The sequence below is a fragment of the Alligator mississippiensis genome, chromosome 5, assembly GCF_030867095.1.
Source record: "Alligator mississippiensis isolate rAllMis1 chromosome 5, rAllMis1, whole genome shotgun sequence".
Lineage (NCBI taxonomy): Eukaryota > Metazoa > Chordata > Crocodylia > Alligatoridae > Alligator > Alligator mississippiensis.
The window spans coordinates 120,373,863-120,445,951 of record NC_081828.1 but is presented as its reverse complement, the minus strand read 5'-3'; the positions used below and the strand labels follow the sequence as shown (position 1 = coordinate 120,445,951).

The window sequence follows — 72,089 nt, the reverse complement described above, 5'->3', positions numbered from 1 at the left end:
GTCCTAATAGATTAAATCTTATATGGTGCTATATGAACACAGTAGTCCAAAGAATGTAGGGGAATAAAAATATACTAAAAGTGATTAATTTAACTCTCAGTTGGTCCCAACCCTGTGCTTGGGAATTATATGGAGTCATGCTGTGCTAGAGGAAAGTCCAGGACTAGTTCTGCTCATAGAATTTCTCTCTCAATCCCCTGATACACATGGAAATGCAGCCTGATGTTTCACCAGAGCATACTCTCTTCTCCATGCTGTGAACGATATCTCTCCAATATCTCTTTCAAGGTACCATCCCTCCCTGGAGACACTCATCCTTATGTATCCTTGCCAATGGGTGTAGCAGACCTTACACACAGAGGGGGAAATCCTCTCTATACCCATTTCTTTGCCTCAGACAAACTATGTATATACTAATGCAAGAAGTATGGGGAACAAACTGGAAAAACTGGAGGTCCTAGTACAAGCACAACATTATGATGCAATTAGGATTTTGGAGATGTGGTGGGATAGTTCATATGACTGGAATACTGCCATAGCTTGTTCAGGCAGGGTAAAAAAGGAGGAGGCAATATATACATGTTTGGAGGCGCAGTACAAAATACAAGGTAGGCATGCTGAAAGCCTCTGGGTAAAGGTCAGAGACAGTATGTTCTGCAGCTGAGAGTATGTCACGGGGTGGTGACAGATGTGCAGGCCCCTGTTCTAACTCATGGTGCTTTACATAAACTGCCATGAGTTAGAGCACCCCTCCTGACCCAACGGACGTTCACCTGTTGAGCTGAGGGTGGGATGGGATTGAGCATCACATTGGAGCTGATCGAGTCTGAGGAGCTTGCCTGCAGCCTCTCTTCCCTCAGCCTCTTTCCACCCCCCTCCCCTCTCCAACTATGATACTGTGCTATGGGCTGGGGTTTGCCTGGCTGAATCCCTGATTTTCATACTCAACAAGTAGTCCTCAATGGCTTGATGTCTAGTAGGAAGAAGATACTAAGTGTGATGCCCCAGTGTCTGTCTTGGGTCTGGTATTGTTTAATATCTTCATTAATAATTTGGATGACGAGATAACCTTAGCAAATTTGCAGATGACATCAAGTTGGGTGGAGTTGAAGATTCCATAGAGAAGGGCCAGGATCCAGAATGACTTGAATAGACTGGAGAAATGGTCTACAATCATAGTTTCATAGTTGGTTGGGTCAGAAGAGCCCTGAGGAGATCATCTAGTCCGACCCCCTGCCATGGCAGGAAAGAGTACTGGGGTCAAACGACCCTGGCCAGATGTTTGTCCAGGCTCCTTTTAAAGACTCCCAGGGTAGAAGCCAGCACCACTTCTTTTGGAAGTTGGTTCCAGGTCCTAGCCACCCTGGCAGTGAAATAGTGCTTCCTAATGTCTAGCATGAAAGTACCCTCCTTTAGCTTGTGCCCGTTGTTTCTTGTAACTCCCGGGATTGCTCGGAGGAACAGGGACTCTCCCAATGCCTGCTGGTCCCCCTTGACTAGTTTGTAGACTGCCACTAGATCCCCTCTCAGCCTTCTCTTTTGGAGGCTGAACAGGTTCAGGCCCCTCAGCCTCTCCTCGTAGGGCCTGCCCTGATGACCCCTGATCATGCGGGTGGCCCTTCTTTGGACCCTCTCCATATTGGCCATATCCCTCCTGAAGTGCAGCACCCAGAACTGGACGCAGTACTCCAGCTGCAGCCTGAACAGTGTCGCATAAAGGGGGAGGATCACCTCCTTGGACCTGCTTGAGATGCATCTGTGGATGCACGACAAGGTATGGTTGGCTTTCCTGACTGCATCCCCACACTGTCAGCCCATGTTCACTGTGGCATCAATGATGACTCCAAGATCCTTTTCTGTCTCAACACTGGCGAGAAGGGAATTCCCCAACCTGTAGGTGTGCCGCTGGTTCTTCCTCCCCAGGTGCAGTACCCTGCACTTGTCAGTGTTGAACCCCATCCTGTTCTCTTCAGCCCACCCTTGTAACCTGTCTAGATCTGCTTGTAGCCTGTTCCTTCCTACTAGCGTACCCACTTCACCCCACATCTTAGTGTCATCTGCGAATTTGAACAGGGTGCTTTCTACCCCCTTGCCCAAGTCACTGATGAAGATGTTGAATAGTGTGGGCACGAGGACCGAGCCCTGTAAACCCCACTGCCCACATCCCTCCAGGTTGAATAAGACCCGTCCACCACTACTCTCTGGGTGCAGCCCTCCAGCCAGTTAGTGATCCATCTGACCATGTAGGCATTAACACCACTGTCTCCTAGTTTCTTACTGAGAATGGGGTGAGAGACCGTGTAGAAGGCCTTCCTGAAGTCCAGAAAGACTATATCCACTGCAACACCTGCTTCCAAGGACTTGATGACTTGGTCATAGAAGGCCACCAGGTTGGTTTAACAAGACCTGCCCCTAATGAACCCATGCTGGTTGCCCCTGAGCATAACCTCCCCTGCTGGCCCTTCCTGGACATGTGCCAGGATAATTCTTTCAAAAATCTTCCCCAGGACTGAGGTAAGACTCACGCGCCTATAGTTTCCTGGGTCCTCCTTCCTCCCTTTTTTGAAGATGGGTACTACACTGACCCTTTTCCAGTCCTCCGGCACATCGCCTGAGCACCATGAGTGCTCGTAGAGCTGTGCCAGAGGTCCCACAAAGACCCCTGCTAGTTCCTTCAGCACTCTAGGTTGGAGATCATCAGGACCTGTGGATTTAAATACATCTAGTCCCTCCAGAAGTTCCCTGACAAGGTCCTCATTAACCCTCATTAATCAATCAGATGAGATTCAACAAGGACAAGTGCAAAGTCCTGCACTTGGAATGGAATATTGCATGCACAAATACAGGCTGAGGAATGACTGTATAGGCTGCAGTATGGCAAAGAAGGACCTGGGGCTTACAGTGGACTATGGGAAGTGATTCTTCCTCTCTATTCAGTACTGGTGAGGCCTCACTTAGAGTACTGTGTCCACTTTTGGGTCCCACATTTCAAGGAGGATGTGGATAGTTTGAACAGAGTCTAAAACAGAACAACAAAAATGAGGCCAGATTTATGAGAAAAGGCTGAAAGAGCTAGGTTTAGTCTGAAGAAGTAGAATGGAGGGGGGTGGGGATGTGAAACCAGTCTTCAAATACATGAAAGCTGATTACAGAAAGAATGGAGATGGGCTTTTTTGGTGGTTGTGTGGGGCAGGACTAGGAGCAAGTTACAACAGAGGAACTTTAGGTTGGAAATTAGGAGGAACTTTCTGACCATAAGGATGATCATGCATTAGAACAGGCTACCTAGAGAAGTTGTGGAATGTACATCACTACAAGTTTTTAAGATTAGGTTAGACAGACCTTTGTCTGCAATTATTTAGTTAGGGATGATCCTGCCTTGAGCAGGGGGCTTGCCTAGATGATGTTGTGAGGTCCCTTATAGGCCTACTTTTCCATGATGGTTATCCTTTGTAAAAAGTCTTGGAACTCCTGATACTTTGGACATATTACATGGGGTTTTTTCTATTCATCTGATTAGTATTGTGCACTTTACTGATATTTAAAGGCATGGGCGACTGATGCCTCCTGAGTCAGGGGGGGCACTTGCCCTGCCAGCAAACAGTCAGCGACCTGGGGGGGTGGTCCCCCCACAGCTGATCCCACTGACTCACAAGTGGCAGCAATGCACTGCTGGCACTTCCAGGTGAGCATGATCAGCTGTGGGGAGACCGCTTCTCCTGGTGCCCCACTCCCTGGCCAGTGCTCTCAAGGGGGGCACCAGCACTCTCACCTGCCCCCCTGCCCAGGAATGCTGTCTGCCAGGGGGTGCACCCCCTGAGAGCACTGGTGCACATGCACCCTCTGTGCACCCCTACGCATTACTAGTGTTTAAAGGACAATGAAGGTGCCATTTGAAGTTTTCTCCCAGTGTGTCTGGGTTATGGGCCATCCCTCAGTTAAAGGATGATCTCTACCATGGCTCATTGATGGCTCTTGATGGGTGATTTAAGAATTCAGTCCTTGAGCAATAGATGTCTGCAGTAGTTGTGGGTGTTTTTGTATGGGTGAGTAGGCTGTAGGCTGAGATTCTTCTTTTTCTTTTCTCTATTCTCTCTTCTCTGCTTGGAGGGCAAGATGCTTTATCATGAAATTGGCTACTGCTTGGTTGAGGTGCAGTGTCCTTGAAGTTGGTTAGCAGCCAGCTTGTCCCAGTATCCATTTTGATATCAGTACCCATTTTTTGACATATCTCTTCAATGTGCCCTTGTAACTTTTCCTATGGTCACTGCAGCTAAGCTGGGACTAGAGAACTTGTTTTGTGAGTTGAGAGTCAGGCATCCACATACAATGTTCAGTTCAGTGAAGTTGGTGAGTATAACAGGCAGAAGGCTACCCTTTCCTTGCCCTGCTGACAAGGGCCTAATACCCACCCCGACCTCCCCTCCAGTCCCATGCCTTGTAGATGTTAGTCTCTGTGAGTTACTTCTCCAGCCTATGGTTGGAGCAAACTGGGCACACAGTTGTAGCTGTTCTCTATAGCCCCAGAGGGCCACACACATGCCACCCCTCTTTCACTAGGGTCCCACTCACTCTGCTGGCTCTTACTCAGACTCTTTCATACTGCTCTTTCAGGGCCACACTCATCCTGCCTGGCCTCACTTGGCTTTGGGCTTAGCTCTCCTCACCTCAGTCAGCCCTGGTGCAAGCTGCTGGGTGTCTCCTGCTACCCTCACCTGAGCATTGACTGAGCTATTCTACTACTATAGGCCTATTTCACTGCTGGCCCCTCACTGGGCCCCTATGCCTCCTCTGGGCCTCCTCACTCACCCACATTCATGGGGCCACTCTAATCATTGCCCTTCTCACTCAGGGTCTCACTCACACCCCCAGGCTTTACCCTGGCACCTGGGCATGGCCCCAGGTCCCTCCACTGGTCTGAGCTTTGCTTCAGGGCTCCTTAATGAGTCTGGGCTCCTCTTACTAATTAGAACACCATCAGAGATGTGGGACTAGGGTTATAAGGTGCCCTGACCCACCTTTCACCAGGGAGGTAAGTGGCCTACCATTTCCTGGGGCCTCCCACACCACTAGGAGCCCCACCAGATCACCCTTCCCTGGCAGGGTGCAGTTTTATGTCTTATCCAGGACAAAGGATCACCCCATAGCCAGCCCCTACCCTTACCTCCCAGAGCAACCTCTCAGCCTGATATTACCTTCTTCCTTCCTGCAGCAAACTGCAGCCCATCTTATATCACCAGGCCAAAATGGCTGCCCTAATCAGGCACCTGGCTGCTATCTGCTTTCTGCCCTTAAAGTGGCAGGCACCAAAGGTGCATTGCCATAGTAAGTATAGAGATATAGGGAGGTAATAGCATCCTGTACTGATAAGCATTAAAATGGTGTTGGGTAGAAGTTGGGTGGTGAGGCTGCAGCTGGAGTACTGCATCCAATTCTGGGCTCCACACTTCAGAAAGGATGTAGAGAAGTTTGAGAGAGTCCAGAAGAGATCCATGCACATGATTACAGGTCAAAATAACAGGCTTTATGGGGAGAGGATGAGAGGCCTGGGACTCTTCAGCCTAAGAAGCAAAGGCTTGGGGTGACTTGGTGGTAGCCTATAAGTATATAAGGTGTGTGCATCAGGAACTGGGAGAATGTCTGTTCACTAGGGCACCCTAAGGGAAGACAAGGTCTAATGGGTACAAATTGCTGAAAGACCACTTTTAACTGGACATAAGGAGAAACTTCTTTACCATCCAAGTCTCCAGAGTTTGGAATAGACTCCCCACAGAAGTGGTGCAAGCACCTACTCTGGATACCTTTAAGACATGTTTGGATACTTACTTTGCTGGGGTCATCTGACCCCAGCTGACTTCCTGCCCCTTGGTCAGGGGGCTGGACCTGATGATCTCATGAGGTCCCTTCCAGCCCTAATGTCTATGAAATCTATGAAATGGAGGAGAAAAGAACAGGTAGCTTTGCCTGCAAAGAAAGACAGACCCTTAGTATCCTGGATGGTCTACAACAGGGGTGTCTAACCTTTATGAATGTGGGGTCGGATCATGAACTTTTTATCACCCAGTGGGCCAGCGAGCCATATTCAAAGACCTCACAGGAAGCGGTATCACATCAGCCCCCTGAAACGAAGGTACAGTGTTTACTTTTGTTTCCCGTCGCAGCACCTTGGGCCTCAGAAAACAGCTTGGAGGGCCGCATGGTGGCCCGCGGGCCATATGTTGGACAAGCCTGGTCTACAAGGTAGCAGACTGCTACCTCTGATCCATATGATCAGAGACTTGCAAGGCAAACCATGAGGAAAGGCTGAGGGACTTGGGCCTTTTCAGCCTAAAAGAGAAGACTGACAGGGGACTTGGTAGCAGCTTACCACTACATCATGGGAATACATCAAGGGCTCAGCAAACAACTGTTCAACAGGGCACCCTTGGGGAAAACCAGGAGTAATGGCCAGAAACTCCTAGAAGAGCATTTCAGGCTTAACACTAGAAAAACTTCTTCACAGTTAGGGTGTCCAGACTGTGGAATAAACTCCCTCCAGTCACCTACCCTGGAAATCTTCAAGAGGAGACTGGACGGTCACCTCGCTGGGGTCACTTGACCCCAGTAGTCTTTCCTGCCTAGTGCAGGGGGGCTGGACCCCATCATCTTGCAAGGTCCCTTCCAGCCCCTTGCAGTTTATAGATTCATAGATTGTAGTCTTCACAAGTAAGCTCACCTTATCCAAGGCCATAGGCAAGAAAAATATACATACAGGCCTTTTATTTTGTTATCCCTTTTTTCTTCTTATGTTTTGGTCATATTGTTGTAAGCAAACATTACTTCATTTTAAAAGGGTGTTCTAGGTCACTGGACAATCCCTAAGAGTCACAGCTCCTAAAAGGAAGACTGCTAGTAACCAAGCCTTTTTGCAACAGCTGAGAGATAAGGGTGATAGACAGCAACTGTGAATCAGGAATGAGAGGCTTCTGAGATTCCACCACTGGAGAAGAGGGCCAATTTTTGTGAAAGTGCACTTAGCGAGATTAGAAGAAGCTCCAAAGTACAGGCCTGAACCATGACACACCCTCTTTCAGATTTTTGGTTAATGAGAATTGAGTCATTTAATATCAACTCCCCTTGATTCTGCACCATGGGTCAGTTTCTATTTTAGCCATTATGCACGTATGTAGACATAGGCAGACAAGGTTCCTTGGGTGAATTTGATATCTTTTATTAGACCAACCTAAATGGTTGGAGAATAGTTATTAAGCAAGCTTTCGGGTTCAAAAACCCTTCGTCAGGCTAAGGAAGCTGCAGCAGTCGGTGTGTGCTCGTCCTGGATGGAATGAAAAGTAAAGAAGCCAGGGGCTGGGCTGGGCTGGGGAGTCAGTTGCCAGGCAGATTGTAATGTATCAAAAATCCAATGTCTGTGTTTAGTCCCTGATCTCTAGTATCCAGCAGGTTGATGAAATGGAGCTCATAGGCTCGTCTCTGGGATGTGTTGTGTAAATTTCCCTTGAGGATCAGGACTGAGAGATTGGAGAGAGAGTAGACATAGGCACATTCTATTCTAGGGCCTTGTTATAGCTTATGCTGTGATTTGTACAAATGTTGATCAGTGTTAGTGCTACATTGGAGGTTGGAGCAGTCACATCCTTAGTTTAGAAACCTTCTCTGTCTCTCCTCCACTTGTATAGCTATGACTTGCTACTGGAGGCCTGGTGAGCAGGGTCAGGACTAGGAGCTATAACTATGAGTTGCCATTAGAGGTTGCTCACTAGAGGTGAGCCTGGACAGGCTTCTATCCCTGCTCTATGCACATGAACGTGAGAGATCCTGGGATATTGGAGCACTCAACATGGGAAGAACATCCCACAACTTAATGGAACAGGAGCTGGGTAGTGCAGATCAGAGATAATTCTGTTCTGGAGTGTTATAACTTTGAGTTGCATAATGAGTGCTAAAAAACACTTTAAGGTGTTAATATGTGGACAATCCAGGAGTTAAGAGCTCCAGAAGCTGCCCAAAATTATCACATGACAAGACCCCTAGTCTTCTTGAGTCCTTGCAAAAATCTTAATAAAAAACAAAAGGTGAGTAGGTCCTCTCCTTCCTTATTGCTTTTTTGTGACTCAGTCTTAAGGATCAGATGATGGCACATTACAAAAGCAGATGAATGAATGGATCATTAGAGACTTGAATGGGGTGGAATATTATTGTACTTTGGTACCCACATCTACTCAGACAGCCAATAGGAGGAAAAGAATATGCTCCTATATGCTTTTGATCCTCATAGATTTCATAGATATTCAGGCTGGAAGGGACCCCGGAGGATCACTGAGTCCAGCCCCCTGCCCCAGGGGCAGGAAGTCAGCAGGGATCATAGGATCCCAGCAAGATAAGCATCCAAATGAGTCTTGAAGGCATTCAAAGTGGGTGCTGGAACTGCCTCCAGTGGCAGTCTATTCCAAACTTCGTGGGCTTGGACAGTAAAGAAGTTCTTCCTTATGTCCATCCTGAATCGGTCATGGCAGAGATTATGACTGTTCGATGTTGTCATCCCTTGGGGCACTCTGGTGAACAGATGTTCCTCCAGATCCTGATGTGCACCCTTGATAAACTTATAGGTGGCCACCAGATCACCCCTGTGCCTGTGCTTTTCCAGGCTGAAGAGTCCCATAGCTCTCAGCCTCTCATCATAAGGTCTGTTTTCCTGACCTTTGATCATGTGCATTGCATTTCCAGTTAGTACTCTTAAATTCAGGTTCTTTAGTGAGTTTTTAGTTTGTGTGACATTTTTCATAAGGAAAAAAATATCAATTAATTTCAGGGCAAGATTTCTTGTGACACATTATTAAGTACTTAACAAATTTATTATATCTATCACATTCATTTAATCAATTTATTTGGATTTTTTTTTTAAATCACAACAGCAGCAAAATGATCCTTCATAAGTCATTCTTATTCCTCATGGTGTCACAGGGATATAAGCAGTCAAGGTCTTCACCTTAGAGGGTCACAATTCAGACAAGGTCAGGAAGCAAGGGTCACAATTTGAATCAGGAAATTGGGAGTAGGTAGGTTAAAAGACCAAGGTTTGTATGGGATAGAGACATGGGCAGTTACCCCATGTATCAGTACAAGCTAGGGAAGCCCAGAACAGAAAAAAGGGCTGAAGACTAGAGTCACTAGCCAGGAGGTACAAATCAGGCAACCTGGGGCATGTCCAGATAAACATGTACACGAGTTTCCTGAGGGGCAAATAGCAGCAGCACATAGTTGTGCCACTGCTACTCATCCCCAGGGAATGCCCGTGAACGCTGGTGCATGGCAAGTTGCCCTGAGCGGGATAGGGGAGGCTAGGACTGGCAGCTGTGCTGACCCCAGCAGCCTTACCTGGGGCCCCAGCTTCTTGGGGCTCCATCAGTGGTGATCCAGCAGCAGGGAGCCTGGCTGGCAGCTTGTGTGTGGCTCTTGCCAGCCAGACTCTGGTTTTGGGTGGTGCACGCTGCTGCCATGTGTACTGTCATATTGAATGAAATAGTTTGAATGTTTATAATAGTTGCCCATTAGCCAGTTTCAGGAAGAAGACAAGATTTATCTCCTTATCTAGGTCATTGTTTTGGTCTACGTGCGGAAAATCCTGACTTTGCTCAAAGTCTTAACTCTTGAATTTTATCTTTAGAGGCCTTTAACAAAGAGAACCTAAAAATGACCCTTAAGCAAATATCCCAAGTTCCGAGAGATCAAACCCTAGAGCCTTTTAAAAAAAAAAAATTGGAAAGAAAAGGTCACTTGCAGTGGTATGGAAGTTCCCCAAAGTAATTAAAATGATCAACAATGATTACCAAGCAAAAGAATATGTTAAGAAAGATCCGAGCCCAAATTTGGGAGTAATGACAGGTTTGGGTAGGAGTGGCCCAAGATGGCAACTCGCTCAATAAAAACTGTAACCTACTCTCCCAAATTGGAGGTGACTATACTTGCAGAACAACAAAGGAAGAATCGCAAGTGTAGACCGGATCAGACTGATCACCTGAACCACCCTCTCCGTGAACACGAATCTCTTAGTTCACGCTGAAGACGCGGAGCACCCGAAAGGGACTGAAGGAAGGGGACTTAGTCCTATCACTGCTGAGGCCAGCCCATTGAATCGTATTGCTGAGGCGAGCCCATTGAACCGTACTACTGAGACCAACCCATTAAATTGTACTACTGAGGAATGAAACCATATTTAGGTGTTTGGCTTCTCGGAATTCTAGGATTGTAAGTATATTATGAAAAATAATAGTATTGATTCAAATTTAACTTTTAGTTGTAATTGTTGTTTTTGTAATACTAATTCTTATAGCATTATTTGGGAAGGAAGTGCATTCGGAGCATTGTTCCTGATATATGTAATTATTGTGTTCTTAATGTTTATGGTATTTCTTAAAGCTAAGCAGTGTTATATGCGTAGCAAAGAATTTAAAAATAAAATTGTGTTGTATGAATTAAGTATGTAATCATTGTGAAATCATGCAGTCAACTAACTACTCCCCCAGCCAGTGCATCAAAACGAATCAGTAAATTGTGTGGGATTTTCTCTATTCCATAACCCACTAGAGACATGTACCACTCCATTTTTTTCTAGTGTGGGTTTTTTTGACACTAGGGTCTCCCAGCATCAAGAACCCCACCCACGCTGCAGACTAGGAATGAGGGGAACACCTGCATGTGTGGGGTGGGTGGCGTGCAGTGCCACATATGGGTCTGCAGTGCCACCTACCGCATGTGCACACTTGTCTGGAACTTCAGGGACATGACCAGATAGCAACAGACAGCTCTGCTTCAAGGAAGGCATATACTGGGGCAAAGGGTACCCAATCAAAGGTTCTCTGCTTCCTCCAAAGGGTTAAAAACTTTGCTGACAAGTGTCTGCTGATGTTGGAGCTTCAGTCGTGTCCTGTCCCTCACATAGGCAACTGTATTTTCTTCAGTCTGTCTCTTTAGTTCATTCTTTCCCTTTGCACAGACTAATGAGATAAACAGGCATGCAACACTGTGACAACATGAACATATTTAAAGTAGAAATATTACAAATAAACTCGTAGTCCCTCATACTGGGATGTGGGCAATTACGAAACCAGAGCCAGGAATCAGCAAAGCAATCTGGAAGCACACGAGAGTGCTCTGAAGCCTGAAAAAGGAGCCACCAGGCAGAAGCCAGGAACAAGGATGAAGCCATATAGCCCATACGTAGCACCTGGGGATCAGGAAACAAAGAACAAACAAGCTAGGCCCAGAGAACTGAGCTCAAGGAATCAGAAGCCCAGGGTTAAATAGAGGCATCTATCCTGTTGAGTACCAACCAGACACTTACAAACAGGCAGCGACACCCATAGTCAGCTGGGGACAGCTGGGGTAGTTAGGACCCTGGGAGCCAAGCCCTATCAGGCCAGCTGGGGGCAATTTAGCTTGCTGGCTGCCCTGGCTCCTGACATACACCAGTTTATCTCCTAAATACTTAGCACCTCTTCTGTTCACGTTCATTCCATTATTTTATTAGAAACTGAAAGTAGAGTTACCTGACAGTAATTGCTAAGATCTTTCTATTTCTTCTTTAATTATCTATAAATACATCTCCAGTTTTCCTGATAAAAGTCTTGTAGCAAGGATAAAAGTAGAAACAATAAAGCTTAAGGCATGATAGTCTCCTGGAGGGTAGCCGATGGTATTATACTGGTCTTGGATAAGTCTGTTCATCAGCCCCATAGTGAAAATATCTATTATATATTAAAGTTGTCTAAAATAATGTAAAAGAAAGTGCGCTTATGCTGAGGTATTTCATCAGATATTTAATTGTTATTTGTGCTTTACTATATTACCAACTAATTTATATTTGTCAGTCAGTTTCTGACACATGCTAAACAGAAATAGTAACAGTGTACAGGGAATATCAGAAACTATTTTAGATACTATGCAGCAGTCATTATGTACTCCAAGACTGTATACAGTTTTGAACAAATCAATGGTGCTTAATGGGCACAGGCAGAAGTCACAACTTTTGCCCAATATGGCCCATGAAAGCACTCTACAGCCATGACCAAACAGAATTGCATGGCTGCAAAGCTCTTTTAAAGGGTCTGAACCTGCAAAAATCTGAACCCTCATTGCTTGAGGGTTCAGATTGAGACGTTTCAAAACAGAGCAGCTTCAGTAACTTATGTTTGTGCTGCCTGCCTGGCAGCCTTGGAGCTCTTTTCAGAATGGGAGGGGGGAAAGGGAGTGAAAGGTGTTCAGTCTGGGTTTTTTTCAGCCAGCTCTGGAGGGTGCAGCAGGTGTATTGGAGGCTCCCCTCCCCCCAAGGTGCAGAGGTTTCAATTCACCCACCCCACCCTCCAGTGCCTACTGGGGAACCCCTAGAATAAGCTTCCTCTCCTCCCTTTCGCCCCTCCAATTCTGAAAACTGTGGATGGCTAAGAGGGAGAAGGAGCTATTGCTAGGGGAAATCGGTTGCAGGCTGGCAGCCAGCAGCTAGATTCCCCCATCCCCTTACCCCCCAGAACCAATAGCAAACTTCTGTTTGGTTCAGGGGATCACTGTAACTGAAAACATTTCCTGAAAAGCGTTGAGTTACAGTGGGGAGCTGTGCTCCTGTTTGCACCCAATTGGATGCTACTCATTCTGCTAGTCAAACAGACAATGTGTTCCCACTTTTTTTTTTTTTTAAATCGTACAGACCACATCTTAGAAAGAGAGACTGGACATTTCCAAAGCAGTGATAATACCCTGGACTGCTTTCTTACCCTTCCATAATGGCATAATCTTTTTCTGTTAATTCCATGGAAAAATATTATGCAACTAATAATGTATTTGTGCAAGTTTTGTTGTGTTCTTAGAAAATAAAAAAAAGTAGCAAATCATAAAGCTGTTGCTTTTTTCAGTCCTAATTCCAACATCTTTCATGGTATACAGGAAATAGAGGAGAAAACCCAGGAAGGGACCCTCCTTGGTCTAATCAAGTTTTTTGTTGTCACAGGCCACGTCACATGATCCCTTTAATGACCTTAATAAAAAACAAAAAACTATAGGGTGCCTATACACATGCTCCAACACATTTTAATTAGAATGGGTCAGAGCAGACTTGATTAATCAAGTCTCCTGGAGCGTTCTAATTAGAACACTTCAGCATGATGTGTATTCAGTGCCCCACATTTCAAAAAATGCTGATGAGGCACTTTGACTAAAACTCGTCAAACAAGCTCTAGCTAAAGCACTGACACGGCCATTTTGAAACACAGGACACTGAATACATGTGAGGCTGTGATGTTTTAATTAGACTGGCTCTCGGATAGCTGTTCTATTTAAAACTCCCTCCACCCCCCACCTGAAGCATGTGTATAGACACCCACAATGCTTTATGGAAGTCTAGATGGATAAGGTCTATACACAGAGTCATATGGTAAGACATTTGTGCCTTATCATAAGGCTCACAAATGTACCTCCTTACTAGAGCAATATATTATAGCAATAGTTTAAGGTTTTTTTCAATAATACCTAAACTTGTTGTTGTTGTGGAAAAATGTGCAATTTAAGAATAATTTGCTATTTATTGAATACTATATACTGTGGTGTTAGACAATAGTAGACTTAAAAAAAACCAACTTGTTATAAACATGTACTTGCTTGAGATGATCCCCCAGTATGGCTTACAACTGCACTTGCCTTTACAGTTGCAAATCTGTCAGTCATATAACATCTCTGAAGTTAATTTTGCTAGCTAATGCCTGCTTAATTGATAGGAGGGTAAAGGCTGATAGTTTTAATGAGCTTCAGTTTACTAAGATCACGTTCATAAGATGTAGTAGTCACTGAAAATATCAGAAAGATAGAGAACAATTTCTATATTTGGATGCAAAGCAGTCAATGATCATTAATGTGTTAAATTTAACAGCAGAGGTGTGCTGCCTTCTGTAGATCTGGATTTGATGCAGCTGCTTGTAATGTGAAGCTCTCAATTTCAGTGGCTAATTCAAAACAGTCTATATCAGGACGGTGTTTAAAAGTAAGGTCTGCTGAATATTTCTTCAGGTCAGAAACAGACAATATTTAAAGTTTTTTCCTCAATGAGAAAAATCAAATTCTAAATGCAATATTGGAAAACACCTAGAATCTGCACCTTGGCTCAGAAATGAGAACATCAATCAACTCATTCCATTTGTACCTTGAACAATTCTCTTGGTTTTAGCAAGCAACCATCATCATTTGCTTTCACAAATGTTATTTTCTTAGTCTTTCTTCTTTTTGTCATAGAATCTTGGATGCAGGAACCTGGTTTTGCTATTTTTGTTGCTTGATGAAAAGCTCATTACAACCTTTGTTACTTAATTTGCAGAATGTTTCTAACAAGCCTTTGATATGTTTAGAAGCATTATCTCCAGCTATGACACTGCTCTTGAAGAACTGAGTTAGCTGTCAGTAATTAACCTGTGCACTGTGCCGCACTAATACAGTTGTATTGCTTCTGATTCTACAGCTTGTGTGTGCGGAGCAAGTCTGGGGCATTGAAGCATGGTGCAAACTTGCACCATATAGAAACCAGTTGGCTCCTCAGATTACAGCCTAGTAATTTTGTGTTGTGTATAGCTGCACAGGTGGGACTGCCCACATTATGGCTCTAACTATAATACTTCTTTTAGCTAGAACAGGGGTATCAAACATACAGACTACAGGCTGGTTACATCCCTCTGCCTCCTGGGTGAGTCAAGGAATTTTGCAGTGGAGTGAGCAGGAAGTGGGACCCACCATAAAATTGAGGACTATGGGCCCCTGACAGGGATGGCCTTCAGCTGAAGGGGGTTGAGCAACATCTGTGCTGACACAGCACCATTTTTGCTCTGCCACCTCCTTTTTCACCACTACTAGGTCTGAATTTAGCCCATAAAGGACCCCACAATCCAGACTGGGTCCAGAGGGTGAGGTGAGTTTGACACCACTGATCTAAAAAAAAAAAACCGGTATTTTATCAAAAATATTTTTTTTAGTCAGGCACTATTTGTCTTTGGCAAAGCCATGCCTCATTTTCTCCCCTTTTCTATTTGCCTCCTTGTCTTTAATTGTTCTTACCTTCAAAATTTTGTTCTGAAGCCTTGCATACTACTGAAGTCAAACTAAAGGGTCTACTGGTATTTGGTTCCATTGTTCCCCTTTCTTAAGTTCAGGTACTACATGCTTGCTGATCTCTGATATGAGGCTCATGCCTACCAAATTGAAGTGGGTAGTAAAAATTCTTACTGCAAGATATGTGATACTTTACTCACTAGTTGTCTCAGAAATCTCAGGCAGATTGCCCAGTTGTCCCAATTTAAGCAGGTTAAACAGACAAGTGTTTAAACAGATAAAGCAGACAGCATTGTGCACTGCTCCCATTGTGATGGTGCAATTTCCATATTCTCATTGCCATTAGTCACCTTGTCTTGGCCTCCATGCTAAGTATCACCACCTTAAAAACTGGGATAAAGTATTAACTTAGCTTTTGAACCACATTTAGCTTGTCTTAATCTTGACATCTTCACTGCACAGTGGCTCAATTTCTTTCATAATTGCTTTTTTTGTATACCTTCACTGTCTTTGCAAGGTCCTATTCAGCACTTCCTGATTTCTGCGACAAAGCTTTCTTCACCAATTAGTTCTCTTTTCCATTACTCGTAAGCTCCCTATTTATTCCTAAAATACTCCGAGATTATTATTATCCCAGCTAGGTCTGGAGCCCTTCTTATTAGATTTCTGTGTGTCCCCCCTCTTACTGAGGATGTATGTTCGAGACAGCTTTTGCACATTTGGAATTTTTTTGCACAAGAAATTTCACGCCTCCTCCATATTCAAGTCCTTGAGTTCTTCAGTCCAATGGACTTTACATACTAGTTGCTTTAACATGCTGCAAGCTGCCAATTTGAATCTTGCTACTCATCTGTTTTTGCTTATTATTCTATTTAATTTAAATAGAATCAACTTACAATCATTTTATTCAAGATTATTTTGTATTACGAGCTCTTGAATAATGGCTTCACTAAAACTAGGTCTGAAGTGGCATCAGATCTTATTGGTTCAGGGAGTATTTGATGAAGAAATCTGTTTAATATCACATTCCAAAACAACATTATTTTTAGCATTTGCTTTCCAGTTGTGCCTGCATCAGCTGCTCCATAGTAACTACCTATGTGAATGCTTTCATTTTGTGGTGGATGAAAGCAATATGAGACAGTTGCTGCAAAGCAGCTGACGTTCAGTAAATTCCCATTCCCTCCTTCTACATCTTGGTAACTAGTTTATGAACACCCACTCTATTTCAGCACTTCTTATTTCTTTACATTTTACCTCATTAATGTATAGTGCTACCCTCCAACTTTAGCTTTATTTCTATACTTGCTGTAGAGTGAATACCCCTTAATACATGCTTTCAAGTCATAACCAATATTCCACCGTAACCGTCATCTCTACACCATCCAGTTTCATATCTTGCACCAGAAATTTTACTTCCTTTATACTGTTGCTGGGCTCCTTGAATCACTATAGAAATGCTTCAGTTTTTTTCCTCTGTTGCCTTGCCCAGATTTGTAGCTGAATTAGTTACCATCCTTTCAATGCTTTCATCAATAGTAAAATATTCTTTCCTTGCTGACCATCTTACTATCCTATATTAGTCATTTACACCTTACTGTATTCTTGTTTCCTTTATTTTCCTGAATATTATAAGCAGGCATGGTGATTACCATAAATCTCTTCCAATCTTTGCTCTTCAACTGGCACTCACACCCATTTGGTTTCAGCAGGTTATTACCTTCATCATTCTGGTAAAATTCATCTGTTCAGAAGAGGTTTTTTTTCTGCAAGTCTCCCAGCAGTCAAACATCCTCAGCTTTTCTCAAAGGACAAATCTGTTTCCTATCTGTTGTTCTATCACTCTCATATTACATTTTACCTTACTTTTTCTAATGGGTGAAAGAATTCTACTGAAGAGCACTCAACCTGTTTGAGAGCTGTCTTTGAACTGTTCCAGTGGGGAACAGGCAGTATCATATAGCCCAAGATGCAGAACAATTAGGGACTTTCCTCATCCAGTCAAGATCTTTTTCAGCCCATGCCCATATCCTGTTTCCTGATACTTGGCAGATAATACACCAGTGGTTTTCTGAATCTACTCTGCTGATAGGTGTGCCAGTTCCTAACACTAAGTCCCCAGTAGTAAAGACCTGCCTCTTTTTCGTGTCAGTGTGAATCTCAGATTCTCTCCCTTCTGTTCTTTGCTTTTTTTCCAGTGTTCTGTATAACATTCTCATTCATTTGAATGCTACAGCCCCTGGTTACTTCCATCATTTCTTCTTCTCTTCTTGTGGAAATAACTGCCTTTTTCTTCCTCAACACAATATCTGTTATCCCTGTTTCTCTTCTATGCTCTCCAGTGCAACAAACCTCTTCCTCAGTTGTTTCTGCTCTATCAGCAAGTCTTTTTCTCTGCCTAATTATGTGCTTCTGTAGTTTGCCTTCCTTAGCCTACAGTCTGATATCAAGATCCTCTTATTTAGCACGGATATGCAAATCTTGAGTTGTCCGTTCACCCACCTCTCTCCTTTCTTCCATCATGCCTTCAAATTCCTATCTGAAATTCAGCACCATCTTCAACTGCATCTGTTGTCCTTAGATCTTCTGTTCTGTGAGCACTAGGTGATTCTCCATGCATAAATAGGTTCTGTCAGTTATGCACTTAAGGAAAATGTACATGCTGCATCTCTTGCATTCAGTGATCATCGTTGTCTGCATTGTTTTGGACACGTCCCATGCTGCCTCAATAGCAATCATTGTATTCAAATCTCCTTAACATCTCCAACTTGAGCACCCCTATTTTCTGATGCTTGTTTGCTGACTGGCCTGGTTGTTGGCCATTTGGCCTTTAAGCTTTTGTCTTGGTCAACCTTGCTCTCCCACTTAGTTTCAGTTGTTAACTGTTTATCAGTATTGGTCAGAGGTAGAAAGCATCTCTCAACCAAAAGGCCTTTGTCCTACTTATAGGATACCCAAACAGACTCTCAAATCTACAAACTGCAACCAAATGAACCACCAACCTACACACAAAGAAACAAACACTTATCCAAAAAGCAGTCCACACAAACTTCTTAATTCCCCATTTCATTTGCTGACCCCTCTGGTCACTGCTGCTCAAGAATATACTTTTATATACTGAAGCAATTACATGAGCTATCCAACTTCAGATTTACAGTGTTCAGAAAAATGTTCCACCCGTATTTCCTGAGATATTGATACTCAGGGAATTTTTGACTCAGAAAGAGTACTATCAAATAAATCCAAACTCTGTAATAATTTGCAACCTAATCCAAAGGTCACTGACATCAATAGGAATCTTTCAATGGATACTGAATTGCATCTTTACTGAACAACGGACATTTTTATACAATTTCCAGTACCTGAACTTAATGAGAAATATTGTTTTCAAATGTAAATGCTTAACAGGTTTCCCTAGAGGAAAAACTAGGACACAAAAGGACATTTATTAGCATTGACTAAGAAAATCAAATTCATGAAAAGTACAAACTCCTCCAGGGGAAAAATATTCAAATTAAAAATGAAAAATTACAAGTACTTTTGTGCATTTAAAGCTTGTATTAGTTGTAAATAGGAAATAGGTATTTGGAAAAAAAAAAAAAGCACATCTTTGAGAACAATTGATTAAAACAGGCTGCAATTACAGAGACCCATCCACCCATGTAAAAGATGTAGAATGGAACAGCCTTATATATCATCGTCATTCTATCAGCTACTTACAGCTTAACTGTATGGGAAAAAATAAATAAGATTGGAGATGAGAGAGAAGAACAGAGGTGTGGGAGGAACAATGAGAAAGGACAGAGCATGGATTCTACCTGCTCTGCATGCCAGGAGACTGCTTCAAAGTTCAGGTTTGAAATATTTAGGGACAAATTCATTTGTGGTGTTAACTGGCCTGGAATTAATGGAGCTAAAGCAGGAATGCATTTGTCTTCCAGGCTCCTGGGACCTAAAATATGTATCCCAAAAGGAACAACCAAGACTTTTGGCCTTCTAAGATAGATGAATTGACTTCCATGAAGTTTGTTGCACTTGGGTCTTTCAGATTCTTAGTTATACTTACTGTAGTGACTGTCCTGGTTTCCATTAGCATATAGATCCTAACCAAGAGTAACCTTGATAGGAAGGTAGGAAGTTTGCTCAGAGAAGTATTTACTATTGAATAAAATGACTGCATTTTTCCTTTCTCTTTTCCAGCAAAAAGTGGGAAGTTTTGACAAGGTAAAGAACATGGCTGGAGCAGCAGGTATGTTAGATTTGTATCAATTCAGGGCATTTCTCCTATGGAACTCTCATTGGAGAATAAATCTACTCCTCTTAGCAGACCCTTAGGGGATGATGATGATAGAAAAAATGCTTTGCTCTCCCCTGGGTATGAATTCCATGCCAGCTATGGTACACTGACTGGAACAAAGAGGTGAATCTGAACTGACATTTTGAAAGCCAAGGTTGGAGCATTCTGTGTGAACGTTAAGGATCCCTTGGTACTCTTATTAAAAAATTATCCCAACATCCATTGCTACCAGTTTCTCTTTCCTTTTTTGTTGTGAAGTATAGTAAGTACAGGTTGCTGGCTTTACTCCAATGTGCTAGAGGTGCTGTCTGAGCTTTTTGGATTCTTTGCAGAAACTTTTATTATATAACTCAGCAGTACTTAAAACTGAAATGTCCAGATTTCCAAATAGTGGAGATATTTGAATTTTGATTTCCAGCTTAGGCCAATGTAACATTAAAAGTTAAAGGCTATTTGACAGCACTTGGACCCATTTAAAAAAAAAAAAATCGGTTTCCTATAAGAATTATTCAAAGTTATTTGGAAAGAATGAGACGCACTACTGCCAATGCTGAAATACTGTCCGTTAAGCTACCTGTGATATATGGGACAGTAAATTCACTTTAGGATAGAGAGTTTTGGGAAACCTGTCTAGAGATAAAGTTTACTTTTGATTTCATTAACTTTCAAAAACAGATTTATTTGGAGGCTAGAGATGATGTGAGCAGGGGAATTAGCAGTTCGCCCAATATTCAACTAACTTTAAGAATGGGATCATAAACTTAGTGGCTAGGTCTGTGTGAATATTCACACAGACCTAGCCACTATTCAATTAAAATTCAGAAGGATACTTAGGATGCCAGAGATTTGATTTGGAGATCCAAATGTTTTTCAGATTCGATTCAGCCGAATCACTTCGGAAGATTCGGAACCGATTCAGAAATTTTGCCATAGAGTATAATGGGGAAATCAATGAAATATCTATAACTTTGTTGTCTTTTGGCTGGTTTGGATGAAACTTGCAGAAGTGGTAGCCTCTGCTGAGAGCATGGGGCATGCCAAGTTTTAAGGTGGTTTGTGCAGGGGTTTCTGGGAAACTGCACCTCAAAGTCTTGAAATTAAAACTCCTATCACTTGTGTGTATTAAGCCACAGTAGGGTAAAAACTGCAGGGATGGTAGTTCTTGCTGAGGCCACAAAGCCTGCCAAGCTTCAAGGAGATAGGTGCAGGGGATTCTGGGGCCCTGTACCTCTAGCTGCTGCCAGGCAAAACTCGTGTCACGGGTACTTGTGCAACTGTCCGTCTTGGGGTACCTGGGGGGCGGGGGGAACCCTATTGCAGGCCTGGCTGCTAGGCCCTGCTGCAGCCATAAAGTATGCTAGCTGTTAAGGAGAGGTGCAGGGAGGTTCTGGGGCCCTACACCCCTAGCTGCTGATGGACAAAACTCACAACATGGGTGCTTGTGCATCTCACTGTCTCTGTCTCGGGCCAGAAACAGTTCCCAGCTCTGTATTGATTCTTTCCTCTCCTTTAGTCTGTGGTTTTGTAGGTGTTAATCCTTGCTCATTAACTCATTATCTAGGAGCTAGCTGCTGTGTATTGAGCTGGTTCCTGAGTGAATCAGGATTGATTGGTAACACAGTAGTTTAGCAGCCAGGCCTGCAATAGGTTTCTTCCCCCCACCCTGTGCCCCAAAACAGACACAGTCCCACAAGCACACACGACACAAATTTTGCCCATCAGCAGCTAGGGGTGCAGGGCCCCAGAACCCCTGCACCCATCTCCTTGACAGCTGGCAGGCTTCATGGCCTCAACAGGGACTAGCAGGTCTGCAGCTTTCACCCTGCTGCACCTTAACACACAGTGTCACCCATGTCTCGAGTTTTGTTTGTCCGCAGCTTGAGGTACAGTTTCCCCCAAACCCCTGTGCCTATCTCACTGAAACTTGGCAGGCTTTGTGGCCTCAGCAGGGGCTACCACCCCTGCAGTTTTCACCGCCTGTGCCTTAACACACACAGTGTCACCTATATGATGAGTTTGCTTGTCAGCAGCTTGAGATGCAGTGTCCCAGAATCCCCTGCACCTATCTCCTTGAAACTTGGCATGCTTTTTGGCCTCAGCAAGAGCTACCATCCCTGCAGTTTTCACCCCACTGTGGCTTAACACACACAACATGAGTTTTAATTTGAAGACATTGAGGTGCAGTTTCACAGAACCCCCCTGCACCTACCACCTTGAAACTTGGCACACCTCATGCTGTCAGCAGAGGCTACCATCCCTGCAAGTTTAATCCAAATCAGCCAAAAAACAATGAAGTTATAGATATTTCATTGCTTCCCCGTTATACTCTATGGCCAAATCTCTGAATCTTTTCCAAATCGGAAGCTCTGAATTGATTCAGAAAGCCTAAATCTTCCAGCAATTTGATTCAGATTTATAGATTCAGCCTCTGAATCATCCAAATTATGATCCAAAGCTTTGCACAGCCCTATTAGTGGTATAGTTCACATCTGAAGATAAACATTTATGTAAGTACTTTGCTGAATCTCATGTTCCCCCTTGCCTTTATACTCAACACTGCCATGACCAACAATTATTTAAAAAAAATAAAATAATTTTTCCTGTAAGTGTAGGGTTTAAGCTCCAATGATGTTATCTCCTCCTTTTTCTCTTCCTGACTCCCCCTACTTGAAGGTCCAGTTAAAAAACTTTCAAGCTCCAGTGGGATTTTGATTAGTATAATATGGGATTGTTGGCCTAGCTTGACATTTCCCCTTAAGGAATATTACACAGAGAGAAATGAAAAATGGAGTTCATGATGCAGTTATTGCTTTTTGGACATTGTGATCACTTTATGCTCAGTGAAGAGTATGCTATAAGCACCTGGAGTTTTGTAGCTTTCTTGGTTTTAAAACTATTTGACTGTTCTTCTACTTTGGCAATAGAAATGTTGATGATTACTGAAAACATCTGGCCTTGCACTTAGTAAACAGCACAAAGCCCACAAGGAAGCCAATCCTTCTGTGACTTGCAGAGAGTGCATCAATTACTTGTTCCAAGTAGGTACCTTTCTATATTAATTGCCGATTAGCTTCAGTGCAAGTGATTACACAAAGCAGAGGTGGTTTAACATTTTTCAGACTGCCATTTCATTAAGTCCCAGTTATTTTTGTTTGAAACATCCACAATACATTTCCATCAAAAGCAAGGCAGGACCCTAAGGGTATCTGGCCTGGATCCCTGGTTGGGTTGCTTGGCATATGAGGATCACAGAACCTTAGAGGCAATCCACTGGTGGGTCTATCATGAAGCAAAGTACCTTGAACACTCTTTCTAGCTCCTCAGTGAATTTTGTTCTTGTCAATTAAAAGGCAGAGCTTTTGATTTTGTATGACATTTATTTCAATTGTATGTGAATCAAGTCAATGTGGGGAAAGAGAGAGCTATTGTTTTAAAGTCGGGGCAGGATCCAGATAAGGTACAGTTGCATTGTCACCCACCCCTTTTTCACCATGTGGGAGGAGCAGCAGCCAGGGATTTAAGCCCCTGAAGAAGATAATTAATGCCCCCTTCCCAGACATTTCCCTCCATGGTCAGAGGCATGTTCCCTCCTCTTTCACCTACTACTGTTGCTAACCCCACTGTGGGGCCAGGGGACCTAATATTCCACCCCAGTCATGCTATGTGGGGGCCAGGTTCATTTGGGTTCCCTTGTACTGCTTAGTCCTCCCCTCTGTGGTCCCAGTCAGCCAGGAAGCAGGTGCAGAGAAGGGGAAATCCATCTACCCATCACCATCCAGGTGCCTTGCAGAATGGATGGAGTAGCTCTGGATTTCTCCTTGCCTTCAGGACAGTGGGAAGAGTAGCAGGGGCAGTGACAGGTGTGGGAAGGGAAGAGAAGAGGGGAGAATGCTTACCTGCTTTCAGGACTTGCAAAAATCCCCCACTGCTGCTCCTGCAGCATGGTCTGCCTGTCCTGGTGGCAGGGCTGGGTTGAGAGCAGGGTGTGCAACCATATCTGTAGCAACACTCACTGCTCCTGTATCCCTTGTTCCCCCCCCCTTCATAAAATCCTGGATACATTTCTGGTCTTACTGGATTGTTAGGCCACAGCTTTGAACCTGGGGCCTCAGCCTGGTCACCATGGCCACTCATCTAGACCTGCTACTCCACAGCTGACCACCCAGACATGGCAAGGCTAGACTGAAGCCTTCAGCAGGGCCACTCTGTCACTAGAGTGGTTACATAGTGTCAAATATGCCTCTTTGCTTCCCCTCCATATAAACCCTTGTGCAGGAAGGAAAAAAGTGTCAAGGCACCAGGGCTCAATCTAACCCCAGACCCCAGTGTGCTCTTTGACTTTGATTTCTGCCTGAACTCCTGGCTTCCTGAATCAGTTCTTCTTAGACCCCACTCTTGGGCTGACCTCCTGGCTTCCTGACCTGACTTGTCCCTGGATTCTGTTTGCTTCTCCTGTTTTGCACCTCAATCCCCAAGTCTCTCAGACCTGGCTGCCCATACCCCAGTGTGAAAGATTCAGGAAACACTTCCTCAGTCTATCCAAGCAGCAATTTTTTTCAAAGAGGCCTCGAGATACTTTAAAAAAAAAAATAAAATGTTCTTTATGACTGCCAGTTCCTCAAGTAGTAGTCGCAAAATCTCTGCATTTGACATACTCAGTAATCCTGAACAGTCATTTGACAACTACACATGTGATGCTAGTTTTTGTTTTTTGTTTTTTAACTTTCTTCTAAGGAAGAGATGGCTAAGGAAGTTCTAGTTAATTGGAGTTTTGTAGTATGGCATGATGCTGGCTGAAAAAGGAAGATAATAAGCTATTGATCTTTTCACTTTTACCTTAATGAGCTTCAGCAGAATGGGAAATAGTTCAAAGCAGACCCTATAGCACCAATATGAAAACCATAGGGATGCAAAACTCAGTTGGGACTTGTGTGTCCCTATCGTTCATAAAACTCTTTAGAGTAGGGCCCAGGCTGTACTGTGTGTAGGTATACAGTATATGCCAGAGTTCTGTAGCTGATACAGTAGTTCAAATAATATATATATTACACACACACAGACACACTTGGAGACAATGTAGCATACAGAAAGCTGAATTCTCAGTTAGATCCAGGAGCTGTCATGGAGCTGGGTCTAGTTTTCTGAGTCTGGTGCACATTGGAGTTACAGGGGAGCTCAGGGACATTAATGAAGGATTTGTCACAGTAGAGCTCTGTTCTGCTCACCCTCACTTTTGGTCTGCTACTGCCATTTCCCTAATACCTTGGGCCAGGTGCCACTACAGCAGGAAAGAATTAAGAGATCTGCCTCTGCCAGCTTTCCTTGATGGAATTAATCCTGTACAACAGGAGTTTGCTATTGGCCAGTTCACTTAGAGTTGCTTTCAGCTGTTTGCATTAAGGGTTGGTAAGTAGAAAAAGGCACTTTTCAAAGTTGATTTACTTTTTCCTTATGTCTTACTGGTTTCATACTATAACCATGAACACAAATTGGACAAAACTGCTTAACTATTTTTTCACTGTTTCTTCAAAAAGGGTGGTCTGGGTATCATCATCCCAAGCTAATTTTATTCTAGGCCACAGGCAAAACACTTTTCCCCTTAAATTCAGAATGAAAATGGATTTTATCCACCAGAAACTTGGCTATGTATTATCATTATACTGGAATGTAGTTAGTCCTATTTTCATAACAGAAGGGTTTCTGAGCTGGATAGACCTCCCAGAAAATTAAGGCTTCGGTTGCAGAATACCTTCAGAAAAGAATGATTACAGTAAATGAATGCATGGGGGTTTTTTTCAAAAAAAATTGTTGGCTAAGTTTAATATTTGTCTTCTGTTGCCATGGATATATAAACATTGTCAAACAATCTGTCTTTTCTTTCTAACCAAAAAAGTTTCAATCTTTTGTATCGGAACAAAAAGAAAATTACATAAAATTTCAGTGCACATTAGATTTTGTATCAAAAGGCAAGTGCTATTTTACACACATACAGAAGGAGGGGAAAAAAAAAAAGAGAACAAACAAAAACAAAAAAGTCAGTTCACCGTATTCATTTCTTGATATTTGAATGTCTTTGTAAATATGCTGTAAGAACCTAAAAGTTATTAATTAGGAAGAAATCCCAACTTCCTCAAAGCAAATTATGTTCTTCAACTAACCAAAAAAGGAAAAAATAAAACATAAATCAATTTAAGATGATGGGGTTTTTTTAATGGAGGCATCACAATTCATAGGGTCATAATAGTCAACACTTGTACAACTTTTTACAGGCCCCAGTAGTTGCATAAATTTTAGCAGAAATCATTACCCCTCCAATTATTTACTTCCAACATTGATTACTTTCCACTCATAATTACTTCTTTAAAAATAAGTTTCAGTCACAGAGCAGATATGCTACCATGGGACTTGGATGCCACCAAACAGTTGCAGTTCCTACTCTACCCAAAATAAAGTATACACTTTATATTCAGCCCAAACTTGTATCTTTTTGGGGCCTGGCTTTATGGATAATTCAAGTAACAACAGAAAACATAGGTTTTGATGTCCTTCCCCCCTGTGCTTGGCTACCCTACAGGACCTTCTGTGCTATAGTCCCCAATTCCATATGAGAGACAGGACGTGTCAACCTATCTATCCCATCTTACCCAATTATTGGAACTTACAAGATTCACCTCTTACCTCTTCAACTTATTCAGGGTACAAGCATTCAGAGAAGCTCTTCATATTTTTGCAGAATCTTAATCTGTTTGCATGATTCAGTGGTCAACCATATAAAACTAATTAACAGTGAACCTTGAAGAAAAGATACCTCAGAGTTCTGTTATGTATTGCATTGAGAAAACAGTCAGTAGTCAGCTACTTGAGAACTGGTATATCAACTAAATCTCCTGAAAGTTGTTGCATCACAGCAAATTAGGTTCCTTTATGAAGCTCCACTTACACTACAATGATCTCTTCAAAAAGTGTCCAGATCCCAGACCAGCTGAAAATCAGTGAGGTTACAGAAAGTAGAATTCAGGTCCAAAAATTACATATGCACTTTTAATGACAATTTTAAGATAACCTTCCTAATGTTACTGTGGATCTGACTTTGCTCTGACACCAGATTTAATAAGGAATAATTTAATAGAAATCATTACAATGCTGGTGAAAGTAAATGTAGAATCCAGGCATGTGGTATACTTTTTCCTGCAGGTCATCTTTCTGAAGCTTCTATTTTCATCCTGGCATGCTACTTTGTGAAAATCTAACATGAAATGAAAGCTAAAAGCTAACCCTGTTTTTACTCCCTAATCCAATTACTATTTCTTCACAAGGGTGCACTGGATATTGTCATCACAAGCTAATCTAAGGTGCACACAGATTTTCTCCTTGAACTTAGAATTAAAAAAAAAAAAAATGCATCTCAACCACTAGAAAGTTGGCCTTGTATTATTGCACTGGAATGTGGCTAGGTGTATTTGTATAACAGACAGATTCCAAGCTGGACAGACCTTGCAGAAACTTCAAAGATGGTGAGATGGTCAAGATGCAAGTAGGGGGGTAGGGGTCATAGGGGAGGAGAAATCTGTTGGAAATATTTTGCTCTAGCATAACATATGAATCAAGATCCAAATTTCTCAGACGATATCTGCTCCTAGTGCTGTTCATACTCAGTGGGCACATTGACCAATTAGCTCCACAGTAAAGCATCACTGTCTACAAGTGCAGCTCTATTAGGCCACAGGAATTAACACTACTATAGGATAGTACTGCCCAGCACAAGTACTATCGTACTGTGGCATAGTTGCATGTGGCAAAATGCATATGTACATGTTAACAGGACCAATTGGAACATGAGGGTGCTTCAGTGTTGGGGCTGCCTGCTGGGTAGGCCCGCACTGTAGCACTCTTGTGCCCCAGTGAGTCCCTCCGCAGCATGCTGAGCTGGGGTGGAGCAGCCCTAGGCTGGCAATCTGACCCCTGGGGCCCACCACTAGCCGAGGCTGCTCAGCCCCTGCTCAGTGTAATGTGGTCCTGGGCATAAGTGCAAGTTCTGTGCCTGGGAGCAATAAATTCCTGCATGAACTGCACTGCATTAGTTGTACATATAGATTTGCCCAGTTAGTGCTTACTGCCTAGATTTAATGAACATATTTGGCATGGTGGATCACAATGCAGGAAACATATAATCCTTCTGGAAGCAATGGACTAGAAGTTACTATGTTTTGGAGATAGACGAAAATATCCTAACAAAACATTGCAGGTTTGGTCGCTAGACTAAGAACAGTGATCATAAATTCATTAGGCTGGGTGCCCCATTCAGTCCCAGGTTTAAATGAGGAAGTCAAGTGCTCTAGTTCTCTCTTCTCCCCTCCACTCTCTCACCTGCCCTGCCTTGCTAGAATTGTTTAACCTGGGAAAAGGCTGTCCAGGACTCAGATCAACTTCTTGTCCATTGTTAAGCAGTGCACTAGCATACCACAAGGCATAGTGGTCAATTTCATAGTTTGTAGGGTCAGAAGGGACCTTGACAGATCAGCAAGTCAGACCCCCAATTTCATGGCCTCTGGCCTCCCCAACAGCCACGTCCATCCCTTGCAGATATTACCAGTTAATTGTCTGGATGGGCCTTTGGCCCTAGTCCAAGATCTGACCCTTTCAGGCCTCCATGTCTTTAGAAGTCCCAGTGGGCCCTCCTCAGGCCTCTAGGTGCTGTTTCAGCCTCCAGCATCACACCTGGCCTCTGGGCTTCAGTCCATGTTGCTCCCACCTTAGCTTGGGGCCCTAGTTCTGGTACTGACTCACCACTGCTCCTGTCTCACCCCTCAAGCTCAGGACTCACTCCTCAAGGGTTCTGGTCATGTCCCTTGTGGATACAGGTGTCACCATCTGGGATTCTGGTCTAACTTCTCATGGGCTCAGGATTCACTCCAGAGGCTATGGTCTTGTTTCTCTTGGTCTCAGGACTCACCCCTTTGAGAGCTCTGGTCTTGCCCCTCATGAGCTCAGCTTTCCCCCCCTCAGCTTTAGTCTTACACCTCTAGGTCTCAGGCTTCCACATCTTAGTAGCCACGAGTCTGTGCCTACAGCCTAACCCCAGGAAGGCTCTAGGTAATCACATGCCTCTTGGGCATCACTAGGATCTCCGTACAATCCCTGCTAGTTCCAGTGAAAACCACTGGTCTACTATGAACAAAAGAATAAACCTGTTGGCTGTAACACAAATTGCCTCACACTGGGTCCAAACATAAGTCTCAGCTCTTTGGCAGTGCAACCCAAACCTGCCCCTATCCTGGTCATTTTCCCCTGCAAGCCCCCTATGCCTTACTTGCAGAGTCCCACAACAACTCAGGAGTCTATCTAGAAGTCCCCTGCAGCCTCTCTGCTTAGGAACACTTTCCCTTGTATTCTCCAGAGTCAGGATCCCTCCATAGACTCAGTGCGGGGCTTTTATATCCACTAAGCCACAACCCTGAGAGTCATGTGCCTCCCTTTGGTCCACTGCAGGTGTCCTCAATTAGGTTCCCAGGCTGGGCTAACTGCTGCAGCAGTGTCCTTCTTCAGGCTGAGCTCAGTCCTGCAGTACTATTGCTGTGCTACCAGCACTGCAGTTAGCAGTCTGCTGCCCAGGCCACTCTGCCCTGTTGCCTTATTGCTGAGTCACTTACTCTGCAATGGGTGCCTGCAGCTTATCCCTTATGGCCCAGTCTTTCCTGGTTCCTGGCAAGGAACTCCCTGCACCTCGGGCTCCCTGAAGCTTTTTGCCACCCTTGAAGTAAGAGGACATTCCTGGCTCCTTGTTATAGTTAGACACCAGCAAATTTAGATCTTGATCCCATGAAATGCTGATTTTCTTTTATTTCCTTGCTGAATTGATTATGAAAAATAATAAATGAAATAAAGAATTGGTGTTGGGAATGAGTAGTGGTATAAGGATTTGTGAAACCCTCCCTTGTAAGGGCATGCCCAGACTCCTGAGGCAGCCCCCAATTTGTGCACAGTTTTTACCACCCCACCCAATTTGCTGCCCAAGGCACTGCCTGTGCTACCTGGCTGATTATGCTGGCCCTGTTGGAAACTCAAGGAAGGTGTGCTTTTGGAATTAAGTTGCATGTGTTACAAGGTTATATATATTGGCCCAATATTTATTTCAGATGAGCAAATATATGGGAAAGCATAGATAGAGGATACTTTAGTGTCTCAAGAACACTTGTAGACAACTCAGTTTCTGCCCAGTGACTTGTAGAGAATTCCAAACCAGTAAGCTGACTTAAAAAAAAAAGAAAAAAGTAAGTGTCTCATGTGAAACTGCAATAAAAAAAAATTAGGTGGTCCTACTATATCTTGACAGATTCCTGAAGCTTGATGGTCAAGTCCAAGAGTTGGATAGAATGAAATTCTGGTCCTTTGGAAATTATTCCGATTTTAACCAGTGACATCAACTGAACTAAAATTTTATTGTCCCTGGAAAGACTCACATTATATTTATCAACTTTGAATACTGAAAAGAGATATGAAAGCAAGATAACCGGCAGGCCCATTAGCAGAGTCCTCTGCTAAAAAGAGAACAGACTGGCCTCCTACTTCTTCTCCTCCCCATCTTGGTAGAATAAACACGGTTTCCTCGTATTAGTCAGTGCATTGGGAACATCCAATAATCCTTAACCACAATAGTTAATATCACATCTTCCCCTCTCCAGTCTTGCAAACTTTACTTTTATGAAGTTTAGAATAAGCTGTGGGGAATACACTCATAGGTCCTTATATGGATGCAATATAAAGAATTTGTTAGTAAATCTCACAGTTCAGTACACTTCAGACTAGACATGGTAAAGAGTGAGAATACTGCCATTTTACTTAAAAAGGCACATCATCTGATGTGCTTACCAATTTCAGAGACCCAGTAACCCATACATTTATTTAATACTGTATTTACCCAAATTCAAGATGACTTTTGGATTTAAGACAACCTTCCATTTATTAGATTATAGACTTGGAAAATTACAAATGTGTTTTAATTTTTCACATCTAGGATCTAGTAACTGGAGGTTCCTCTTAAATTTCATCACAGTCCCTGTTCCGCCCCCCCAGCCAAGGTGAACGTAGTGTCAGGAAAACAATGGCTGAGGGGCAGGCATCCTGCCCCATGCCTCTTGTCCCCATCTTGCTACTTGCCCTCCACTGTGCCTGTCTTCCTCTCCTGCCATTTGTCCCCCTCTGCTGCTTTTCCCACCCCTACCTGCTTTCCTTTGCAGCTACTCTGGTTCTGGATCTACCAGGGGCATGGAGTAACTGGCCAAGTCAGGCAGTAGCATTGGCTCTGGCTTTAACCCTCAGCCTGGAGTGGGGGCAGGGTTGGGGCTGGAGCACCTTCTCCGATGCTCTGCATACCTCTCTTCTCCATGCTCCCCACTGCTCTCTGCTTCTTCATGATTCCCCTGCTCAGTACACCCTTTCCCTGTGCTCCTTTCCCTCTGTAACACCCGTCACCTGTGCCCTTTCTGTCCACTGTGTCCCTTCCCTGTGCTCCCCGCAGCACTGCACACCCCCTTCCCCTGAGATCTCCCTGATACTGGGTACCCCCTTGCCCCATGCTCCCCCTATTCCATGTACCCTCTGCCTGCTGTATGAACCATCCTGGCCTTGTCCAGGGTTATAGTGGTTGCTGTTTCACTTGTACTCAAATCCAAGATTTGGTTCCCTGATGCTGAGTAGGGAGGAGGACCTTGTCTTAAATTTGAGTAAATACAGTACTTACTGAACATGGCAGGATCTTTTGCTTAGTCTATCAATTATTTCTACAGCAATCTGGAAAACATATATCATGTTTTAAGTAACATTTGCTGTAATACTAAAGAAAAAATGCTTGTCAAATACTGTATGGAAATGAAATTAAGGATCTTTGGCTTTAAATGTCAAGTCTCAGTAACCCAAGAGAACCTCATGAAGTTGAGCAGCATTTGCTATTACAATGGAGACAAATCAGGATGAATTAAAAATGGGATATTTAAACCTCACCCCCTTCATTTTCAAGTACTATTGACTTAAGTGGATTTTTTTTTTTTAAGTTCCGGTATGGTAGTCTATACAGGCACATCCTGTCTATTATTTTTAACACAGTTTTTTGTGTGTGAATTATACCTACTCTGGGTGACTGGCTACTCTATAATATAATGGATGTAGTCAAAAGGTTGCCTAAGGTAGAATATTTTATTAGGTCATTTAATATATCAGCAGCATCTTGTTCCTGAGTTAATCACTGGGCTGAACCCTTACTTTGCATTTAAAATTTGGGTACAGCCATAAAAATGACTCAGGAAAAATGACATCTTAGTATTCCCCACTTACTCTCTTCCAATGACTTTCACATCAAATTTACTCAGTTTACAAGTCACAACTTGATTTCCCCAGCTGTCAAACCATGAAGCTCAACCCGACATCAAAAAACAATCAAGCTGTGGTCTCTCTCTTGCTCTTTCAATCTTCACATCACTAACACCAACAAGGATTCTGGAACCATAACTGGTAATTTTTTTTTGATGATGGAGGAGGCAGAATAAAATATATCCTGCTCTCTCACGGGCATTTCAAAACTGCACTGTATTAATTTGCATTTTTTGTAACTATCCGTGGAGTCATGTGGTATCAAAAGGGCTTCATCTTTTTTTCCTTGATCTTTAATTTCCTGCTTTCCTATGTGAAACAATTCTTAGGCACCTTAGGATTTGGGGCTACTCTGGCAAACTCCTATGGAACTCAGCAAGTCTGATTCTCATCTCCTATTGGTGCAAGTCAGGAATTAATCCACTGAAGCTAATAAAGCTGCAGCAGTATAAACACTGACACTGGTATGGTGAACAGAATCAGACCCTTTGGAAATTTATGAAAGGAAAAAAACCCCCATCAAGTCAAGTCATCTGTCACCTCAAAATTTTGGATAAATTTAATTTAAAAACATTAAGCTGTAGAATCCAGAAAGAATCAATATTTTGAACATGTAGTAATACTCAATAATAAGTCAAAATATACCAGTAGTTACTGATATTTGAATTACTGTCATTAGACTCTACACTAAAAGTATAAAAAAAGACTGGGTTATTTCTGTATACAGTAACAATTGTCAAATGATTATTTTATAATACCGACTACTTATATAAAAGTTATATGTATGGAACCTACCTAGGTAAAGCACGCAGAATTTGGCTAAATATCTCATACCAATAAATTGTATACTAACTTTCAGGACTATAATCTAGGGAACAAAGTGAACTACAATATATTAAATGTAAGATAAATTTTTTGGAAATATGTCCCTAAATGTGTGAAGCTTAATCTACTGTACTAACATTTCTTACAGAAAAAAGACATGTATTGTTGTCTAGAAGCTTCAATATTTATCTCTCTGTTCAACTATTATATATTGAATTATAGTCTCTGTGTTTCATATCAGGCTTCTAATCAGGAGGTTTAAATCAACATTTCAAGTTGTTAAATACACTTGGAAAAACTTTTATACCGATAAGTGTATCACAGCAAAACAACCTGATTCTCTGGTTGCACAATGAGGCTTAGAAACTTGGGAAATGCTACATCAGAATGGTCCATTAAATCTTGTAGCCTTCATTAATGGGGCCATTTCTGAATGTTTTATAGGCATGTGAAAACTCATTGAGACACCAAATAGTCGTAGTACAGTATGCCAAGAAACTTTTGAGAGAGTGTGGGCAAGGGAAACAAGAAACTGAAAAGCAAACTTATTACAGGTGTAAAAAAAAATGTATTTATAATTAGATTTCCTAACAGTGTGAAGTCCAGCCAGTTTTATTTCCTGAAGTGTCCTCTATACCAAGGGTTTTCAAACTTTTTAACAAATGTACCCCCCGCAGCCAGATGTCAGGTGGTAGGGAGGGGGTGGCATGTGGCCAGACATGGAGCAGGGGCTGGGGGGGAGGGTGGCACACAGCCAGATGCATTGTGGTGGTAGCATGGGGTGGTGGTGGCAGCAGCTGCTTCTCCCTCCTCCTCCTCTGGGCCTCCTGGGATGCGGCAGCACGGGGTGGTGGGTGGCAACACTCTGTCCCAACCTGCCCATGTGTACCCCCTAAGGCCTTCCCAAGTACCCCTGGGGGTACATATGCTTCTGGTTGACAACCCCTGCTCTATACAATGAGAGGAAGTCTTCCCTTTATCTATGCAAACCCAGTCCTCATTACATGGAAGTAAAGGGAGTTTTGCTCATCATCGCAACAAAAAAGATTGGGCCATCATAATTTAAGGGGAATTAATATTGTTTTTTCCTTTTTTATGCATACTGCTTAATCCAGAACCAATTTGTTTTTTTACAAAGTGTGTAATCCAAACTATTTTTTTTAGTAGTTCACTAATAACAGTTAGCACCTCTTCCCTTCAGAGTGTTTTGCAAATACTATTTCTGATTCAGTCCTCCTCTGGAGAGCTGCGGGAAGATTTCAGTTCTAGAAAAGAATAGGTAGAGTGCATCCCTGTGAGCAGAAACATGTGTCCCTCTTAGGACAAATAGCAGCGGCACATATTTGTACTGCTGCTAGTTGTCTCTGGGTATGCTCCTGTATGTGCACTCTGGCATGCATCAAATTGCCCTGGGTGGGGTAGAAGATGTGAGCTGGCCCCAGCAGTCTTACCTGGGGTCCTGAGGGCTTCCCAGGGCTGCAGTGGAACCTATCTGGCCAGGCTCTGGTTTCAAGCTGCAGCCACATGCGCCACCCTGTTTTTTTTTTCTGGTGTGGGTTTTTTTAGATACCAGGATTTCCTGGTATCCAATTTTGCCCCCAACATTGCAAATAATTTCTAATTTTGCTGCCATGCTGGAAATAAATCCTTTGAAGCTAATAAAGCTGTAGCAGTATAAACACTAAAACTGGTATGATGAACAGAATCAGAGCCACTGGAAAAATATGGTGAAATAATGAGCACTGTGAACAGAATCACAAATGCCCCATGCATTTCATGGCACCTCAAAATGCTTTGAGGTGCCACAAACTGCATGTTCGCACTTGTGGAGATGCACCTGGATGTTTTCCATATCATCTTGTATGGAGTTCCCAAAAGGCAAGGACAGCTTTAAATTGGAGGCAAAAGCCATAAGTACTCTACCCAGGGAAGTCTGACTTCTCATTTCTGATGTTACAGTGGCTAAGTCCAGGTTCATTTTCCTCTTCCTCTACACATGAAGATATTGTGATGGAGAGCTATACTAAGATAATGCCAATGCTAGGCATTGAACTCTAAGTGGCTACATTCCTTTAAGAGAGCATGAGATGGGATCCTTTTAAGACTTTCTTACTTTTTATGTGTATGTACTGCAGTAGCAGGCAGAGGCACCAACCAGGGCCAATAGTAAAAAACTGTTCCATAGAATGTAGTCTAAATGTACACTATGCAGACAAAGGAAATCATAACCTTATTATACGACTAGTGAATTGCCCATCAAGAATGACAGGGGGAAGGGAAGCTTGCTAGACCTAACCCTATCTTCCCCCCACCCCCCGAGCTGTTGCTGCCTCCCAGGAGCAGGGGGGGGAGGGGGAAGGGCGTAAGCTTGTCCCGCTGTCCCAATCATCCAGCACCCCATGCCGCCTCCAGGGAGCAGGGCCAGGGGAGCAGCTCCATTACTTCTATTCCCACTGTGATTGTAGCGCTCTGCCAAGTTGCCAATGCCTCCTGTCCATAACGCTCTTGGAGCACTCTGATTGGTTGTTTCAGTAACCAGAGTGCTCCAAGAGTGTTATGGACAGACAGACAGATGGACTAAGCCCTTTATTATATTTGAGTTTTGCTTGTGCCTCTATTCTTTGACATGCCAAAGATCCCTAAGAGAGTCTTTAAGAACGGTAGGAAGAAATCTTAAAAATTCTAAATCTCAGTCCAGTGCCTAAAGTGAAAGACATTGGTGGTGAAGTCACTGACAAAGACACTTCCTGCTGGTGTTTTCTTTGTATTTAGATATTTCCAAATTGATGCAAGTTAATTGTTTTTTTAAATACATTCTAAAAACACTTAGAGAGGATTTACATGTTATTAACAAAACCTCAATATAGAGGTAACCCTAATCAGAGCAGCCCTCTTCCCCCCAGCATAATCTGCCCCCTCCCCAGCAGAAACAGAATTGTTAAATAATGTTTGGAGTCTAGCCATTACTGTTTAGAAACTAGAATCTGCTGAATATCTTCCAGTTAACATTCTACAAAACAAAATGGCTAATTAGTAATTAAGCTTCTAGGAAAGATGTCTATCTCCAAGTAAAACATTTAACACTTGTATCTGAAGCAGGAAGAATTCAGGATGAACCATAATTTAAACTTTTACTTTTCTATATTAAACAAATCACAATTTAATATGGCAACAGGACAACAGCTGAACAGGAGACAATAACTGGACAATAATTCAAGACAACAGGAGCAGCAGGTGACCTACACAAAGGAAGATGGACAGAGCATGGAAAGAATCCTCTAAAACAGGGGTGGGCAAAATATGACCCATGGGCCAGATCTGGCCTACCAGGCTATTCTATCTGGCATGTGGGGCCCCTAGAAAAATTAATAAATTTATATTTTTTTGCTCCTGGCTGCCTGTCAAAGCTGAAAGGAGCCAGGGACAGTAGGACCCAGCAGGAGCCCTCAGCAGGACTGAGCAGCCCACCCCTGCCAAACCCCCAGCCATTTCACTCTTCCTGCCCCTGCCTTGCTCTGGCACCATGTGGCTCCTGGCTGTATGCCAGACTGGGAAGCACAAGGCCCCGCTGGTAAGAGTGTGTGTACACACACACACTACACAAATGCATGTAAATCAGGACAAAAATATTTTTTTAAACCAATTTAATGAGTGCTGTAGGTGTTTGGTTTTTAGAATATAATTTGGTATGTTTCTGGTTCCAGGATGGCAAAATCCCTTGTTGAAAGGAGTACTTCTTGGGGAAGGGGAAGGATTTCTGGTGGCAAAAGTCAGGGGTTAGAGGGCAGGACTTTTGGTCACAAGATGGTGACAAGGGGGCTGGGCACCTGTCAAGGGACAGGGCTACCCATGAGGCCCTCAACAGCTTGCTAAAACTCAGTAAGCAGCCCTCCACCCTAAATAATTGCCCACCCCTGCTCTAAAAGATACACTGGAAGAGCAGTCAGAAGCAGGAGAGGACAGTCATGGTAGGCAAGAAAAAAACAACATTTTAAGAGGAGCACAGCTGTGTCAAAAGCAGTTGGATGGATGAGGATGGATTACTTGTTCTGGGATATGGCCCAGAAGTAGTAAGTATAAACTTGGGGAAAGTGGATTAGAGAGCATCTGGGATGGAACTTGAGGAAACTTCAGACAACAATTGTAGATGGTATATTCAGTGAACTTAGTGAGGAAACAAAGATGAAGGGCTAGTTTTAAGAAGCAGGTAAGATTTTAAGAGAAGAGATACCAAGTCATGCTTGTTTTATCAGGGAAAAGGATGAGATTAAAAAGGTTAAACAGAAGAGTATGGGATACGGTTTGAGATGGGGTCACTGTGGCAAGCGGAGGTATCATAGGAATAGGGAAGACAACAAATATCTGTACCGGGAACAAAAAAGGGAAGGAAATATATGAAGGGAGGAGGGATGGGAAGGTCAAGCTAAGGGGAGAGGAAATGTCATTTTGTGTTTTAGCAATTAACTTTGAAAGAAGCAGCGAGTTCCTATTTAGAGATAGAAGGGGAGTCAAAGGTGGGGAAAAAAGGTGGATACAGTTTATTTAAGTCAGAAAGTAGAGTTGTTTAGCTATGAAGATGACAAAGTTGAAGGAGAAAAGTGTGAATTTTTAGGGGCAGAAATCAGTCTGGTAATGGGATCTTTATAAGAGAAGTTCTGAGGCCAAGAGCAAGAACAGAGAAAGCAGATATGGTTAGCTAAGGTTGGGGCTTGACAGGGCAGACCTTGTGATGGGATCCATTTGTCTGTGTGTTTAGCAAGCAAGATCTTGTGATATTTCATGTGATGTCCCGAGAACATGGTTTTCCTGATTGTTGACCAGGCTTGTGGACTATATAAACTGTGTGTACAGAGATTCTACTTTAGGTATCTCATGGCTTCTATTACCATACAATCTTTCTTGATTCTCACAACTCCTCAATGAAGTAGGGAAGTGCAATTTACAGAAGGGAAACTGAATCACTGAGAAACTAACTGACTTGCCAAACCAGCAGTCTGTGGCAGAACACAGGTAGCCAAAGTCTGGAGCTGAAGCTGCAACCATTGGAACAGCATTTCTATCACAAAGCTCTGCGCTAAACCCAGCAAACTCTGGCAATATTTGCTACTGGTTAAAAAAAAACCAAACAGATGCAGGTCATATATGATGAATCAAAATAAGTTATTACTTTAGTATTGATTCTTAGTACCTTGATTTTAGAATCCCCAAGTTAGTGGGGCGACAGTCAGCTCATCATACTGCATTTGTACCAGCTGATGCAGCTCCTAAAAACTGTAGCCTAAATAAGCAGCCATCAGTGCCCCATTTTCATGCAAAACTTATCACCATTATGTACAAGCGCAACAGGACCTGAAGTAATCATGCTGTAGACCACATTAAGGCCTTTGTGTATGAAGTGACTGTTACACCCATTGCCCTGAAGTATCAGGTCATACAGTGTCTATCAATCTAGATCTAGATGACACACTGTCTCTATGCCTCCTACGCTCTCTGCCTCATATCAATTTAGTGGGAGTATAATTTCAGCTAGACATTCTGTCATGCCTTTCACTATTTTTTGATGACTACTTCTTACAAACAGGCAGGAAGTTTGAAATAATAGTGTCTGTGACAGAAATCTGGTACCTAAAGAATGCACTGAAGGGATAAAACTTGCTATTCTACATAGTTGGTAGAAAAAGAAATAATGATTTTTGTTATACATTCCAAAAATGTTGATATTGTTTGAAGTATTTGGAATGGACCTACCTTTGTCTTTTTTACTTTTGTTTGTGCAATATTTCTGTCACTTACTTCCTAAACTATTGCATTAAAAACATCAAAAATAGATATGTTTGTTCATTGAAAACTAAGGTCTTAGCTAGCAGAGTTTAAAAGAAACTTGAATAAAACTTAAAATATTAAAAAAAAAAAAGAATTTGACAGCATTAAAAATACATTGATTTCTCAAAAAAATAGAAGATGGTTCTTATCTCGTGCACACTATTAAACAGAAATAGCTCCAGTGAAGTAAGTGAAATCATACTGGCATAGAATTGCTGAAAATGACATCAGAGTCAGGACTTGTGATTTAGTTTCTTAGAAAGGATTTTTTAACTAAGCATTTCATCCTTCTCCCATTGAAGCCAGAACAAAACTTTCTTTGCCATCAGCTGGAAGATAATCAGACTTTATAGTTGATGAAAGCTGCAGTCCATTTGGCTTGGGGATATTTCAGAACCCATAGAATTTATCTCCTAATAAACCCATGCTTCATGAGTGTGGAGTCTTTTTATCAACCTTATGCCTTAACTTGCTCAGAATCTGCATGTACCTTGTTGACTGATAAATATATATTCTGTTGTTACATTTTTATGGAATAACAGCTTTCTATATTTACCTGAATCTCAAGAGCACTAGAGGAATGTGCGTGTGTTCATCGCAAGCATGATCTATCTATCATCTTTCAGGCTTAAAGTATTCCACAGATCTGTACAAAGGAATCACACACAGCTAGCTAGCACGGTGACTGTAAATGTTGCATGTCAGCTGTACTGAATTGAAATAGAACCCACACATGCCTAGATTGTAGATTCGGGGGGCTGGGCGGTGAAAATAGGGATCATTAGCAGAACCTTAGCCTTAACATCTACTCATAAGTACTACCCAGGGGATCTTAAAACTTTTGTCTAGGCAGCTGCTGATATGGGAAGAAAGAAGTTTGTAGACCAAAAATACCACTTGTCCCCAGAATTCTGGCAGAAAACGTGTGACCTGGTGCCCATTTACCTAGGGAAAGCCCTTTACAGACCCTATGCTATTTCTATCACCCCACCTCAGGCATGTCCTTACATTAAACAGAGTCTAGAAGTAGATAAATCCTAGTAGGTCATCTCATTAATCCCTCCACTAATGTAGGATTTTCCCCTACAGTCTGCCTGAACGTTTTTTTCTTCTCGCGTTTAGTTCTAAATGATTCAAAACAGAAGGACATATTTCCCCTTCGGAGATAAGTCTACAATTTAATGATCCTTCCCATTAGGGAAATTTTCCCAGCACTTCTGGAACTTCTTTGTGCATGCGTGTATGTGCGTGTGTTCCTTTTCAATAGAACCAAGATGGTTGTTGTTATTTTAAATGATACAAATAACTTGCAGTAAGTGAAGTACTTAAATTATGAGAGACAGATTTGGTTGATTCATTTGGTCCTTTCATTGCCCAAAGGGCTCTTATTTTAGCCACCCAGTTTCCTTGATCTTAATATTTCTTTCACTTAACCAACTTGATATTATATATATTTTTCATCTGGTACGAAATTAGACAGACCAGAAGTGATACCTTTTGCCAATTCATCTTCACTTACACTTTCTTCATTCAGCCTGTCAGACACTACTGGGGAACGGAGACAAAGCTAGAGCATGACAAATAGGCCTTGTGATTGTTTTCAACATGCCACAAAAAAGTAGGACAAAATATCTTAATGTTTTCCTCTTTCCCTTCATCCTTCATTCAGCAGAGATTTGCTGTCATTTATAAAGGTCACTGGCCTATGAAGCATCAGAGAAAGTGAAAAACTTTTTCTGTTTCTCCATGTATGCATTTAAGTAGCACTGGTAATACAATGTCTGTAAAACTAAGGTTGCAACTACAGCTTGTCAAGATCACTTTAGCAGAGAGGATTTCAGCCAACTATCCTCAGCCTAATTATATCTGTCCAGACAGAGCTTTCCCTGTAAGCCAAACAAAACAGCAGATTAATATAAAACATTCTCAAAACTAATAATAACCCTGGCAGTTTTTATTCCAAAGCTTTTGGAAGATTTTTAAACAAATCACTTTAGCCCAGTGCAGAAGGACCCACCAACAGCCAAGGGAATCACTGATCTGGTACAGAAGTTTGACTCCCTGATCTAACCTAAATTGGTTAAGTTTGAGTGCACATTGATCCAGGTCTATCTTAGACTGGGTTCTGCCATTTTTAAACCACTCTATGGGCATTTTTACACATGCTCTGGGAGTGTGTGTGTGGGGAGGTGCTTTAATTAGAGTGGCTCTGAGAGCCATTCGAATTCAAGCACCCAGAGTGTCTCACGTATTAGCACCCCTGCACTTCAAAATAGTGGTGGGGGTGCTTAATCTAAAGCTCATCAAGTGAGCTTGAGATAAAGTGCCTGTTTGCCATTTTGAAGTGTGGGGACACTAATACACGAGATATGGAGGTTGCCTGGTAATTATCACACTACAGCCGACTCGATTAATTGAGTCTGCTCTGGCACAGTACAATTACAGTGAGTCAGAGCAGCCTCTAGGCTCATGTACAGGCACCCTAGTTGTGATGAACTTCTGTACTGTTATGCATTTAGACTGGCTTTCAAGCACTTATGCCGGTAAAAGTGTAATGACTATATCTGGCCACTTAAATCTCACTTTAGCAGCACAAAACTATTGTACATTCTAGAAGTACAGTTGATTGAAAAAATACTATTTGACTTGTTATCATGGTAAAAAAAATCAGGTAATTTTAATAAAATCAAGCTTTACATGAATGATGTGGGAACTTGTGATTGAAAATTTGAAAATTAAAACATTTTTATTTCGAAAGCCACCAAGGTAACTCAAAAGGGGTGCCAATAGACGTGCTCTAAAGTGTTCTAATTTGACTGTGTCGGAGCAGATTAATTGAGTCTGCTGGATAAATCTAATTAAAATGCTCCAGCGTGCCTTATCATCATGTGTATTAAGCATTCAATATTTTAAAATGACCATGGGGGCGCTTTAACTAAAACTCATCAACTGATGTGTTAAAGTGCCACATCGGCATTTTGAAATGCAGGATGCTTAATACATATGACAGCAAGGCATTTTAATTAATGATGAGTAGGTGGTTTGGGACCTATAAAAAATGTAGAATACTACAACTTACTATGTAATTCTTGAAAATTAAACTTGTTTCCTTTATTAGATTCTCTGAGTTTCCAAAAAAAAAGGAATCACAAGAAGAAAGCACAAACCCTTCCTTTATTCTGAATTTGTCTAGCTTCAATATATAGCCATTGGCTCTTGTCATACCTCTGCTAGCCTAAAGAGCCCCCTTTTCTCAATTTTTCTGTTCACCCTGTATCTATGTCTAGACCAAGATGATGTCACCCTTAACCTTTTCATGCAACCTTTAACCATTTATAGCATCAGCATTTTAATTTTCAAAGTAGACTGTAGTCTAGAAAAGCTCATGCCTCTCAGAACAAGTTCCTCTTTACCCTGCCTCCTGCCTACCCCCCCCTTTTTTTTTATTATGATGTTGAACACAAATTTGCTCCTGAAGTGGCCCTTATAAACTAAGTTTTTTAGATGATTGGCACTGTGGATGCCAGGGAGAGAAGTCGACATGATATACCTTGGCTTTAGCAAGGCTTTTGGTATGGTCTCGCATAATATTCTTGCAAGCAAGCTAAGGAATTATGTGCTGAATGAATGGGCTGTAAGGTGGACAGAAAACTGGCTGGATCGTTGGGATCAGAGGGTAGTAGTCAACGGCTCGATGTCTACTTGGCAGCCAGTGTCAAGTGGAGTGCCCCAGTGGCTGGTCCTGGGTCTGGTTTTGTTCAATATTTTCAATCACCTGGAAGATGGGATGGAGTGCACCCTTATCAAGTTCATGGATACCAAGCTGGGGGACAATAGTAGATACGATGGAGGGTAGATCTAGGATTCTGACAGACCTTGACAAATTGGAGGACTGGACCAAAAGAAACCACAAGGAGCATCATTGCAGACAGGCTTACTAACCTAATGAGGAGGGCTTTAAAACTAGGTTTGCTGAGGGATGGAGACCAGAGCCCTGAGGTAATTAGGGACGTGGGAGACCTGGAGGAAGTGCACGCAGTAGAGGGCAATAGGGGAGGTGCTCTCATACTGCCTGAGAAATCAGGGTAATCAACTAGTTACTTAACATGCCTGTACACAAATGTACAGAGCCTGGGAAACAAGCAGGAAGAATTGGAAATCTTTGTACAGTCACAGAAGTATGACACGATTGGGTTAACAAAGACTTGGTGGGATAGCTCACATGACTACTGAACTGTCATGGATGGGTACAGACTGTTCAGGAAGGACAGAGAGAGAAGGGGAGAAGGAATTGCACTATATGTAAAAGCGCCATATGATTGCTCAGAGCTCCAGTATGAAACTGGAGATAGCCCCGTTGACAGTCTCTGGGTTAGGGTCAAAGGAGAGAGGAACAAGGGTGATGTCATGGTGGGTGTCTGCTATAGACCACCAGACCAGACAGAAGTAGTGGATGAGATTTTCTTCAAACAACTTAGCGGAAGCTTCCCAATCACAAGCCCTGGTTCTCATGGGGGACTTCAATCACCCTGATGTCTGCTGGGAGGGCAAAACAGCAATGCTCAGGCAATCTGGGAAGTTTTTGGACAGTGCTGGGGACAACTTCATTGTACATGTGCTGGAGCAGCTAACTGGGGGCCATGCTCTTCTTGATCTGCTGCTCACAAACAGGGAAGAATTGTTGGGGAATGTAGTAGTGGATAGCAACTTGATCAGCAGTGACCACAAGATGATTGAGTTTGGGATCCTGAGGAAAGAAAGCATGGAAAGCAGAACAGTAAGGACCCTGGATTTCAGAAAAAGCAGACTTCAGCTCACTCAGGAAACTCATGGGCAGGATCCTCTGGGAAGCCAATCTGAGGGGGAAAGGAGTCTAAGACAGCTGGCTATACATCGAGGAAGCCTTACTGAAAGTGCAGGAACAAACCATCCCAATGCACAGGAAGACTAGTAAGTGGCAGAAGACCAGCTTGGCTTAGCAAGGAACTCTTCAGAAATCTAAATCAGAAAAAGGAAGCTTACAAGACGCGGAAATTTGAACAAATTAATAGGGAGGAGTATAAGAGTATTGCTCAGGCATGCAGGGATGAAGTCAGGAAGGCCAAAGTGCAATTGGACTTTCAGTTAGCAAGGGACATGAAGGGTAACAAGAAGAGTTTCTACAAATATGTCAGTAGCAAAAGGAGAATCAGAGAGAGTGTGGGTCCTTTACTGAATGGAGGGGGCAACCTTGTGACAGAGGATGCAGAAAAGGCTGAAGTGCTCAATGCCTTCTTCGTCTCAGTCTTCACAGGCAAGGTCAGACCCCACACTACTGCACTGGGCAGCACATTTTGGGAAGGATGTAAGCAGCCAACAGTGGTGAAAGAACAGGTTAGGGATTACTTAGAAAACCCGGACGTATACAAGTCCATAGGGCTGGACAGGGGGCACCCAAGGATGGTGAGACAGTTGGCTGATGAGATTGCAGAACCACTGGCCATCATCTTCAAAAACTCATGGTGATCAGGAGAGGTCCTGGATGATTGGAATAGGGAAAACATAGTGCCCATATTTAAGAAAGGGAAAAAGAAGGATCCAGCAAACTACAGACCAGACATTCTCACCTCAGTCCCAGGAAAAATCATGGAGCAGATCCTCAAGGAATTCATCTCAAAGCACTTGGAGGAGAAGCAGGTGATTAGGAACAGTCAGCATGAATTCACCAAGGGCAAGTTAAGCCTGACCAGCCTGATTGCCTTCTACAATGAGGTGACTGGCTCTTTGGGTGTGGGGAGACGACTGGATGTGATATACCTTGATTTTAGCAATTTTTTTTCTTTTATTTCCACAAAAATCTTGTTGGTCTAATACCATCTCTACGATAAGTCCCGATTGATTTTAGCAAGGCTTTTGATACAGTCTCCCACAACATTCTTATGGCCAAGGTAAAGAAGTGGGTGAATAGACTGTAAGGTGGATAGAAAACTGCCTGGAGCATTGGATTTAGAGGGCAGTAATCAACAAGGACAAGTGCAAAGTCCTGCACTTAGGATGGAACAATCCCATGCACCAGTACTGGCTAGGAGCTGACTGGCTGGGCAGCAGTTCTGCAGAAAAGGACCTGGGGGTTACAGTGGACAGCAAACTGAATGTGAGCCAACAGTGTGCCCTTGTTGCCAAGAAGGCTAATGGTATACTGGGCTGTCAGTAGAAGTGTTGCCAGCAGGTCAAAGGAAGGGATTATTCTCCTCTATTCAGCACTGGTGAGGCCATATCTGGAGTACTGTGTTCAGTTTCGCACCCCCCCTACAGAAAGGACATGGACTAATTGGAGAGAGTCCAGAAGAGGACAACAAAAACAGGCAGGGGGCTGGGCCACATGACTTCTGAGGAAAGACTGAGGGAACTGGGTTTATTTAATCTAGAGAAGAGGAGACTGAGAGGGGATTTAATAGCAGCCTTCAGTTACCTGAAGGAGGGATCAAAAGAGGATAGAGCTAGACTGTTCTCAGTAGTGGCAGATGACAGAACAAGGAGCAATGGTCTCAAGTTGTTGCAAGGGAAGTGTAGATTAGATATTAGGAAGAATTTTCTCACTAGGAGGGCAGTAAAACACTGGGGAACAGGTGACCCAGAGAAGTGGTAGAATCTCCATCCTTGGAGGTTTTTATGACCCGGGTAGACAAAGCCTTGACTGGGGTGCTCTAGTTGGGGATGTAATCCAACCTCCTTTGAGTAGGGGGTTGGACTACATGACCTCCTGAGGTCCCTTCCAACCCTAATTTTCTATGATTCTGGGCATGTCTATGTGTGCAATTAATATGACTGAATATATTATTCTGGCTCAATCTAAACCAGAGTAAACTAATCCTGACATCAATATTTACATGTATGTTTAAGTGCAGTAATTTACTGTGGCATAGGATAATACCTGTGTCCGATGGGACTATCATATGCTGGAGTTAATTAATTTACTGTGCACTAATTTTGGCACACGTGCAGTGCAGACAGTGATGTTTTACTGTGCACTAAATAAGTTTAATGTGCAATAAAGCGCACGTGTAGATGTGCCCACTATGATTCCATGATCTTGACTACATGCCTTTACACAGCAAGAACACTCCAGCAGTGAAAGAGCTTATATCTTTGAAAGAGCCACCCAAACACCCAGCACAAACTCACTAAAATACAGAGAGAAAACCCCCATTGACTAGACAATCCTGGTTGTTACTTACCGTCCCATGTTAGAACCTCTGAGAAAAGTCATCAAACAATTGAAAGCTTTTCTAGAAGAAGACCACATCCTTCGGAGAAATATTTTCTATCTCCTCCTGTTGGCTTTCAAAAACCTTTTAATCTTGCCCAACTCATCATTAGAGGAGATCTGCTCACTAAGCACCAAATGGAGTAAGACCCTGCCTAAATAACAAATGCAAAATCTACCAACCTATCTCCACCATCATCACAAACACCCTGTAAAATGAAACCAACAAAATCTATGGATCCCACACATGTCTATCACAGAATGTGATGCATGTCATCCAGTGCAGCCTCTGAAATAAATTCTCAAAGAAAAATAAAAAAGAACAGAAACATCCAATGACCAGTGGGAGAGCAATTTTTACAGAACAGCTGTTTTATCTTTGACCTCACAATCCTTGCACTTAAAAGGAACCTTTACAATACCTTTAGAAGATGGAACTGGGAACAAAAATTAACAACTTTACTGGACTAAACACAGACAATGGTGTTATAGCTCGCTACAATTTACCTGCTCCATCTGTTAAGGTCTCTGTATGCTACAGGTAATGCTCTTCCCTTTTGAATGGTCTTATTCTTTTATATTGTTAGGTTTATCTATTTCATGTGGCCTTTACTTGGTTTATATCTACTCCTGATTACTTCGCCTTGCTCCAGAGATTTGCTGCCCTTTTCCCATTCTTAAGTGACTATTTTCATTTACATAATGGAGGTAAACATAAGTCATTGTTTTACCTTGTGTTTAGCTTAGACTGTCTCTGCCTCTTTCACAAACCTAAGAAAGGGCAATTTGTGTCTGAAAGCTTGATTAACATCCCCCCCAACTACACAGTCGGTTCAATAAAAGTATCTGTTTGTTGTCCATTTTCTTTAATCTATGAATTCTCTACCTGTGTTATATATTTAAATAAGAGAGAGCGAGCTGATCAGAGAGAGAGAGAGAAAGAAAATGCTGATGAAAGAGAGAGATGATGAAAGAGATAGAGATCTATACATAATATGTATGTACCCTTTTCTCAGATCAAACCAAAAAAGTTCTATTCACTATGATTTGTGATTTTACATTGTCATGACTATTTGAGATACTATTGGGAAGCCATTTCAATATTTACTCATCCCAAAGTTTTCACAAATGTGTATTTTATCTATTTAGATACCTAAGGTATTATCATAACTGACATCTGAATATCAGTCATTTGAAACCAAACAATATATTACACAACAAATCATACAACATACTTAGCAACCAGACAGATTAACAAGGGCTGAGACCATTTACCTGAACTATATTTCTTTAGAAAACTATATATTCCATTGGCAAAAAATTCTCTCTCTTTCATCAGCTTTACTCCTGATTCTCTCTTCTATGACTGTAATCAGAATCAGACTTGGTACCTAAGTAAATTTATCAATAAATTCTTACTATGTTTTTATGGACTTCTTTGGAAGATAAAACTAGAGAGAATTCACACTGTCTCTATTTCACCTCAAAAATGTAGAAAATTAGCACATGTGAGAGCAGAAGAAGAATATTCATCATATTTTTAAGAGGACCTCCATCTGCCAGGACATTTGAATGTATGTAGAATGCCTGCTGAGTTTGTTCATAGAATCATAGTTGATATGTTTTGGGTATGTGGCAAGAAACAAACAGTGAACTGCTTTAGCCAGTTTCAGGAAATATGAAATGGTGGATCACTCTCAAAGTCATCAATAACGTTATATATACGTCACTTAATTTCTTTTTGCACAAACAAGTAAAAATACAGTGGGGAAGGAAGATGAATGGTTGGAGGCTCCCTCAAAAGGAACCATTGAGGAACATTTTTTTTTCCCCATGTTGTGTGAGAAATGTCCCCACCACCACCAAAAAAAGAAGAAATTATTTCTAATATAGACATTTCTTTCCCAGCCCCTCACCAGTTTCATTCAGACTGAAATAAATTCAGCATTTTTATGGCAAGGGAAGAAAAAGGATAGATGGAGAAAATACAACAAAAATACTGAAGTAGCTTAGAAAGTATAGGTACCAAAATATTTGCTTTCATACCAAATAAATGTTTGATTTTTTAAAAACAAAAAACTCAGAGGCAGCTCTGTATGTAGGAATGGATGGAGCATATTATGGCAAATTTGTCAGCCAGTGAAGCTATGCCCAGAGCACTGTGTAGAAGTATCAAACTTGCAGATATTTACAGGGTGAGTCAAAAGAATACATCTACACTGCACAATGCAGAGCAGTATGCTGACCTAGCCTTAAATTAGCTAGCTTGCATACCAGAAGCAGTAAAACTATATTAGCACAGAGCACTTGTGGAAAGGATATACTATCTTGGGTACAGCTCCACACTATGCAGCTGTAGCATTTTTATTACTCAAGCTAACTTGGGTGGCTCTGTAATTGTTTGCACATTTATTTAATGGGGTTGTTATGCAATCCAGAAACCGTTCAATCCAGGACCGAATCCTTCAGAAAAAAAAAAAAAGTAGTGATGCTCATTTACACCCCAGAATACCTGTTATTGACAGCCTTGCTGAATTGTTTAAAAACAGCATAAGATATTTTTGGACAGGATCGACTCTCAGAGCTGTCTTTTTGAAATGTTCCTACAGTCTTTCCCCCACCTTCCAATACACTGGTCATAAGCCCTACTTGGAAATGTAAATTTTAGCTATCAAAACAGTCCACTTTCTGGTTCATCACAACTTCATAGGTACAGAGATCCTTAAACAAAGTGGGACCCATCAACACACAACTAGAATAGATATAATACAGGTCATCCAGGATATATCACGGGCCATCTTCATCCCTGCATAGAGGGACTACCTACTTTCATATATAATGAGGACAAAAAATCATGGTTGTATTCCAGAGGCTTTACTTTTGGAATTTGTCATTTATATACAGCAGGTCCTTGGGCTTATAGGAACACAGAGAAACAAACTTATAGAAAATGGAAAGCAATGAGGTTCATCCTCCTCAGAGCCAAACAAGGGTGAGGTCACTGAACAGAAGAACTTCATGCTAGGCTAGATGCTGACAGTGGAACAGTAGGGGGGCATTTGCACAAGACATTTACTGTGGAGCTGACTAATTAGTTCCACAGTAAAAGTCACAGCATCTATACGCGTGACCCTATTAGGGGAAATACTACCCTGCTGTGGAGTTTTTCATGCACAGCAGCGCATGTGTAGATGCTGATCTGGCTGGCTGGGACATGACAGTGCTTCAGTGCAGGGCCTGCCTGCCAGGTAGCCCACACTGAAGCACCCTTGTTCCCCAGCCAGCCTCTCCGCAGCACATTGAGCCCAGTCAGAGTAGCCTTGGGCTGGCAGGCTGACCCCGAGGGCCTCCTGCCAGCCAGGGCTGCTCCAACTGGGCTCCATGTGCTGCACATGAATAAACTCTGGAGCTTATTGGTCCAGAGTTAACTGCTCCTGGGAGTGCCAGTTGAACATATGGCTGGGAACAATTAACTCCAGAGCAATCAACTCCAGAGTTTATTCATGAGCACTAATCGCACATGTAGATGCACTCTAGGAGAAGAAAACAAATGTTGTCTCATGCTCCTTTGTGGAGTTCAGTTGGGTAAAACACTTTTATACAGTGAGTCTTGTGTTACAAGTATTCCCAAATGGACAGGGAACCTACTTTGCCAGTTGGCTTAGCACTCTTAACAGTCGGTTTTTCAAGAATCAATTAAGTAAAACGAGCGTTAAGTGAAACCGAAAGTGTTTGATGACCCAAGATGGGACCGCAATTTTTTTAATGACCCAAGATGGTGACCGTAAGCATTATAACAAAACTCGCTGAGTTCTAAGTGAAATCATATATCAATTTAAAATGAGTGTTAAGCGGGGGTTGCCTGTATGGAGTAGAAACAGGGAGCTGTCTTGTTTTTATGGCACTATGAATACGCCAAATATCTATTCCATCCTCAGGAGAGCAATCAGACCTACAGTCAGAGTCCAAGTTCTCTTCTCAAAAGTTGCCTTTAATTAAAAAAGAAAAAAACCCAACAAACATCCTCTGCCTAAAATTCATCACTGAGCTCCATCTAGTATATTCCCTTCAGAGACTTCCCCATCATTATTTTGTTTACACCAAAAAGACATTTCTACTTTCGCCATTTTTACAACTCCTTTTGAGTTGGAGGTAAATGGATTCATGTGGCAGCATGACACCGAAGGAATTATCCTGAAAAATAATACAGGGTTTGATCATCTCAGCCTGAGGTGAGTTACTAAAAGAGCCATGTATTTTTGGACAGGGCCTGTCACCATATAACAGGCATTGTAAGTAGTAAAAATGGCACAGCACACAGGAAGACAGCATCTACAGCTGATACTCCTTCTACAGTGAAATATTTACCTAACTCTAGCCTTAATCCTGGAAACATGTATCTACATCCTTAACACAAAGATTAAATTTAAAGTCTACTCACATGCACATCTGTTTGCAGGATCAAGGACTTTATGGGAGATTTTTTTAATATCCATAATACAGAGTAGGGATAGAATTTATTATTGGAATAGATTTTTTCTCCCTGTGCTTATGGTGGTAAACTCTAACCATCTTTCAGAGCACACTGTAAGGTCTACCCTTGCCTTTGATGGTTCTGAAATTTCTAATGTATTAAAACTTGACCTTACTAAGATAAACTGACATTGTTTCAATAAAGACATTTTAGTTTCAAATTTTAACAAGAGGCAATTTTCTGAACAGAAAAATAGCTTGGCAAAATTTAAAAACAACAACAGCTATGTAGGGAGAGCATGTTATTTAAGCTACGTTGACATTTCTGCACCTCACCTGAATTTATCTCAAGGAGACTAGCAACAAACTAAGAGTCTGAGTACACTTGACACACATCATCATTCATAGTAATGTAGGAAAAGATAAAGCCTGGGATAATTTAAGGCAATTTAAACCAGTGATGCTTGAGATTATCTGAAGCTCTTCTCAACTTGTCCAGCAGTACCTGAAAGAGACAGTAGGTGTAATGCAATGCCCGTATTTTTAACCAAAAAAAGTGCTCATTTTCCTTGGTAGTTTTCTTAAAACCTCCCATCACAGCATTACACCTCTGCAAATGGTAGCAACAGTGGGAAAATTAGCATAAACTGGTCACTAGCATTTTTATTGCTGGCTTATACCTAACTGGAATCTGCTGTTATGGTTTAGCGATAAAATCCTTACTGGTCAGGCAGGACACCTGGGTTCAGTTTCCAGATACATATATAACTGCAGCCATTGAGGCATTGAACATCAAAACTTGGTTTGGCCTTTGCATATTGTCTCAAGATGCAGACAGAAGTGCCGCTCCCCATTACAACTGAGAATGCTTTGCAGGAAGTGCTCTGAGTTACAATGATCCCCCAGACCAAACAGAAGTTCACTGTTGGTTCGGAGGAGGGGAATCTAGCTGCTGACTGTATCCTACAACTGGTTTTCCCTAGCAACGGCCCCTCCACTCTGTGAGGCTGCAGACTTTCAGAATGGGAGAGGAGGGAAAGGGAGGGGAGGGAGCTTGTTCTAGAGGTTCCTCAGTCAGCCATGGAGTGTGGGAAAGGTGAATTGGAGACCCCCCACCTTAGGGGGGCTCCAATATACCAGCCCAACCCTCCAGCAGAGGCTGAAAACCCCCAGAGCAAATTCCATTCATGCCCTTTCCCCCCTCCCATTATGACAACAGCTCAAGGCTGGCAGTCAGCGCAGAAAGAAGTTACAGAAGATGGTATGTTTTGAAACATCTTCATCTGATCCCACATGCAATGAGGGTTCAGATTTTCACTTGGCTGGCCATTTTTGAAGCTATCTGCAGCCATGCACTTGTCTGGTTGTGGCTATAGACCACTTTGTGTTCAGATAGGGTGAAAATTGTCACTTCTGTCTGCACCCTCAATGGCCTAAAGTGGGGATGGAAGGTTTGGACAGGCTCCACTACTCCACACTTCTGCATAGGCATATGCATATACAATGAAGATCATGGTGGCCTCCAGGGCTGTCCTTAAGTGGTGGGGGGGGGGGGAGGTGAATCAGGGCGACTGCCCTGAGCTTTGGGGGGCCCTATAGAAAGCACTGTACAGGTCCTGCTGAGGCTGCTGTATACTGCTGGCTCAACACTGTGGCCACTTGCCACCCTCCCTCCCTCCCCCTGCTCCACGCTCTGGCTGCTCACTCCCCCCGTTCCAGCTGCTCGCTGTCCCCTAGCTCCACACAGGCTGATATGCTCTGGGCCCCGCACACCCCTAGGGATGGCTCTGGTGATGTCTCACACATACACCATGACCCAGAAGGATTGAGGGTTGCCTACTCCGCTACCTGACTTAGAACTGTTGTACAGGTCTAAGTGGGTTAAATAACACAATGATCAAAATATGTTTGATTCCAAATTACTCCAATACTGTTATTGTCATTGGTTGCACCAGTGAGTGATAGTGAGACGGCAAACTGTTGGTGTAGGCAAGGAGAAGAAATCTAGAAGTAGGCTCCAGTCTTTGACTTGGAGAGCATGACTGGAAAAGACTTTAATAAATAATATTAAATTGATTGTTACTTGGTCAGAACTTCAGCGTAAGCAATTTAAAAAAAATAAAATGTCCTTGCTGCTGATACTTCTATTGCAGCAGGCTAGGGGCCCATCCTGGAATAAGAGTACATGCAGATGAATCAATATGCCAATGGAGAGTCCCACTGAAGTCAGAGCTTTTCACAGCAGCAGGGTCTTCACCTGTTAGAAACTCACTGAAGGACCAGAAAAACAGTTTGGCCAGCCTTTAGCAAGAAGGAATACAAGCAATATGAGGACTTCACACACTTTTTGGGTTCTATGAAGATACAGATTTTACTGTCCGATTAAAATATGAGGACCCCTGGAAAAGGTCTCTCTCACTATCTGTTATTACATTTACATGTACAACTAGAGATGGAGGCAATTTCCCCACTCTGCCCCCTGCAACAGCTTAGGGCACTGACTTTCCACTGTGTTATGTTAAATGCATAGATTCCATTGCAGAGAACTCATAAAAGCATTATCTACTTTTACAGAAAGAGGGTGATATAGCACATTACAGCATCAGAGCAGAGTCAATTAATTGAGTCTGCTGGAGTGTGGTAATTACTGCCCTCCAGTAGACTCCAGCATCTTGTGTAACAGCATCCCCATGCTAAAAAATGGTGGTGGAGGTGCTTAACTAAAGCTTGTTTGACCACCTTTAGTTAAAGTACCCCTGTTGTCATTTTTCAGCATGGGGATGCTGATACATGAGATGCTCCAGGATCTTTAATTAGAGTGACTCTCGGAGCCACTCTAATTAAAGCACTCCCCCCACCCCCTCCCACCCACACACACACTCCTGGAGCATATGTATGAAATACCTAACACTTATGGCCTTTTTTGCTATTTAGGTGCCAAACTTCACAGTAGGAATTAGACATCTCATTACCTTTGAAAATTGGTCCAAGTCAGTGACTGGTCAAATATCCTACAGGGATTTGGTAGTAGAGCAGGGAATGTGAACTGAAGCCTTCCAAGGCTTAGCTTAAAACCCTAACAGCTGATCTATCTTTACTCTCAACCAACCTTCCTGCTTGCAGTTACCAGCACAAAAGGCATGGATAGTGGAAAAAGGGCACGGCTGAAACTTCCCTTTTCTGAAGTGATCTCAGTGGCCATGTTAGCCTTTTTGGACACTAACTCATGCACAGGTGATCCATATTTGAAGAAACTCACATTTTTCTAAGCAGTCCTGGACACTACTTAGCCCCACCTAAAGAACCAGGCCTCCAACTGTCCTGCATGAGAATGCTGAAGTGCAGCATTTGATTAGCTTTATTTTTGGTAAGCTAAAAGGTTAGTAAATTTGTTTCTAGTGGAATAGAGGCACTAACTGGCTAGGTGTGCAGTAATTCTAGTATTCTTAAAATGTGTTCATACCTATTATAAATGTGATTTCCTCTCAAAGGAAAATGGAATAATTTTGTGGATACTCACAAACAAGCAGTATTTGAGAAAGAGAAACATTAAGACACGGTAAAAGTAAAAATCTGATCTGCAGATGTTAATACTTTGCCTACGTTTCTGGTGACATTTTGAGAGTGATATTTCTGTTCCTATAACACTACAATCATATTTAAAATCATAGGAATATAGAAAATTAAGGTTGGAAAGGACCTCAGGACGTCATCTAGTCCAATCTCCAGCTCAAAAACAGGACCATCACCAACTAGATCATTTCATCCAGGACTTTGTTGAAACAGGCCTTAAAACCTCCTAGGATGGAGATTTTACCACCACTCTCGGTAACCTGTTCCAGTGCTTCACCACCCTTCTAGTGAGAAAATTCTTCCTAATATCCAACCTAAACTTCTCTTGCTGCAGCTTGTGACCATTGCTCCTTGTTCTGTCACCTGCTGTCACTAAGAGCAGTCTAGCTCCATCCTCTTTGGACCCTGCTTCAGGTAGTTGAAGGCTGCTATTAAATCCCCTCAGTCTTCTCTTCTGTAGAATAAATAAGCCCGGTTCCCTCAGCCCCTCCTTAGCAGTCATGTGCCCCAGACCTCTAATCATTTTCATTGCCCAGCTTGTCCACAAATGGGGAGCAAGGCTGAAGAAAAAGCATACATTCTGCAGAAATACCTTGCATGTAGTAGGCATAAACAGTAAAATCTGTTTTTATTTTGAAATATGAGTTTCACAGTATTATTTACTTTTAACGTTTCAAAGCTTGGCTAATTTCAGGGTGTTTTGGAGAGAGCAACAGACTTATTATTACATTTTAAAGTGTCTCATATGTCTTCCACGTATAAAATAAGTGATTAGCAACACTTTATTTTGCATTCAATTTCGCTGTGGCCATAGGCACATTACATAGCGAAAAAATGTGTTGTGCACTAACAGCAATTTTTGAAAGCTGCTTGAATCTGTTGGTTGGATCTAACCCAAATGTTTTTATTGTACTTTAAAAAAATGCATAAATGAAGGAGTGTCTATCCAGTGTTATGGGCATCCCTGAAAGTCTTTTGGAAATACAGTGAGGATAAAATATTCTAAAACATTTAAGTGATTTAAAAACTAAATGTCATTTTTGAAAGCGACTGAGGGCTTTGTTACACATTATGTTTAGGTGCCTTAGGGAGCTCCAAACCCCTGGACTGTCCACACATTTAGATGTATAAACTAGTTTCAAGCACACTTTAGGCATCTTAAAAGTGACACCACTCCATTTTGATCCATGGAGCTTGTGTTCCATGAATGTGTGGCTACTCGCCAGAGATATGCTCCCCAAGTTGCAGTCCTCCAGCAACCCAGGAATGAAATGTCCCCTTCGCCCATCTTTCTGTTCTGTGGGGACAACTCACAGCTGTAGCTTCTAGTCAGGCCCCTGTTCACCAGCCCAGTAGTGGAAAGTCACAGCTGCACAGGTCAGGGACAGTCAGAGGAGGTTTTTAGCTTGAACGTGCATCTATACCAAACTCAAACAAACACTAACAAAAAAATCAACATTTGAGAAGCATAAAGTACAATGTGTAACAGAGGTTCTTAGGCATCCGGCAGTCTAAATTCCAGCGGCACTAGTGCCAATTACCTCCTAATTATCTTCTTATAACAAGAATAAAAAGCCTTATAATTTCTGAATGACCCACTACCTGAGTGAAATCAAATAACCTTGTAACAACTTGACTGCCCTAAGATCCAATTGCCCCACCCACATAGTTCCCATTGGAGGCCCACACCACCTCTAACTAGCCCTACCCATCACCTACCTCTTCACAGACACGTGGGGAAAGATGGGCTTTGCAGCACAACGTGAAGACAGCACCCAAACAGAAGTGCTCTAGAAATAGGGTCTGCAATCTTTGAAATGCCCTAACATGGAACACCTTTCCATCTGGCCTTTCATTTATCAGTGGGGCAACAGCTTAGCTACCTCTACTGGTCATGTATAGCAGAATATACAGAGGGAGAACAGTATCTTCAAATGTTAATTAACAGTAAAACATGAAGTATCTTCTCCCAGACTTACTTCCAACCTAAGTTATTAACTTCAATGGTATAGGCTGCTTGCCCATCTCCCTGACATCACACAGAAGGTCTGGCTTAGGCCCTCTTCAATGGCCTTCCACTGTATTTATTTCACTGAAGACTAGGACAGTGCATCAATGTTCCCTTCCTCTTAATCTAGACATCCTGCAAGGACTTTTCTGTTTCTACAGGTTTCTATTTTACAGACCAATTGTCTAAGAATATTGCACTTCTCCCAAACCACCATAAAGAAGCCAATTTACCTCCTTCTGTTCTTCCACTTTAACCCATCATCTTCTTACTTTATCCTCACTTAATCCTGAGGGTTGAGCCCATCCATTACAGGTGACGCCAGGCCTAATTCCCCATCAAAATCCAGCCATCCCATGATTTAGAGTGAATCAGGACAAAACCTTTTTTGAGGTGGGAAGTATGGCTAATTTTTCAAGTCTATATTTAACACTCATGTCTTTTTGCATTTGGCTGTTCTGAATGGAAACAGAAGCATCAAAATAACATAAAAGGCCATTGTCCTTGGATTTCTGATGTGAGCAAAGTAGAAAGCACAGGAAGTTTCCTGAGATTTTTGAAGCCATGAGGGTTAGCTAAACTTATCTGAGAGGACCCTCCAAAGCTCTTCTTTAGGTTCATTTATCACTAATTCAGGCACTATTGTAAATCATTTGCAAGTGGAACAAAGCCCAGTGGTGGTATGGGCCTACTTCAAAACCAAATGTATCACTTTAAATAATTAGCTTAGTTTTTGGCTGTCTGACTTGGATTTTCCTTTACCTTTAGTGAAATGAAATTTCTCCAATACTAATGAAGCATACAAGTTATGCTATAGCTTTTTTGCAAACATGTTACACTATTTCAAGACCCCTGAGTATAGTTATATTGGCCAAATAAATCTTCCAGATAGGTAATAATACAGTGCATCTATAATCCTCTCTTGCTTCCATGTCATATCATTTACCCGTGCTCCTTATCAGTAACTACATGTTTGCTGAAAAATATGCTGTTGTGCATGCAATTCTTGCTTCATCTGCATAACTCCCAAATGGAGCATAGTAAAACTTTTGTTTGGCATTATTAGCAGGCTATAAAAGAAGGGCTGTTTGAAGGGTTTCTGCATAATGCTTTCTGTAGGTTAAATTCACCTCCTTGCAGAGAACCAACGCGCAGTCTATACATCAGTTATAACCCAGCAAAGCATGCAGGGAACCAACACGTAGCCTATACATAAGGTGACCAGACACCCCAGTTTGGCCGGGACAGTCCCAGATTTTGTAGGCCATCTTGGCATCCTGACTGGTTGGTGAAATTAAACACAAGTCTTGGAAGCAGCTACTTAACATGATCCCTTCTTTCTCTACTGATTTTACTGCACATGAGTGTGTGGCAGCAGAGCCAGCTTTATGAAAAATGGTGCCCAGGGCAAACTTGTATTTTGGCGCCTTCCCCGCCAAGCCAGTGAGGAGGTGGAGCGGCCTGGTGCTCCAGGCAGGTGGTTGGGCAGGTACTACTGCTGCTGTGGGAAGATTGGAGTAAGTGCCACCCCACACATACATGCCTGGCCTAGCTCCTCCTGAGCAGCAGCTGAAGGCAGGGGGGGAGGGGGGTGGAACCAGTGGAGTCTTCCCACCTTGCTCCCACACAGTAGCCGAGTGGAGGGAGGGATGAGGATATCAAGCCTGGGTGCCTCATTCCCCAGCCCAAATGACCACATGCCCATTTACAGTTGGCTTAAATGAAAATGGCGTGGAGTCTGCCCACCTTGTTCCCACACAGTGCCTTCCCCACTGCCTGCCTAGCATACCATGCCACTCCGCCTTCACTTGGAACAATGTCCTGGCTTTCTTTTAAAATAATATGGTCACCATACCTATACATTACCCATACCCAACAAAGGCTTATTTTGACAATCTGTTCCAAGGGAATCTAAGTGCTACACTTAAGTTTATCTTTCCCTGTCCATATGGGTGAATATTGTTTTTAAGGTCAGGTTGTGTAGCTTACACAACTGCCCCAAACTGGGACAGAGTCCCACCACTGATGATAGAGCTTCACAAAGAATTGTATTTCTAGAGCAAAGGGAAAGAGCCACACTGAAGCACTGCCTTGGATGAAAGCTATACAAGCTAGAAATGAAAGAGGACTTGTATTCTCAAATCCAGCAACCATACACTCATCCAACTCCCTGGGAAGTGAAGGGACAAACGTAGGGTTTATTTTAATCCTTCCCTGTCCTTTTGGGGATGACTTGAGCCCATGAATGAAATGGAGGAAATCACAGTTGAGCCTCTGCATATGGTAAAGACTAGATGGGATAATTCTCTCTCTCTGCCTCTTAGTCAGGTAGTATAAGGACTCTTGTCATTAAGAAAAAGACACTGACATAATTTCAAAGCAGATGTATTTGTAACATATCAGATGTTGCCTTGTGACAGAACAAAAGCTTGCAGAATATGGTAAAGAAGTTAAAGTGATAAGAAGCTTATGAACTTAGGCCAAAGTTGTCTTCCTGACAGTTTAAACAACACTGAAGGTTTATTTAAGGTTAAAATCTGGCATTGATAACAAAAATGACTTAGCAAAGGTCAAGAGAAGTATTTCTAGGCCCCCTGCAGAAAATATTTAAATAGCCATATTTCTATACATCTGAACTGAAACATTCCCCATCTTATACCAGTATGTGAAGACCTGAAAATGAAACCGACTAGAAACAAGAATGAAACTGTCTTATTCATTTGCATTGCCTGAACTGAGTGAGTGTAGGACATAAATCACTGGCATCCTTGGTGAAAAGTAAATCAGATTTTGGAAGCTCTTTCATTTTTTTGATCATCTCAGGTATTGTAATAAACATGGATAGGGACATGGTGGTGGTTATTCTTTTAACTTATGCAACTGAATTCTGTTTTCAGTTATGTTGATGTAACTGCAGTGTAAGTCCTTTCCAAGGGTTATCACGCAGACACCCGCATGACAGAGGAGACTGATTGATGCTTTTTAACCTTAAAATGACACTTTAAATACCCAATGTTATAAAATGATAGTAGGACCAGATTTACAGCAGTTTCAACCTTGGTGTAATAAATCACACTGAAGAAATATGTGGTGCAAATAATATTGGTAATAAAATAACATGAATAATAACTAAATGCAGTATATTAAGGAACTGCAAATTGAGACAAGTCATCTCATTGTAATTTGAAACATAAGAAAAACAATGTTACATCAGTTTGGAAAAAGACAGGACAGTTTGAGGCCTTTGTAGGCGTGCAATCTGCAGCAAACTGGGTACTTTCTATTTCAATGTTTAAAGGCTTTAGATTTAGATAGGTCTGCAAGCCTTTTGTGAGGGCATGGTTTTCTCTCTCCTCTACTTATAAAAGTCTGTTGATTATTTGGTAAGGGACTTTGAGAAAAACAGCTCTCATATTTAATTACCATATTTACGTGTTAATAAGACAACCCTGAATATAAGGTGACCCTCCTATTAGACTCTATATATGGAAAAATTATACATTTATATTTTTCAGGTATATAACCTAATTATGAGATATTTGCCTTGAATGTGTCCCCTTCCCACTGTTATAGCAGGAAACATAGATCTGGAGAGCCAGGTAGCTCCGGCACCCTTTGCACCCCCACCTTCTTCCCCCCCAAAGGCTCTTCCCCTCCCCCTTACTGTTAGATCCTGCTCGCTCTGAGCATATGGAAGGCAGGGGTATATTTGAAAACACTAACCTTAAAATAAACATACCTGTGCTAATTTGCATGTAGACTTAGTTCATCCAGAATTGATGCATTTACCTTTTTTGAAACTGCTGCAAGTTTTAAGGAGCACTTTTATACCTACTTATATATAAATCAAACTATGCATGATTAGTCCAAAGCCAAAATGATTTACTATATGATTCATTGGGTTGGGCCCCATCAAAGTTAACTGTATTTCAAGCCATGGTGACCACACAGCTCAGCATGTGTGTACTCCATATATCCCCCACAAAGGATCCATGTGCTAATTAGCCCCCACTCATGACTGCAACTGGGTGTTCTTGTCACAAGTCCAGGGTAAGATGCTCCAAAAATTTATATGCAGATGAGGCATAAGACAACTTGGTCTGGCTTCACCTCATGGAGGACAGGGCCACACTAATCATGTGCAATAGGCTGAGAGAGGGGGTAACAGAAGGATTCTGGATGAATTGTTTGGGGCCCCATTTAGTGATATTTGCCAGACATTTAAGGTGGTGAAGAAACAAGAATCATTGGAAATGGGAAAGAAATGTACGGCTCAGCTGTAGGAGTGAAGAGGCAGTAAAACTGTATGCAATGTAGTTCATAGGATTCATAGATGTAGGTCCAGAAGGGACCTTGTAGATCTTCTAGTCCGACCCCCTGCCATGGGCAGGAGAGAAAAAAAACTGGGCTCAAATGACCCCAGCCAGGTAAACGTCGAGCCTCCTCTTAGAGACCCCCAGGGTAGGAGCCATCACCGCTTCCCTTGGAAGTTGGTTCCAGATCCTAGCCACCCTGACTGTGAGGTAGTGCCTTCTAACGTCTAGTCTAAACCTACTCTCTAGCACTTATGGCTGTTATTCCTTGTTACTCCGGGAGGTGCTCGGGGGAACAAGGTCTCTCCCAAACCCCGCTGGTCCACCCTAGTAAGTTTATAGATGGCCACCAGGTCCCCTCTCAGCCTTCTCTTGTGAAGGCTGAACAGGTTAAGGTCCCGTAGCCCCTCCTCATAGGGTCTGCCCTGCTGTTCCCGGATCATGCGAGTGGCCCTCCTTTGGACTCTCTCGATGCTGTCTACATCCCTCCTGAAGTGCAGCGCCCAGAACTGGACACAGTACTCCTGCTGCGGTCTGACCAGTGTTGCATAGAGGAGGAGGATCACCTCCTTGGCCCTGCTTGTGATGCATCTGTGGATGCAGGACAAGGTATGGTTAGCCCTACTGACCATGTCCTCGCATTGTCGGCCCATGTTCATGTTGGAGTCAATAATGACTCCAAGATCTCTTTGTGCCACCATGCTTTCAAGAAGGGAGTTCCCCAGCCTATAGGTATGCTGCTGGTTCTTACTGCCCAAGTGCAGCACCCTGTACTTGTCAGTATTGAATCCCATCCTATTTTCATTTTTCCACCCCTGTAATCTGTCCAGGTCCTGCTGTAATCTGCCCTTCCCTTCTAGTGTGCCCACCTCACCCCAAATCTTGGTGTCATCTGTGAATTTAAACAGGCTGCTCTTCACCCCGTTGTCCAAGTTGCTAATAAAGAAATTGAACAGTGCAGGCCCAAGGACCAAGCCCTGGGGGACCCTACTGCCCACTTCTCTCCAGGTTGAAAATGACCTGTCCAACACCACTCTCTGAGTGCGACCCCTCAGCCAATTTGGAATCCATTTGACTGCGTAGGCATCAATGCCACAGTCACTTAGCTTTTTAATGAGAATGGGGTGGGAGATAGTGTCAAAGGCCTTCCTGAAGTCCAGAAAGACTACATCCACTGCAACACCTGTGTCCAATGATTTTGTGACCTGATTGTAGAAGACAATCAGGTTGGTCTGACAGGACCTGCCCCTAATGAAGCCATGCTGGTTGCCCTTGAGCATCATCCCCGCTGCTGGCCCATCACAGATGTGCTCCTTGATAATCTTCTCAAAATGCTTTCCCAGAATTGAAGTAAGACTAATGGGTCTATAGTTGCCCATATAGTTGCACTACAATCATTCAGATGGGTTGTACTAATCTATCTTTGTGATCAAAAAAAAAAAGTTCCCATCATTTGCTCAATATGGGCCATGTGTTTTATAGTCATGCTCAGTGTTGGCTGCATTTTATCAACTTCATAGTTGGGTTCCATTGCTGAATACATACTGCTTTTGGGAGCAATTTAATAATAGACAATATATTTAATGAGGCTTCCTTGCATGCAAATGTAAGAAAAGGGGCTTTCCTCCCATTGCCGATTGGGGAAATAAACCTGAACTTGTATTTGAGTAAATATGGTAGTCAAATGATTAATGTTTGAGAGTGCTTAAATTAGAGTGCTTAACTCTCTATACATTTGATTTGCATTAGAATTGAAAACTAAGCTGACAGCTAATTTACTATTTGATTTGTATACTGGGGTTAACTTAATTACATTTGAAAGGTCTTTGAGATTATCAGGTTAAAGTTGTCATGTAGGTGTTGAGGGGAGGACTTGTATTAATAGTAGTTTATTTCCCTCTCCTACAAATTTATTTCTCTTTTCTTCCTTTCCTGTACAGTGGGGGTTTTCTCATATTCTCTCAAAGTTATAAAATGGTTTCCAAGGGATATGTATTTTAGGAATACTCCAACTCTCATCCTAATTGAAATCACTGGCAAAATTCACATTACTTTTCAATGCAAGCAAGATCAGGTGTTCAGCATTTTTCTTTTCAAACTTCATTGTAAGCACCCTTTCTTTTGCCTACTTTCCGTTTCCCTCTCCCTTCTCTTTTATTTAGACTCTCTGCCAGTAATCCTGTTGCATTTGCTAGAAAGTGGAGCATAGAATTTGACAATCCCATTCATTTACTGATCAGGCTTTCCACCAGGAGACAATGTAATAAATCACCAGGAAGATACATTTGTTAAAACATTTGTATTTGCAGCCAGCTGTCTGGAAGAAAAGGTTTGGTTTTTTTTAAAAGGCAAGATTACTAAAGACCTATTAGAGATAGAAAGGTATATAAAATAGGAAAGCATATGATAACAAATATTTTTTTATTTAGATGTAAAAATACTCTATACTTTTCAAAGAGTCAAGCCAAGAAAAAAAAATTACACTAGGATAAGTAAAACTAAATGTTCAATTGGATGCCTTTTATATTTTGACAGAGAGAATGGTTAAAGAATCTCAGAAGTCAGAATCATGGAGAATCAGAAAGAAGTAGAGCTGGAAGAGACCTCCATATGTTATCTAGTTCAGCACCCTACCAGAAGGAGGATCATTCCTATCCACACCATCCTGTACAAATCCATTGTTTAACTTATTAGTAAAACTACTATCAACCTTGGCAACACAAGATATAACACCCTAACCTGCCACAGGTAAAGCAGGGGGACCATAAGAACCAACTGCTTCTGTAAAAGGTTGTTAATATAAGCTCAAGAAATCCCAGGTAGAGGGCCAAGTGCACCACTACAGAAGTGGGCAACCCCTCCCCCCCACCCAGTCCATACCAATCTCAGCATGGGGTTAAAAAAAAAAGTCCAAAGCTACTTTAGGGTACATTTACACTGCAGCAGGAGGAGGGTACAACACACCTTAGCAGCTCACTCTCACTCACATGCTCCAGCCCTGAAAAGATACTTCTGAGGTCACTCCAGGGCACCTCTCTGCAGCTACATGGCATGCATGAGAGTGGCACTGAGGTCAGAGAGCAGTTTCACTGGTGCACAGTTAGGTTTGGATCATATGAATGATACCAGTGAAGAGTGTTGTCTGGGAACTGCTCAGGCAGGAAATGCCTCAACTGTGGTGTGGAAACCACCTTAGGGTCCCCCTACATGTGCAGGTGAAGGTACAATGGGATCTAGTGCATGATCCACACAATCCCATCACCTGCCATGCTACATATGCATGGCATGAGGCGTGACTGTGGGATTGTGCACTGGAGCCCATTGCACCTTATTACTGGTGAAGGGGGAGCTTGGGATCACAATCCTGGGCTCCCCTGCACCTGCTGCCATGGCTGTAAGCCCCGCAGCTGCTGAGGCTTGTAGCGGGGGTAGCATTCCTCATGCTGCCCACTTTGTAATGCCCACAGCTGACATGGCCTGCAAGGCTATCAGCAGGGGCAGTGGGGAGAATGCTGCCACTGCTGCAAGTCCCACAGCCAACAAGGGTCCTGGAGGAGAGGGTAGAATTTTCCCTGTGCAAGCTCCGCAGCAGATGAGGAACGCTGCCACCACCATGAGCCTTGTCAACTGTAAGGCTGGTAGTAGTTGGTGCACCCCTATAGCTAGAGGACCCTCAATTGATGGAGCTCTCAGCCACAGGGCAGCACCTGGCCACACATTCAATGGCATGACTAGAACAAGCTACAAAGTTATTATACTTTTTTTTTGTGTGGAATAAAACAAACAATAAGCCACTAAGTTATCATGCCATTAATTGGTTGAACATGTAGCTGGGTTACAACTTAAGGCATGATTAACTGGTTATTTATGCCTTACGTGTAATGTGTAGAAGGGACCTTAGAGTCAGGGTCAGAATTCTCACTTATGTATGGAGGAAGTGTTGCTAAGCTGTTCTTCACATATGTGAATTTGAACCTCAGACGCATGCTCAGAGACATTTCCATTTCAGCTAGCTGCAAGTGGGCATGTGATCATTTGGTCTGAGGGATGAGAGGCACCCAGGCTTGATACCCCATCACTCCCTTCAGTGCTGTTCACTACAGAAACTGGGTTTTCCTTGAACCCGTCAGTGTAATTAACCATCTAGAACTAGCCAAATCTTTGGCCTTTTCTTACTTGTGGACAGAATTGTAGCTGCTAATCCATTTGAAAATGAGTGTAGGAGAAGAGGTTCTGAATAAATGGGTTGACATTTGACTCAGGACTGGAGCAACATTGAAAAAATGTGAAATGTCAAAAAACAAAAATAAAATAAGAGTTCTCTATTTGTGGGGAAAACAAGATATTTGACAACCCTGTCTCCAGCCATTTGCAGTTGTTCATACATATGAAAGGCAGTTTTATTATGAGTGGGGAACAGCTATCCCCTTGTGGACAGAATTCTTCTCATGACATCTATGAGTCTAATTCTCTGTAGGAAGCAGCACCACTTCACCTGGGGAAAAATTGTTACTAACTACAGTCAGCACTGGAATGATCTGTTGCCAATTTCCTGTGCACATACTAGCCTGGACTGGATTGTGCCAGGTCCATAAAACCTGCACCTTGTAAGTGGCTCTGGAAGACCAAACCAAGTCTGAAGGAATACCAGAAGAAGGCATCTAGGTGATACATGGTCATAAGGAGAACTGCACATTGTTATGCTCTTATAGGTTACATCTCACTATTTTTTGCATGTCCGTCTAGTTCTTTTTTCTGCTTTCTGTGGAATACTTTATATCCCAAGAGACGCAGTGAAGGGGCATAAGCTACATTCCATGGAATGTAGGAAATTGAATTGTTCCCATCTCCTGTGTGAGCTATTAAAAGGGGTCTACTGAAATCGAGGCAGCTGCTGGCAGATTTTGCAGGGAGACCAGTGGTTGGGCAGCCAATTTCACAGGCTGAGCATGGCAGCCACCCCCCCACACCTCTGCCTGGCCCAGTGGACCCAGAAGTCCTGCTTCTCCCTGTAGATAGCCAGATGGCTCCAAACTGCAACTTGCTAACACAAACATGTCAATTAATGTCTTCCATGGGCTTAATCCCATGAAGCCATTAATTAAGACCATGGAAGCCATTAATTGATGTATTAGTAAGTAATCTAAGTGGCCATTAATGGCTTCCACAGGTTCGATCAAGCCCGCCAAGCTATTAACGACTGCTTAGAAGTCTTAATAATGCAAGTACTACCAACTACATACGCTGTATTAACACTTGAATTTAAGAATTTAATTACAATCTAAACTGAACTATCTTATGAAAATAAAGCTATGCACAACATGAAGTATAACTATTACCAACCATATACATCTTATTAACTAATACCAACGATATATATCTTATTAAAGGACATTATAAAAAGGAGTTTACTGAAATTGAATGCTAATTTTGAGACAGGCAGTTCATTAAATATGAGCAGCTGCTCACAGCCATAGTTGCAGGAGACCTGTTCTGTCTCTGTGGGGAGAACATTGGCACACTCAGAATCCATCAAGTTTGTGGCAATGTTTTGCCAGGGCATAAAGATGTGGAAACCGTTCACAGACAGAATTCCAGAACACAGGCACAGGCACAGACTTCTTGCACTCTTTGATGATGTTCACATAAGCAGCTCATTCATTATCATGCTCTTGCCCCCATCCTGGGATCACTTTCTGTAGCTGAGGGTCACAACTCAGAGACACTTTGTTGGGTTCCAAAATGTGAACAGCACTAAGGAATGGGGAAGATATTGCCTGGAACAGGTCCCTTTTGCACTGGTTTCTGCAACCAGGACAGCTCCGACACTTCTTGCGATGCCCTGTCTTCAACCCAGCTTATCAAATCCATCACCTTCTTGCGTGCATGGTAGATCAGAGCCTGTCAGCCTTCAAATGACATAAGGAACTCCATAAGCTGTGTGGTGTTGACAGCTACACGTCACTTGATCTTGAATGTTGCCTCACCCTAAGAGATCGCTAAGCTTGAGCATGCATTGTATACTGGTTGCGATTACCAGGTCCTCACTCACAAACTGCTGGTAGTGCTGTATATGCTTGGCATGGTAACGGACCACACTGAACCATGAATTCCATCATGTGAGCACAGGCTTTGGGGGCAGTGGCACAGTGCCATGTGAGTAGACACTTTGACTGGCGGCAGACTCCCTATACTGGACCTTATGACCTGGACTGTGCTAGAAAGTTTTCTTGAAAGAAGATACCAGTCTATCCCTCTCAGGGGACTGTAAGATATCACTTACTAGGGACAGAATGTGTACATGGCAGATTACATGAACAGCATTGGGCAGAACTCCTTGGAGCACATGGGAGAAAGCCTTGTACAAGTGCATGGCATTATCAGACATGAATGCTGAGATCTTGTTTAAGTCTACATCATAGCTGACAATTTCAAACACAGGAAGGTTCCAGTCAGTCCAGCTCCCTGATACAAATAAGACATGCAGTACATAGTTATTCTGAGGGTCAGTGGCTTCATCAGCCATAATGGAGAAGAATGATACTCTATCACGGCAGCCTACATGGACTGTATATTAGAGCTATGTGAAGCTTTGGTCCCTGATTCAATATAGTGGAGATTCGACCTGATTTGGTGACTGAATCTCCAAATATGAATCAAATCAGAGGACCCTTAATCTCTCCAATTTGAATTGGAACCCTCTGAATTGATTTGGAGAGATTCAGCAATTCAGACATAGACACAGCTTTAAATGTTTTTTCTACATAACTCTTGGTAGCAGGTGACTCGTGAATGCTGCGATACTGGGGCACATGGAGTGTTTCACAGAAGTGTGTGGGGCTCCTCAGTGCACTTGGCAGGAGACCCAGAAGTGGACCAGAAGCACTTCTGGTCCACTTCCAGGCCAACTGGAGAGTGCACTGGGGGCCCCCCGTGCCCCCTGGCTTGGTGATTGGCGCCTCCTGGGTCTGGGGGGGGGGAGCCTGGGGTCACCCCGTGGCTGATCACCGAGCCTGAAGGGTACAGGGGGCCCCCCTGTGTGCTCCCTGGTAGACCTGGAAGTGGAAGTACTTGCAGTCCACTTCCAGGTTCACTGCTGAGCATGCAGAGCCGCCCCCCGCGCTCCTGTGGGATGCTCCATCTGCCCCACCTTTGCAGCATTCATGAGCCATGCCTGGTACCTTGAAGTATGCTTATGTGAACATAAGCACATAATGTTTTAAACATTTAAAGCTGTGTCAGTGGCTGAATCGCTGATTCTCCAAATCAGCATTGAATCTTCAGATTCTGAATCAATGAACTGAATCACTGTCCCTGATTCAGGCCAAATCCAAATCGAATAGGGTCCATTTTGCACACCCCTACTGTATATGTGAAGCAATCACTGCAGGGAGGTAGTCTTGGTGAAGCTTCTTGGCACACAGAAAACTGCCAGCATTTGGCACATTATGGTTCAGGTAGTCTTTTAACTTCTGGTGATCAGGTTTCTTCGGTGGGGTGTTCACCCCGGCAAAAGCTTCCATGAGGTAAAATACTGCCTCTTGCCTTGCTAAGGTGCTTTCTGTGGTCCTTTCAAACAGGAAGGATATGATTGCCTGCTTCTTGCTCCAACCTTCAGCCTCTGCAGCAGCCTTCCTTTTCATGTTTGCCTCAGACTCCAAGTACCGGTCTATGCTGATTTCTTGGACGCATCCAGAGGTACACTGCACAAGGTACAGAATAGTCTGTCTTCATCTGTGTGCAAGGTCCCTGAACGATACTATCTTGCATTGTCCAGTGCTGAAACGTATTTGACCATCTTGGAGGATTTCTTCTTAGTGGAAATCTTGAAGAAAAATCCTTCTCAGGTGGGAGGATGAATACTGCAGGAGTATCCCTGTGGGTGCTTTAAAAGCCAGTGCCAAAAAACTCCTGTTTTCCTGGCTGGGCCATGAACTGAGACTATGTCAGGGGGAACAAATCAGAGACTGAGTTTTTCTCCTCTTTCCTCCCTCCCCTTGTACTTCAAGATGCAAGGGCTTCCCACCCCTTCCTCTGCTTTCAGCTTTCTTTTGTTTTCCCTCCCCCCACACTCAGCAATTTTGTGTCTTTTCACAGGGCCTGTACTTTTTGGTGTAGACCACACAAAAATTGTGATATGGCAATTTCGATAGGTCCCTTGCTCTGAGGTTCTTATTCTATTGCCTATCATACACCCACAACAGTATCAGCTACAATCTGGCCCATTGTATGCAGTGAAAGAAATAAGTTTTTATCTTCAGATCAATTAAACTGTTGTCTTTGCACTGTACACATATTAGAAGAAAATACAATCTCTGAATCAAGCAGTTTATATTCTAGGTCAGTTACTGACTAGTTTTGATTTTCCATTCTCCTATAGTCACTGACATTTCTTCAAAGCAAAACAGAGTGTTATCTAACCAGAATGATATTTTATATCCACGTTGCACAAGGTTCAAAGCAGTAGAGACTCAAGTTTATAACACAAACTGTTCTGAGCTATATTAGAAGTCCAGGACTTTGGAAAAATCTCCCAGTAAGGCTGTGAATATAGGCCTGCGTGGGACTATATTTTTAATCCCATTCCATCCTGCCCCACAAAAACCCTTCCTGCTTTCATTTTTTAATTTTTATTTTGGTTTCCACCAGCAATGATTTATATCCCAGCTTAATCCAGTAATGGGGATAGTCTTTTAAAAGTCTGTTCCTGTCAGTTCTCACAAGCCAATCCCATATGTGACAAAATTTATTTCCCACACTCCACCTAGCATGTCAGAGGGTCCCAGATGCATCCTGCTCCCTTTACAGGGCTCCATCTAGCAGTTGTTTTCTTGAGTGAAACTTCTAGCAATGAAAACTTATCATTATTCATAGCCATGTGCTACACTCATTTTGTTCAGAACTCCTTAGGAATTCTTTCATCTGTTTTATAGCTGCATATCCTGGCACAGCAGAATTACCTTCCAACCCTCAGTATCCCTTCATATGTTGCAGCCCCATAACTGCTCACTCAGATAAGATATACCTCTGATCAGAACTCGACTGAACAGGTAGTTTCTCTGTAGTGAACACCAGACAGTTCTCTGCTGACTACAGGAATTTGCACTAAACAACGAAGAAAAAAAACATTTCTTGCCTGGCTTTTGGCCAGCAAACTTTGGGGAGGCTTCTTTGGGCCTTAATAATGATAAAGTGGAGGTACAGCAAAGGCATTTATTCCAGTGTGACACATTTCCCTCTCTTATTCTCCGTTATGTTTAAAAAAAAAAAAAAGCTGAATTTAGAAAATATTTGTCTTCGATGCACTGTATGCAGGAATATCTAGTATGATTGCTGGAAGCTTCTTCAGAAAAGCATGGGCTATTGTCATGCACTGTTCTACATGGTAAGAGACCATTTTAGAGCACAGTTAGACATATTCTTCGTACCTTGCAATGGGATAGATATTGCTCCCTCATGCTTTTTTTAGGTTCTTTCCTTTTTACAGATAGCTTTGGGTTTCATTTCAGCCTAAGACAAATTACAAGATAAAATCTGAATCAGGAGTAGGGGGAAGGAATTGAGGTTAAAAATATGATATAAGTTGTACCCTGATGAACTATTGCTGTTTCAGCTCAGCAGGGTATTCAGGCACAAATGCAAATCTTGGCACTTAAGCTCAGGAGTAGTTCCAAAGAGGGTGTGTTGACACGGTGTAAAAGGGCACCATCTCCAAAGGTGGCCGTGAAGCCCCTGGAGGCTGAGCAAATTCCTTGTACCTTGTTCTTAGGGCAGTCCAACCTTCCTACACATGACACATCTTGATCTAACTTGTTGTTAAAGCATGGGAGACCACCCTGATCTTACACTAATGATCCCCAGATGTTGGGGGTCAGCACCTTAGGGGCTAAATGCATGGCTCCAGTCCATCCCTACACCACACCGCATGCCTCACATGTGTTTTGAGTTACCAGTCAGGTGGGGCACTTGTCCCTATGTCTCCAGGCCACTTCAGGACTTCCTTCCCTTGTTGGGGTTTTAGACTTCCAGACTTCTACCCCCCTACACTGGTCCTGTAGCCAAGGGCCACTGTTCTAGACCTGGCCTCTGGACCCCAGTCCTGGTTTTGCCCCTCTCGGGTGCTGGGCCTTTGGCCCCTGTCTCCACCTGGCTTTGGGGTCTGGGCTCTGTGGTTCCATGCTTTGGGTTCAGCACCTGCTCTGCCTTGAGTCTGCCCCCAGCAGGGTCCAAGATAATCATGTGCCCCTAGGATACTAATGGGACCTTTAAACCACCCCTTTAGTGCTAGAATCAAGCCACCCATGTAGATTAAATTAAAACACTTCAGCCTTTTGCTAGGCACCCAAACCCTCACTGGGCTTAACAAAAAATAAAGGCCACTTGCCTGCATAACAAGTCTGTCTCTTTCTGTCCCAGGTAGCTCTTCCTTGTTCCCAAGCCTGCAGAGATGCTTCCTATTAGTCCCACTGTAGATTCAGGGGCCCTGCTGTGCTGCTGTTAGGAGCTCCACACTCCATAACTCTCAGGGCTAGCCTCCTTGGCTAGCTGAAGCCCAGGGCTTATATAGCTCTGGTCTGAGTCCTCTTCTGGTCATTTGATGCCCCAGTCAGCTGACCTGACTATAGGACTGTCCCTTAACCCATGCTCTGCTGGTTGCCTGTGCTATAAAGACTCTGCCCTTAGAGGGGCTACGGGGGGTTCCGTAACAGGGCCAAGGTTCCCTGTTACATGCAGTCACACTTCACTTCAACAGCAGTTTCCTGCAGCCAAGTCCCAGGCTGGAGCCCCAGACTGGCAGGGGAAACCTGGGGGACCAAGCAGGGAGCAAGCAAGGGGACCCTGCCTTTTGTCACAAATGTCCCTGGCTGTCTAAGGCAGGGAAGCCCCAGACCACTGGTGCCTTGCTCCGTTTAGGGGTTTCCAGGAATGGCTGCATGGGGTGCTGGACTTGGAGACAGCTGCAGCAGGCAAGGCCTTGCTCCCTGTCCCTTCCCCTGAGTTTCTCTTGTCAGCTTTGGTGCTCCAGTTGCAAGGAGCAGCTATCTAGAGTTGACCTGCCCACCGTTGCTGCTGTGCCAGCTGAGCATGGCACCCCATGCAGCTGCTCATCATAGCCCTACTAGAGAAGGGACAGGAGAATAGAAGGAGAGAAGAAGTGCCCAAAGTGTGGTGGGGCATGTAGGGGGCAGCAAAAAAGTCTTATGTGCTTCAGGGACTCAATCTGCTTCAGGGACCTGGGAGCTGCTGCCGTGGTACTATCTGCCTGGGGGAGGGGGACATGCAGCCCCCCCACCCCCCCATCTGCACCCCTCTTTTTGAAATCCTAGATCTACCCATGTTTAAAAACTAGTCAGTTAAATTTATATGATGGTGTATACATAATCTATAGTCTTGGTTTGGAAATGAATTGGCCTATTTGGAGCCCTGCTAAAGCCAAACTGGTTGCTCATGCAGAGAACACTGCACTAGGCACTTACGGTGGATTCAGATAACAAATGTAGGTATCTACTTTTGAAAATGTTCAGAAAAGCAGCTAACTTATGTCTGTCACTTTTGGCTTATTTATTTTTGTTTGTAAAACTGCAAGTATTATTTTTGCCAGATGCTTGCACCTTTACGAGACTCTAAAATCTGCCTCTGTCATTCTTCATAGACACAGACTCTAAGCTTTTTGTACATTTGTAGAAGGTCTGGTACAGTGGGGTTGTAACCCCAGTTGAACCCCACTTACAAAACTACTGTAAAACAGACAGTAAACAAGGGTGGTTTTACGTGCTTTGGGGGTAGACGCTTTAATCAGAGAAGCTCTGACAACCACTCTAATTAAAGTGCCCAGAGTGTCTTGTGTATCATCATCCCCCACTTCAAAATGGTGGTGGGGATGCTTTATCTAAGCTTGAACGAACTTTAAAGCACCCCCGCTGCTATTTTAAAGCACGTGGATGCTGATGCACAAGATGTGGAGGCTGGTTTGAGCATGCTAATTAGCACACTCTAGTGGGCTGATTAATCAAGTCTGTTCGGATGCACTGTAATTAAAGTGTGTCGGAGCAGCGTCCCAGCACATGTACAGATATGCCAAGT

General features: G+C 42.8%; 1 long non-coding RNA gene across 1 annotated transcript; it reads left to right on the top strand.

Moving 5' to 3' along the window:
- The first annotated feature begins 13,362 nt into the window (after positions 1 to 13,362).
- On the top strand, positions 13,363 to 64,814 carry LOC132250656 (uncharacterized). The gene is made up of 4 exons (XR_009462259.1): positions 13,363 to 13,423; positions 19,282 to 19,330; positions 22,303 to 22,416; positions 62,541 to 64,814. It is a non-coding gene; the product is annotated as an uncharacterized LOC132250656 (long non-coding RNA).
- The last annotated feature ends 7,275 nt before the right edge of the window (positions 64,815 to 72,089 follow it).